Here is a 63,422-nt window from a genome sequence, read left to right as displayed (position 1 = left end):
GTTTTCTTTCTGACTTTCATTTCTATTTTCAAGAGATCTATCAATATTTATTCTCTACTTCCTTTTTGAATAGCCAGTAACAGCAATTCTTGGAGGCAAATCCTAAGACTAGGCGCAGGGGCAAAAAGAACAGGCCAGCTTAAGGGAAAGAAATTACCTGGTCAAGAAGAGACTGCTGCTGCTGCTGCTAAGTCACTTCAGTCGTGTCCGATTCCATGCGACCCCATAGACAGCAGCCCACCAGGCTCCCTGGTCCCTGGGATTCTCCAGGCAAGAACACTGGAGTGGGTTGCCATTTCCTTCTCCAATGCATGAAAGTGAAAAGTGAAAGTGAAGTCATTCAGTCGTGTCCAACTCTTAGCAACCCCATGGACTACAGCCTACCAGGCTCCTCCATCCATGGGATTTTCCAGTCAAGAGTACTGGAGTGGGGTGCCAGTGCCTTCTCTGCAAGAAGAGGCTATCCAAGCTATTATCAAGTAGGATGGATTAGAGTCTGGAACTCTCTGCAAACTCATCAATAATTTTTGTCTATGTTAATTCCTGAATGGTCAGATCTCATAAGACAGCTGCTCTCTTGCTCTCTGTCCAACCCCTGCCTAACCTGGCCCTGCCTCACAGAAGCCAATCTACAAGCCAATCTACAAACAACCCAGATATTGAAACCAACAGAAGAGTTATTTTAAAGCACTTTACAGTAGCAATACTGGAAGTGAGAAGATAATCAAGCTTTAAACATTCAGAAAAGTAACTTCTAAACTAGAAATGAAAAAAAAAAAAAAGCCACTTCTGGACTAATTCCGTGTGACAAATCCAATGTTCTTATAAAAACACATAGGACATTTGGCTGATGAATAAAGCAGACTTAACTTTGGAAAGAAAGCAAATGTAACATAAAACCAAGCATCTGGCCACCATGAGTAAAGTGGTAATAATAACAGAAACAACATTTACTGCTATTGTTTTTATTACAATTTATATAACACCCACTGCATGCCAGATACTTTATAGTTCATTCTCTATTATCCTGAGAGTGAAAGTCACTCAGTTGTGTCTGACTTTTTGTGACCCCATGGACTATACAGTCGATGGAATTCTCCAGGACAGAATACTGGAGTGGGGAGCCTTTCCCTTCTCCAGGGGATCTTCCCAACCCAGGGATCAAACCCAGGTCTCCTGCACTGTGGGCAGATTCTTTACTGTCTGAGCCACCAGCCACTTAATATTAAATCAAGGTCTCCTGCATTGCAGGCAGATTCTTTACCAGCTGAGCTATCAAGGCAACAATTAGTATTCCCATTTTTAACAAGGAATGAAATATTTTAATGAACATGTGAGTTAATATGAATATGTAAGTTAATATCACTTGGCCAAGACTCCATAACTAGTAAATAAAAGGGCCTGGAATTAATTCTAAATTTCTATGCTCTAAGGATTGAGTTTTCCACTCAATATATCTCCAGAATTAACTTGCATGAATTAAAGCATACTAAAACTCAGCTTCCGCAATTTAGATAGCTATTACTACAATGTTCCAATCATCATGCTTAGAGAAGCGGGTAGGGGAGAAAGAGAAACTGGAAAAGGTCCAGAGGAAAGCTAAAACTTGAGTGATGAGGATGAAATGGTACATTATAAAGTATCTGGAATAGAGTTTGCTTACTTTCGAGAACACTAACTCAGCATCAAAGGATTTTCATAGAGGAAGATCTCCATTAGGATTCTATGTCCACAGAAAATTGAATGAAAAAAGGTAAATTCAGAGAAAGGAATTTTAAGGAGTTCTAACTGGCAAATGGCTAGACACTGCCATAGCAGCATTTTCAAAGTAGGCAGACCTGATATAAACAGAGGATGCCAACACAGAATGTATAAAAAACACAGTTCTTCCCTCCCCTTCATGCATGCACTGAGAGCAGCCCCTTCTCTGAAGATACGGGCGTCCATTTTTCTGAGTCCATTTTTCTGTCCCTTGAATCTGGTTTGTCCATGCCAGTGATCAATGGGACATTAGCACACGTGATTCAGGAGACTTTCGAAAGCCATTTGAGACGCAAGAGTCCACCAACTGCCAGATATGTGACTCGTGCATGTGCGCTAAGTCGCTTCAGTTGTGTCTGACTCTTCGTGACCCCATGGACCGTAGTCTGCCAGGCTTCTCTGTCCAAGGGATTCTCCAGGCAAGAATACTGGAGTGGATTGTCATGCCCTCCTCCAGGGGACCTTGCCAACCCAGGAATTGAACCAGCATCTCTTGTTTCCTGAATTGGCAGGTGGGTTCCTTACCACAAGAGCCACCTGGGAAGCCCAGATATGTGACGGAAGTCATACTAAATCATCTAGCGATGGTCTCTCCACTAGCTAACCACAGATGCATGAGAAAGCCTGATAGAGAAGAGCTGAGCTGGACCAGACCAGTAGACTCACCCAACAGAACCCAAAGAACTCTGAGCAATATCAAATTGCTGTTTGAAGCCACTGAGTCTTAAAGCGGGTTGTTCACAGCGAAGCTAATAAAGGTCTGTCTAGTCAAAGCTATGGTTTTTCCAGTAGTCATGTACAGATGCCAAGAGTTGGACCATAAAGAGAGCTGAGTGCCGAAGAATTGATGCTTTTGAACTGTGGTGTTGGAGAAGACTCTTGACAGTCTCTTGGACTGCAGAGAGATCAAAGCAGTCAATCCTAAAGGAAATCAATCCTGACTATTCATTGGAAGGACTGATGATGAAGCTGAAACTCCAATACTTTGGCCACCTGATGGGAATAACTGACTCATTGGAAAAGACCCTGATGCTGGGAAAGATTGAGCGCAGGAGGAGAAGGGGACAACAGAGGATGAGATGGTTGGATGGTATCACTGACTTGATGGACAGGAGTTTGAGCAAGCTCTGGGAGTTAGTGATAGACAAGGAAGCCTGGTGTGTTGCAGTCTATGGGGTCCCAATGAGTCAGACGCAACTGAGCAACTGAACTGAACTGAACTGAAGCTAATAAAGTCAGCTGGCAAAAAACAAGAGTGACAGGCTAGACAGACACAACATCTGCTTCAGGATGCAGCCAATTAATTCTGTGGCCTGAGAGGCTTTGTTTTCTGCCTGTCTGAAGATAGAGAACTAGAATAAATGGCCATAAAACTCATTTATTTGAGAACTGAAATGTCTTTATAGACCATTTAGTCCAACCTAATAGGTGCACAGATAAGGAGGCTTAAACCAGGAGGGGGCTATGACTTGCCCAAGATCACAGCGAGTTCCTGACTGAATCGGGTCTACTGGTCAGATCCTCTGAACCCAGATCTGGGCCTTTTACTCACTAACTTTCTTGAGATTGTGACCAGTCCTGAGATTCCATGACTATGACTCAGCGGTTCTATAATTCCAAGACAAAGCACAATGGCAGTGCTCCAGACAGCCTTGGTACAGAAGAACATGATCTAGGCTGAAGCATCAACTGAACCATTTTCTTTGTTTCACTTCAAAATCTCAACTACACCATCATGGATTCAAGAGCTGCACACAGTCCTGTGTTTCTAGTATTTCCTCCAGACATCACTATGCCTGAATTTCAGTCAGGGGATATTACAGGCACAACCTATGACTCTAGCATGCCCTTTCCAAAATTACTTGCTACAAGAATGAAAATCTTAGGGGTGAGTAAGATTTTCCCCCATGTAAATCCTACAGAGGGTATGTTAGAGGCTTAATGTTTGTTAGCCCCCAATTTGTATCTGAAATCCTAAGCTTAATGTGATGGTATTTGGAGATGGGGTTTTCGGGAGGTCATATGTTTCCGATGGTGGAGCCTGCATGAATGGGGGATTAGAGCCCTTGTAAGGAGAGGCCAGAAAGCTAGCTAGCTTTCTTTCAACAACAGCACTCTGCAACCTGGCAGAGGACCTCCTTCAGAACCCAACCATGCCGGGAATCTGACCTCAGACTTTGGGTCTTCAGAACTATGAGAAATACATTTCTGCTGTTTGTAAGCCACTCAGTCCATGGTACTTTGTTAAAGAAGCCTGAACTAAGACAGTGGGTAAGAAGAGAAGGGGGAAAAAAAAAAATATATATATATATATATATATACGGTAGAATGATGTTTATTAAATTTATTTTATTGAAGTGTAGTTTATTTACAAAGTTGTGCTACTGAGTTACAAGGGAAGACCTATATCTTCTCTATTTATCTGTTGATAAAACATTTAGGTTGCTTCTGTCTTGCCTACTGAAAACAGTCTGCTATGAACATTGCAAGGGCTTCCCTCGTATCTCAGCTGGTAAAGAATCTGCCTGCAATGCAGGAGATCCCAGTCCGATTCCTGAGTTGGGAAGCTCCACTAGAAAAGGGATAGGCTACTCATTCCAGTGTTCTTGGGCTTCCCTTATGGCTCAGCTGGTAAAGAATCCGCCTGCAATGTGGGAGACCTGGGTTCAATCCCTGGGTTGGGAAGATCCCCTGGAGAAGGGAATGGCTACCCACTCCAGTCTTCTGGCCTGGAGAATCCCACGGAGTGTATAGTCCATGGAGTTGAAAAGAGTCAGACATGACTGAGCACCTTTCACTTTTCATGAACATTGCAGTGCATGTATCTTTTTGAATTATAGTTTTGTATGGATATATGCTCACGAATTAGATTTCTGGATCATATGACAATACCATTTTTAGCTTTTTAAGGAACCTCCAGTTTTCCACTCCCATCAACAGTGTAGGAAGGTTTCCTTGTATCCACAGCCTCTCCAGCATTTATTTTTGTATATATTTTTAGTGATGCTCATTGTGACCAGTGTGAGGTGGCACCTCCTTGTAGCTTTTCACTTCTTAATAATTAGTAATGTTGAGCATCTTTTCATGTGCCTGTTGACCATCTGTATGTCTTCTTTGGAGAAATACCTATTTATAGTCTATACATTTTTTGATTGGGCTGTTTGTTTTTTTGTTGAGTTGTGTGGGCTATTTGTATGTTTTGAAAATTAAGCCTTTGTTAGCTGCATCATTTGCAAATATTTTCTCCCGTTCTCTGGGCTGTCTTTTTGTTTTCTTTATGGTTGGTGACACCATGTTTCAAGGTAGGAGCCAGCTCCAAAGTTTATGCTCGTAAATTCAGGAGATGTTACCACTTCTATATCAATCCTGTGTAAGATGCTATGGAAAGGAAAACATTAAACGAATAAGCCAAGATCCCTGGACTCTTAAAAGTCACATAGTAAAAATCCCCAAACTGACTACCTGTACGATTTTTTTCCAGTCAAGTTCAGAAAAAAGAAAGGAAGGAGAAAATTGAATAGAAGTCAACACACTAAATTCTATATCCCAGGTTGTTCAGTTCTACAGTTTCATATTTTCCCAATGAAAAGTCAAAATTCAGTCTGACAACAATGATATGGTATTCATGTATGTGGAAACTTTTGCAGAAAATCTCCCTAATACTGTAAGTCTTCATCTATCCATCCATCTATCCACTTCATCAACATTAATTATCAATTATTTAGCAATCTTCTTTTCAGACAATGTGGGGATTCAGATATGTTTGAGGCTATGAAAGTGAAAGTGTTAGTAGCTCAGTTGTGTCCGACTCTTTGCGACTCCATAGACTATGGCCCACCAGCCTCCTCTGTCCATGGAATTCTCTGGGAAGGAGTACTGGAGTGGCCATTCCCTTCTTCAGGAGATCTTCCCTATCTAGGGATTAACCCAGGTCTCCTGCACTGCAGGCAGATTCTTTACTGTCTGAACCACTAGGGAAGCCGTTTGAAGCTATAATATCGCCCAAATCTTAGAAAATATCCTTTCAACACCCAGACCTCTAAGAATAGAAATAAATCAATATTTTTTTTCAGGAAAAATAAAGAGATTAGTACATAAATATGGTCCACTGACATGAGGAATGGGGCCATCAGTCTAAACTGCATTAGCACCTATTCAAATATAATGACATCCAAACTTCTGCTGAAGAGTGAAAATTATTTTTGAAATACACATTATTAAACTACATGCAGGAAACTATGTTTAACATTATGGGGCCTATAAAAACAAACACAATCTAGTTTCTCTCACTGAGGAGAGAAAATAAATAATTTAAAACTAATAGAATGAAAATGTTAATAACTGCATTTCAATGTAGCATTTACTAAAACTCATAAATGGTGTTGGTGGTGGGGCAGAAGAACCCAGAGGGGATGAGACAACATCATGGCAAATCTGAACACTGAAGAAGTGATGCAATTTTAGAAAGCAGAGAGGAGGGAGGTAGAATATTCTAGATGAAGAAAGCATAATGGACAAAAGTTCACAGTGGCACAGCTATCATGAATGGCAAAGGAGAGCTGGGAGAAAAAAGCTAGGCTTGAAAGATGTGAGAGGATTGAAAAAGGACAAAATAATAAACAACCAGGATGGATAAGTAAAGTGTGGTACAGCCACACAATGGAATATTATTCAGCAGTAAAAAGCAACGAGCCATCAGTCCACGAAGGGACAAGGAGGCCCTAAAGCACACACTGCTGAGCGAAGGAAGCCGGCTTGCAGAGGCCACCAACCATCACGTGATGCCAACTATACGACATCCCAGAAAAGCAAAACTACAGAGACGAAGCCATCAGCGGCTGCCAGGAGGCGAGGAGGGGAGGGCAGGATGAGCGGTGGAGGTGGGGGACTTATAGGGCAGGAAAAACTATTGTGTACCATAGTAAAGGATGGGTACGTGACGTTGTACATTTCCCCAAAGCCCTGGAACACAACACAGAGACTGAAAGTGTAAACTATGATCTCTGGCTGACAGTCGTGTGTCGAAGTTGGCTCATCAGTGTTAACAAAAGCACCATCCGGTGGGAGATGTTCATGTTCGGGTAGGAGGTGAAGGAAGGGGATAGGGCGATATATGGAAACTCTCTCCATTTTCCACTCAATGTTTCTGTGACTCTAAAACTACTTTTAAAAATAAAGCTTACTATTTTAAATAAGATGGTAAATATGGTAAATTTTATATGTACATTTTACCATGGTGTTAAAAAGTACAAAAAAATAGATACTAAGTGGTGAGGAGAAGTAACCAGGAAAGCAATTTGGAGACTTAATTTCCAGGAACCCTGTAAACCATCCTTACTCAGATTTTATAACATAGATAAGTATTAATATTTTCCAGTCTGTAAAATCAATAAAATTATCTAAGGAGCTTTATAAAATATACACCAAATCTCCAGACCTTGTTCTAGAACTACCTAATTACAATTTTGAGGGGATGGGGGCTGGAGACCATTTTCAACACTTTTCTGAATGAATTTGATGACCGCTGTGTTTCAAACAATACTGAGAAAAGTAATGGGATTGGGCTTCTCTTTTACAATGTCAAACAGGGAAAATGGATGCTCGTACAGAAAGGCCAGTGAGAAAACAATTTAAATCGTTTAGATGAACAGTAGCAGCCACTGAGCTGAACTTACTCCCCAGATATCAAGCTTTCCCACTGCAGGAGCAGTGACTGCCTGAGAACATTTAGGCCTTGAGAAGCAGAAGACGATGTGTGCCTGCTGGAAGACCTCCTGGCAAGGAAGGAAGAGAGAAGGGGATCAACTTCCCAACCACAGATGGAGAAAAGCTGAGAATATTCGCACTCACGCACTGACACATGGGAGGGGCTTGGGGTGCGTGAAACAGGTGCCCCGACACTGTGACGACAGAAAAACAGGAAAGAGCAAGGCCAAATATTTATGATTTTGAAAACAGAGGGAAGAGGAAAGCTTGGTTACTTTCTGATTGCAGGAGGTCAAGGGACATTCGAAGAGCAGAAGATGACTTTAAGCCTCAGAAAAAGATGATGCTAAAAACAAAGAAAGAGAGGGCAGAAAGAAGACAAGGTTCAAAGGGAGAAAAGGGAACTTGGTTCTGGCATATGGAACGCAAGGTGGCAGTGGGAGACTCAAGCGGTGGTGTTTGACGAGAGCTGAACTCGTGAGTGTGGAGGTGAGGAAGATGGCACCGTTTACAATGGACCTTTATAAACAGTACTTGCTATGGAAGTAGTGACATTGTACAGGAGACAGGGATCAGGACCACCCCGTGGAAAAGAAATGCACAGAAGCAAGATGGCTGTCTGAGGAGGCCTTACAAATAGCTGTGAAAAGAAGAGAAGCGAAAAGCAAAGGAGAAAAGGAAAGATATAAGCATCTGAATGCAGAGTTCCAAAGAGTAGCAAGGAGAGATAAGACAGCCTTCCTCAGTGATCAGTGCAAAGAAACAGAGGAAAACAACAGAATGGGAAAGACTAGAGATCTCTTCAAGAAAATTAGAGATACCAAGGGAACATTTCATGCAAAGATGGGCTCGATAAAGGACAGAAATGGTATGGACCTAACAGAAGCAGAAGATATTAAGAAGAGGTGGCAAGAATACACAGAAGAACTGTAAAAAAAAGATCTTCACGACCCAGATAATCACGATGGTGTGATCACTGACCTAGAACCAGACATCCTGGAATGTGAAGTCAAGTGGGCCTTAGAAAACATCACTACAAACAAAGCTAGTGGAGGTGATGGAATTCCAGTTGAGCTATTTCAAATTCTGAAAGATGATGCTGTGAAAGTGCTGCACTCAATATGCCAGCAAATTTGGAAAACTCAGCAGTGGCCACAGGACTGGAAAAGGTCAGTTTTCATTCTAGTCCCAAAGAAAGGCAATGCCAAAGAATGCTCAAACTACTGCACAATTGCACTCATTTCACATGCTAGTATGGAGAAGGCAATGGCAACCCACTCCAGGACTCTTGCCTGGAAAATCCCATGGACGGAGGGGCCTGGTGGACTGCAGTCCATGGGGTCGCTAGGAGTTGGACACGACTGAATGACTTCACTTTATTTTTTCACTTTCATGCATTGGACAAGGAAATGGCAACCCACTCCAGTGTTCTTGCCTGGAGAATCCCAGGGACGGGGGAGCCTGGTGGGCTGCTGTATATGGCATCGCACAGAGTCGGACATGACTGAAACGACTTAGCAACAGCAGCACATGCTAGTAAAGTAATGCTCAAAATTTTCCAAGCCAGGCTTCAGAAATACGTGAACCGTGAAATTCCAGATGTTCAAGCTGGTTTTAAAAAAGGCAGAGGAACCAGAGATCAAATTGCCAACATCTGCTGGATCATGGAAAAAGCAAGAGAGTTCCAGAAAAACATCTATTTCTGCTTTATTGACTATGCCAAAGCCTTTGACTGTGTGGATCACAATAAACTGTGGGAAATTCTGAAAGAGATGGGAATACCACACCACCTGACCTGCCTCTTGAGAAATCTGTATGCAGGTCAGGAAGCAACAGTTAGAACTGGACATGGAAAAACAGACTGGTTCCAAATAGGAAAAGGAGTACGTCAAGGCTGTATATTGTCACCCTGCTTATTTGACTTATATGCAGAGTACATCATGAGAAATGCTGGGCTGGAAGAAGCACAAGCTGGAATCAAGATTGCCAGGAGAAATATCAATAACCTCAGATATGCAGATGACACCACCCTTATGGCAGAAAGTGAAGAGGAACTAAAAAGCCTCTTGATGAAAGTGAAAGAGGAGAGTGAAAAAGTTGGCTTAAAGCTGAACATTCAGAAAACGAAGATCATGGCATCTGGTCCCATCACTTCATGGGAAATAGATGGGCAAACAGTGGAAACAGTGTCAGACTTTATTTTTCTGGGCTCCAAAATCACTGCAGATGGTGACTGCAGCCATGAAATTAAAAGACGCTTACTCCTTGGAAGGAAAGTTATGACCAACCTAGATAGCATGTTCAAAAGCAGAGACATTACTTTGCCAACAAAGGTCCATATAGTCAAGGCTATGGTTTTTCCTGTGGTCATGTATGAATGTGAGAGTTGGACTGTGAAGAAGGCTGAGTGCCGAAGAATTGATGCTTTTGAACTGTGGTGTTGGAGAAGACTCTTGAGAGTGCCTTGGACTGCAAGGAGATCCAACCAGTCCATTCTGAAGGAGATCAGCCCTGGGATTTCTTTGGAAGGAATGATGCTAAAGCTGAAACTCCAGTACTTTGGCCACCTCATGTGAAGAGTTGACTCATTGGAAAAGACTCTGATGCTGGGAGGGATTGGGGGCAGGAGGAGAAGGGGACGACAGAGGATGAGATGGTTGGACAGCATCACTGACTTGATGGACGTGAGTCTGAGTGAACTCCGGGAGTTGGTGATGGACATGGAGGCCTGGCATGCTGCGATTCATGGGGTCGCAAAGAGTCGGACATGACTGAGTGACTGAACTTAACTGAACTGATGGAAGTAGGGGAGCTTAGTGTCTGAGAAGGTGGACTGGGAATACATGAAGACAGAAGACGCAGACTCATATATTACACCTTCTAATCACTGCATCATTCTCACCAACCAAAACAGTACTTGGTGTTGTAGGGCATCACAAATGTGGCACAGAGAGAAAAAAAATAGAAAAATGTAGAAAAGATGGGGGTGCTCTGGGCCCTGGGAGATGACGGTACCTCCACAGGCTCAGAGGACTGGTCATCAGCAGAAGGGTTTTCTGACTGTCCACTACTTGAGGCCAGGCTGGTATGGTGATTTATTATTTTTTTATTGGAGTATAGTTAGCTTCCCAGGTGACTCAGTGGTAAAGAATCCGCCTGCCAATGCAGGAGACATGGGGGGTAGGGTTGACCTCCTGGAGCAGAAATGGCATTCTACTCGTGTTCTTGCCTGGAAAATTCCATGGACAGAGGAACCTGGCAGGCTGCAGTCCATGGGTCACAAATGAAAGTGGAAGTGCAGTCGCTCAGTCGTGTCCGACTCTTTGCGACCCCGTGGACTGTAGCCTGCCAGGCTTCTCAGTCCATGGGATTTTCCAGGCAAGAGTACTGGAGTGGGTTGCCATTCCCTTCTCCAGGGGACCGTCCCTATCGAGGGATTGAACCCAGGTCTCCTGCATTGTAGGCAGACGTCACAAATAGTGGGACATGGCGACTAAGCACGCATGCATAACTGCTTTACAAGGATGTGTTAATTCCTGCAGTCGTGAATCAGCCATATGTATCTGTTTATCCCCTCCCTCTTGAGTCTTCCTCCTTTTCCACTCACCTAGGTCATCACCAAGCAGCTAAGCTCCCTGTGCTATGGTGATTTAGAATTAGGTGTTTTTCAGACTCTATCACTTATACGACAAAGCCTTTGAGGTTTCTCCCCCAGCTTTACTGAGACATAATTGACATATAACATTGTGTAAATTTAAGGTGTACAATGTGATGATTTGATACACATACGTATTGCAAAATGTTTATACAGTAAGGTTAGTTATCACTCCTTCGCCTCATACAATTACTGTTTTTATTGTGGGAGTGGTGGCGAGAACATTAAAGCTTGGCTCTCACAGCAGCTTTAGGTCCACAATGCTGTCTTGCTAACTACGGTCACTACGCTGGAGTCTGGATCCCCAGAATGTAACACCAAACATCTGTTCCCTTTGACAAACATCTCCCCATTTCCCTGCCCCCCAGTCCCTAGCAATCACCATACTACTCTCCGTTCCTGTGAGTTTGATGTTTTTTTAAAATAATTTCATTTATTTTTGGCTGTGCTGGGTCTTCATTGCTGTGCGGGCTTTTCTCCAGCTGCGGTGAGCGGGCCGCTCTGCGGTCGTGGTGAGCAGGGTTCAGCAGCTGCGGCTCAGTAGCTGTGGTTTCCCGGCTCTACAGCACAGGATCAATAGCTGTGGTGCACGGGCTCACTTCGTCCTCGGCATGTGGGATCTTCCTGGACCTGGGATCGGACCCATGTCTCCTTCGTTGGCAGGCGAATTCTTTACCACTGAGCCACCAGGGAAACCCCGAGTCTGAAGGTTTTAGATTCAGCATATAAAGGCCATAACGTGGTATTTGCCTTTTCTTTTGACTTACTTCACTTAGCACAATGCCCACAAGATCCATCAATGTCGTTGTAGAGCAGGATTTCTTTTTGTGATTGAATAATATTCCTGTGTGTGTGTGTCTTTATCCACGCATCTGCCAGTGAACCTTTAGGGTGTTTCTCTGTGTTGCCTACTGTGAATAGTGCTGCAATTACCTCGAGAGTATAGACAGCTCTTCGAGAGAGTGACTCTGCACGTATACCCAGGAGTGGAGTTGCCGGATCACATACCAGTACTGTTTCTCACTGAGGAATCCCCACACTGTCTGCGCAGTGACACAGCCGCACCAGGAGTGCACAAGGGCTCTCTCTTCTCAACATCCGCTCTAGCGTTTGCTCCCTTGTCTCTTTTATGACCGCCATCCTAATAGGTGTGAAGTGATATCTATTTGTGGTCTTTATTTGCATTTCCCTGATGCTTGGAGAGTTTAAGACAGACTTCTCAGCCTCACCTGGAGAGTCTTTTTAGTAAGTACAGGATATGACCTGAGAGTCTGCATTTCTAATTCCCAGGTGATCCTAATGTTCCCAATCCACAGACTACATTTTCAGGAGCAGGGAATTCGATCATTTTACCTCTCATCAATCACTGGACAGAGGGATCAAGAAAATATCTGTAGAAGCTTCTACTGTCATCATAAAGAAGCGCCTACCATACTTCCCTCATTTAAAAACGGGGGTAATTTCCTTTTAAGCAGAAGGAGATCTCCTCAATTCTCCCAGGAAGCCCGCCACTCCGGTCTCTTCTCACCAGGACGTTCTCCTCTGCTTGCAGGCTGTCCAGATCCTGCTTGGGGCGATGAACTTCTCTTTTGGAACCGCTCTCCTTTTCACCTTGGAAGATCCATACCCAAGGTTCCCCTTTATATTTATTTCAGGATATCCATTCTGGAGCTCCGTTTTGGTGAGTATAAGTCAGTCAGATTCAATTTGAAGTCATGTCAACAGGGATTTTAAGGAGTTCTTAGTAATGAAATGAACTATGCTGAGTTGTATGATATGGTTTGAAAAATCAAAATCAAATTTAACTCTGTTGAAATGATTTCCCCATTAACTCGTCAGTTACTCGTATTCCATCATTGGTCTTGAGGTTCCTTTGGGAGTATTTGCTTGGGTCTTGACACCATTCGTCCACTCATCCATTCAAAATGAATTACTATTACAAGTCAGATATGGAAGACCCTGGTGTAGGAAATGGCAACCCATTTCAGTATTCTTGCCTGGAAAATCCCATGGACGGAGGAGCCTGGAGGGCTACAGTCCATAGGGTCACAAAAAGTTGGGCACAACTAAGCAACTTCAGTTTCACTAAGGAAAACAGCATAGAGGTTTCACAAAAAGTTATTAAAAATAGATTTATGACCCTGAAATTCCACCTCTAGGAATATACCCGAAGGGAGTAACAGCACTTGGTCAGAAGCATCTCTGCACTTCTGTGTTCACAGCAATGATTACAATAGGCAAGGCATGGTGCAACCTAGACGTCCAGCAACAGACGAATGAAGAGGCGGTGGCACAACACACACAGCGAAACACCACTCAGTCTTGTTCATAAGAAAATGAGGATATTCTGCCACCTGTGACAACACGAATGGACTTCGAGGGCATTATGCCAACTGAAACGTCAGACAGAGAAACACAAGTACCAGATGGTCTTGCTTACATGTGGACTCCAGGAAAGAGGCCAGGGGGATGGGCAGAGGTGAGCAGGGAGCTGAGTGAATCTGCTCTAAAGGCACACACTTCCAGTGTGAGATACGTAACTGCCAGAAATGCAGTGCACAACATTATGACCACAGTTAACACCGCCATGTGATACATGGGAAAAACTTTAAGAGGGTGGATCCTAAGAGTTCTCATCACAAGGAAACTTTTTCCTTTCTCTTTTCCTTTATTTGATACTTATATGAGACTATGAGTGGATGGTAACTAAATGTATGGGGTAATCTTCTCATGATACACGTAAGTCAAATCATTAAGTTGGATACCCTAAACCGATGCAGTGCTATACTTCCCTTATATCTCAATACATCTGAGTGGGGGAGAGGGGCAAAGAAAAAGAATAATGCGTGAGCCCTTCCCTCAGAGGGCTCTCACATCCAGCAAGAGAGAAAACATGCAAACAGGTCATTTCAAACTGGTCGATAGATATCACAGAGCCACAAAAACTGCTTATATAAGCAGAGAGGAAAGATCAATTTCCTCTTTAGAGAAGTGGAGAAGCAGCTAGGATTTCTCAGATGTGCCTTTGAGCTGCACAGAAGCATTTAATCACATTCAATAAGCATTGTTTTAGCACCTATTCTAGTACCAGAAAACTGGCAGTGTCTGGGGATTCTGAGAAACGGCAGTCCCTGGTCTCAAGGTCTCAGCTGCGTAGTTAGTGTCAGTCGCTCAGACGTGTCCAGCTCTTTGCGACGCCATGGACTCTAGCCCGCCAGGTTAGAACACTGGAGTGGGGCTGCCATTTCCTTCTCCAGGGAATCGTCCCTGCCCAGGAATTGAACCTGGGTCTCCTGCGTCTCCTGCCTTGGCAGGCAGCTGAGTCAAGTGTCGGAGAATTATCGTCTGGTGTGATGGGTGATGATAAAGGACACACAAGGTGCTGCTGTGCTGCTGCTGAGTCGCTTCAGTCACGTCCGACCCTGTGCGACCCCACAGACGGCAGCCCACCAGGCTCCCCCGTCCCTGGGATTCTCCAGGCAAGAACACTGGAGCGGGTTGCCATTTCCTTCTCCAGTGCAGGAAAGTGAAAAGTGAAAGTGAAGTCGCTCAGTTGTATCCGACTCTTAGTGACCCCATGGACTGCAGCCCACCAGGCTCCTCCGTCCATGGGATTTTCCAGGCAGGAGTACTGGAGTGGGGTGCCATTGCCTTCTCCACACACAAGCTGACTCTGCAGAACAGAGGGCAGGTTCTCCAGAGACATCTGCAGCTTGACTGACAGTCAAAGGATGAGTGGTTCACCTGGCGGGAAGGAAAGGAGCGGGGCGGTCGGGCGTTAGAGGCAGTGCTGTCTTGCTGCATACCAAGGAAGGATCACAGGCAAAGGCTTAAGGTACGGGAGGGCATCTTGGCATCTTCTCTTCTGAGAACCCAGTCCAGCCCAGACAGCGAGAGTGGCAGGATGGAGCTGAAGACTCCAGTCCACATGACTAGAAATTTAAAACAGATACACTGTAATCAGACTGGAAGTTTCCACCAGAGGATAACAATACACAGCATGGCTCACCTCCATGGAAACTGCCAGGATTTTTCCAGAATTTCCAGCGTATTAGCTGCACCTCCATCTATGTTCTCATCCAAGAGAACACACTGGACTGCAAACGGTTCTGAAGGAGGCTTCTTGTAAGAATGGTGGAGTCCAGTCTCACTGGCTGTAAACCGATGGGACACCAGGCTCTCGTGGCATCAGAGCTGAGTCCACAACAGCTACGAAAGGAAGACAGATGAGAAAACAAAAGAGCCCAGTAAGGTTGAAAACTTCTCATGTTCAAATAGGCAGGACCAAAGCAAATTTCTAGTCCCGGATTTCCCCCACTATACACTTAGGACAATCATTAAGGCATCAGCGCCTCTCACTGCCTTGGGGACTGTGTGAACTAGGAAGGAGGGATGCAAAGGAAAGGGACAGCGGTCTGTTAACCACAAGAATTCTTTAAGTCGGTTCAACGTGTCCGTCACTAAGATACGTATTCTTTTTAACAGTTTGTTAATTCTGGAGCCTTTCTAGTTGCACTGGAAAGAAAAACCACAGAAACTCTGGTGAGTTATACATCCCCTTTTCTAAAGAATTTTAACGTTAAACAAATCATTCCAGCCTTGAAAACGAATTTGGAAAATCATTAAGCCACTATAACTCCACAAACTGCCAAGTCCTGACACCGGTCAATGGCGTTTACCCCCTTTTTCACAGAATCACAGAACACCAGTGCCATTTTCAGGGCACCTAGTTGAATTCTTAGACGCCGAGGCTTAATAAATGACTTGCCCACGTTACTCAGTCATATGGGGAGGACGGGCTTCAATGTTCTGGTAACTTCCTCATCCATTTTCTGTAATTCAACCTTGTAAGCAGAATCTCAAAATAAATAACCGTGTTAATGAATGCAAACTTCTAATTTACAAGTAAGTTATAGAGTATTTTCACTTTTCCCAAAGAAGCAAAGGCATGCGATACTAATTCATAGGCCAATCAATTATTTTCAGCAAAGGACATCACCTGGGGGCTTGTAGTTCTAGAAGAAAATAAAAATTGCAAAGAAATACAAGGTTTCATTAAACAATCATAAAATGAAAATGTCGACAGGCCACGACTTTTACTAGAGCATCAAAGGCAAGGTGATGTGGCTGCCCCCTAACTGTTAACTCCTCTTTTGTCTGCTGTGTGCTGCTTCCGGCGATTAAAAGGGGGGCAACTTAGGTACGGCTTTGGGGGGATGGAAGGGTTATGCCCAGTTCTCTGGATCCCCTCCTTTCTGTGGACGAGGACCTGAAGCCCACAGAGGTCATGTGAAGGCGCCTGAGCCGCTCTGGGGCATCTCAAGGCTGTGAGAACAGCCTGTTCTGCCGTGTCCATGGCTCTGTCCGTGCGCTGCACTGGGCTGTCACCGCATCCCGGCCTCACTCTCTTTCAGGTGACGCTGAGCCGAATAATGAACTCGCTGAGCGCCGTGGCAGCGGCAGCTGGAATCATCCTCCTCATCATTGGTTTCCTTATAGATCGAGACTTCTTGTGCGGCTATTCTGGAGAAGTTAGTGAGTGCCACGCGGTTACCACCCTATTCATTGTAAGTGTGCTGCACTTTTAGGGCGAGGAGAAATGGGTCTACTCAGGAGGGTTTATTAGCACCCGATTGGCATCAGCTAAAAAACACTGCAAACATGGGTATTGTCTTTTTTTTTTTTTTTTTAGCAAATTTAATCAATTTTGAACAGAGCAGGGTTAATTACAGATTAATAAATAAAAACAAACAATTTAAAAATTAGGGATAGAGTGAATTATGATAAGTGAGTAAGTTATAAGTGACTTTTCAATTGGCAAGAGAATTTTATCATCATTCAAAAGCACTAAACATCCCATGGAAAATAACATCTTATGGAGAAGGCACTGGCACCCCACTCCAGTAGTCTTGCCTGGAAAATCCCAGGGACAGAGGAGCCTGGTGGGCTGCCGTCTATGGGGTCACACAGAGTTGGACACGACTGAAGCGACTTAGCAGCAGCAGCAGCAGCAGCATGGGGAGAGAACTTTGTTAATCTGGAAAATACTTCTTGATTTTGTTCATCTGTGGTTCAAACCTGTTCTGATATAAAGCTCTCTGATTCAGACAATGGCTGTGTCAGTGTCCAAGTGTCTTCCATGACTCTCATTCTCAATGGTTTCACTTTCCTCCAGGTAATGCTGGCTGTTGGGCTTCAGTAACCCTTCTCCTCCAGGCCCCTTGCTGCTAATCATCAAGCTGTCTCACCATCCCCTCTCTGTTTGTCTTTCAGCTCTTTCATGACCTGAGGAACCAATCCCCTGTATTAAGTTTCCTCTGTTTTCAATATTTAGCATCATTTTTAATTTTCCTGCTTTAAGCTAAGTGATATGCCATTACCTTCTTACCTTCTGCACAAAATAAAGAAAACTGAAAAATGTAAGTAGGCCTTCTGTACTATAGTTAATATTCATTCAATCACAAGATGGGGAAAACCAGCCAAAACTTCCTTGCAAAATTGTATATTTAATGGCTCAGGTCTCATGGCATGACGAACTTCATCTCACTGGGTTGAATTCTTGTCTGTTTGTTTTGTTCCCTCTGATTTGACATCATTCTCAGGCTTAGTCTCACTTGATCATAATGCAAGTTCCAAAGAAGAATTTACTTGTCCAACAACTACCAGCCTCCTGGAAGTGGTCAGTCTTGATCGCTGGGTCAGCTCATTGGTTCTGCCCAGTTTGACGTAGTCTCTGCCAGTCACAAGTTGCTTCACTTCCTTAGCCCGTAGAGTCAGGCTACATCCAGTCCTGGTCCAGTTACTCTGCTTATTCTTATTGACATCATCAGAGTGGTGTTGGTGCATCTCTTTGAAGGTGTTGACAGAGTGAGTGAGAAGTTCAAGCAGAGCCTCCACATTGCCCTTCATATCTTGTGTATATGGGAGGCCATGAGGTGCAGAAAAACTGCAAGCAGCTTCCTTTTAGGAAGGTGTTTCTTTGGAGAATGGAACTTCCTCTGGTCCTTTTATATCAGCTGCCCTTGCTTGCTTGCCTTTGCAAGATGAGGAGGTTTTCTCTTCAACCACACTCAAAAAGTCCTGTGGAACACTCTTCAGTGTACATTTAAGCCTTTCTTCTTTTCCTTGACCATGAAAATCCTTTCTTCAATACTTGTCAAACTCAAAATTCTTTTCTGAGTTCTGATTTTGTGGCTTTATTGCTGTAACACCCATGGTGGTCCCAGCCAGTGAGATGTCCACAGCAGCATATGGACTGTGCTGGAGTACTTGCTGTGGGGTCTTGGCAGGACAAGACCGGATTCTGGTGTGTGAGACATGGTGTGCTCTGCCTGGCGGGAGCCCGGCCTCTGAGGAGTGTCCCTGGGGACCTGGGAGGATTTGTGATGGAAGACTTCTCACCCTTCTGTGCCCTTGTATAGGGCTGGCAGGCACAGCCATGTGGTGAGCCCACATCAGTTGTGGGGCCAAACCTGAGCAGTTTGCAGTGGGAAGGAGTTTGAGGCAAAGATGGGAGAGAATGCCGGGTATTGTCTTTTATTCACAAACATCTTACTGAAATCACAGTATCTGATAGACTGTTATGTCAGGCACTGTAAAATAGAGAATGAAGGCATCATAACCCCCACTTTTAGAAATTCACAAATAAAGAGATAAAAGAAGCATACCAGTAAATATAATCCACAAGATAAAGTGATATATTAAAAGAAAAGTGTGCATATAGCAATATGGTAATAGTTCACTCCTAGATGTACATATAGTCACATATGGAATATTTTTATGGTACTGGTTTTAATACTTAGACTGGACTTCTGATAAAACATGGTAGATAGAAAACAGGCATTTATTTCTTCTCTTTCCAAAATACCACTGAAGTTAGTGTGAGGAAATGGAAAAAAATATGAATCTACATGGAGAAAAAAATAGTGAGACTCCCAAATTGCTGAGAAAGCTAGAAAAGGGAGATCCTAATAAAAGAAAAAAACTTCATATGGCACATTCTAAGAAACACTGAGTGTCTGTACGTACGAGGACTATAGAAAGCAAGGCAGAAGAGAAGAAAATAGAGATGGTTCTGGTAATTGTTAACGGGGCTATTTGAATCAAACCTTCTCTGAAAACAAAGAAAAATGCTACATTAAAAAAACCACTTCAAAAACACAGAAGAGCTGAAGAGTCAACTGAAGCTCCTAGATCAATTTTTACACAAAAGCCTAATCTAAAAATCTATCAATGAGATGCCAAAGACCAACACAGCTGCTTCTCCTCAAGGCCTTTTCCACCTCTAGGAATATACCCAAAGGAAATAAAAGCACTTGGTCAAAAGCATATCTGCACTTCTGTGCAACACAACAAGGCCAATGTTGTCTAGCTGGAATCTGATTCCCAGCCTAAACGTAGGGCAGGAGAAAGAGGCCACAGCCCAGAGTCCACTCCAAGTATGAAGACTTAGAAAAGATCTCCACATTGAGAATAAAGATCTGGGTCCTTGATAGATTACTGTACCCTTCAGGTAAGGGCAAAAAGACATACAAAATCCTCTGCCCCATAACAGCAGAGAGAACTTACTGAACAGAATAAAGAAAGAAAGAAATCTCCTTGAGAAACTGTGGCCCTATACCAGATCCCCTGACAACCTCCTCCCACCCTGCACCCCAACCAGGACGTGAACCTTTGGTTAAAACAAACTGGGTGACCCCTGCACTGTTGCTGGGAATGCAAACTGGTGTGGCCACTACGGGGAAACTGGCGGCTCAAAGGTAAAGAGCCCGCCTCCAGGGCAGGAGGCACAGAGGCGCAGGTTCCATCCCTGGGTCAGGAAGATCCCCTGGAGAAGGAAATGGCAACCCACTCCAGTGTTCTTGCCGGAGAGTCCCATGGACGGAGGAGCCTGAGGGGCTACAAGAGACACGACTTGGTGACTAAACACCGACAACTATGGAAAACAGTGTGGAGGCTCCTGAAAAACTGAAAGTAGAGTTTCCATATGAAGCAGCACTCCCACTCTAGGCTTGCACCTGGGAGGAGCTATGGCTCAGAAAGGTACCTACACCACAGTGTTCATAGAGCACCATCTACTGTACTCAAGGCACGTTGCTTTTCCAAGCAGTCGGCTCTTCACATCAGGTGGCCAAAGTATTGGAACTTCAGCTTCAGCATCAGTCCTTCCAATGAATATTCAGGGTTGATTTTCTTTAGGATGGACTGGTTTGATCGCCCTGCTGTCCAAGGGACTCTCAAGAGTCTTCTCCAACACCACAGTTCAAAAGCATCAATTCTTCGGTGCTCAGCTTTCTTTATGGTCCAACTCTCACATTCGTACATGACTACTAGGAAAACCAGAGTTTTGACTATATGGACCTTGTCTGCAAAGTGATGTCTCTGCTTTTTAATATGCTGTCTAGGTTGGTCATAGCTCTTCTTCCAAGAAGCAAACATCTAATTTCATGGCTACAGTCACTGCCCAGAGTGATTCTGGAGCCCAAGAAAAATAAAATCTGTCACTGTTTCCATTTTCCCCTCATTTATTTGCCATGAAGTGCTGGGGCCAGATGTCATGATCTTCATTTTATGAATGTTGAGTTTTAAGCCGCCTTTTTCACTTTCGTTTTTCACCTTCATCAAGAGGCTCGTTCGTCCCTCTTTGCTTTCTGCCATTAAGTGATATCATCTGCATGTCTGAGGTTGTTGATATTTCTCCCAGCAATCTTGATTCCAGCTTGGGATTCACCCAGCCCAGCATTTCTCATGCAAGTACGTTAAATAAGCAGGGTGACAATATACAGCCTGGATGAAATCCTCTCCTCATTTTGAACCAGTCCATTGTTCTATGTCCAGTTCTAACTACTGTTTCTTGACCTGCATACAGGTTTCTCAGGAGGCAGGTAAGGTGGTCTGATAGTCCCATATCTTTAAGAATTTTCCAGTTTGCTGTGATCCACACAGTCAAAGGCTTTAGTACAGTTGTACTGCTGATCCTGTTCGTGACACCAATAGCCCTGCTGTTCATGCTGTCTGCACTGTTTGCTGAACCCAGGGTAGGCAAAGCGTGAGCCAAGAGGCTGGAGGAAGACTCCAGGGGCCTTAGGAATTGCAGACACATTTATCCTCTCCCGGCTGACACAGCAGCCATAACGACATACTCTGTAGCTCTCCTCTCGTGGCTGACCGACGGACGCAGCCGTGACGCAGCCATGATGCTGCCGCCTTGCAGGTGGAGCCCGTGCATCCCTACAGCACAAACCAGCTCGCGGCCAAGCGAGTCCCTCATGGCTCGTGTGGGCAAGACTGTCAGTGATCTCAGCTGTTACATAACTATTATTTACAAAACATGGGGTGAGACAGTCTTCTTGGCTAATTTGCTTTCTCCCCTCACTCGTCAGAGAAGCAGAAGTAGATGTTTTGCTGTAATTCCCTTGCTTTTTCTATGATTCAACAGATGCTGGCACTCTGACCTCTGGTTCTCTTTCTTTTCTGATGTACATATGGAAGTTCTCGGTTCACATACTGTTGAAGCCGAGCATGAAGGATTTTGAACTCTACCTTGCTAGTATGTGTAATGAGAGCAATTGTGTGGGAGTTTGAACATTCTTTGGGATTGGAATGAAAACTGACCTTTTCCAGTCTTTTGACAACTGCTGAGTTTTCCAAATTTGCTGGCATATTAAATGCAGCACTTAAAGAGCATCATCTTTTAGGATTTTGAATATGTATATATGTATACACACACACTTCAGTCGTGTCCGACTCTGTGCGACCCCATAGATGGCAGCCCACCAGGCTCCCCCGTCCCTGGGATTCTCCAGGCAAGAACACTGGAGTGGGTTGCCATTTCCTTCTCCAATGCATGAAAGTGAAAAGTGAAAGTGAAGTTGCTCAGTTGTATCCGACTCTTAGCGACCCCATGGACTGCAGCCCACCAGGCTCCTCCATCCATGGGATTTTCCAGGCAAGAGTACTGGAGTGGGGTGCCATTGCCTTCTCCAATACACACACACACACACACACACACACACACATATATTTATATATATAATTATTTGTTGTTTAATCACCAAGTAATGTACAACTCTTTTGTGACCCCATGGGCTGTAGCCTGTCAGGCTCCTCTGTCCATGTGACTTCCCAGGCAAGAATACTGGAGTGGGTCATTATTTCCTTCTCCAGGGATCTTCCTAACCCAGGAGTCAGACCCACATCTCCTACATCCCCTGCATTGGCAGGCGCCTGCCAATGCAGGAGATGTGGGTTTGACCTCTGGAGGAGGAAATAGCAACCCACTCCAGTATTCCTGCCTGAAAAATCCCATGAATAGAGGAGCCTGGAGGGTTGCAGTCCATGGGATCCCGAAGAGTCAGGCACAACTGAGCACGCACGTGCTTATACATATATAAAACGTCTTAATGCATGCACCTGTTTGTGGCCGTTTCAGTTGCCTCCGTGGCCTGCCCGTTGGAAACAGTGCTGCGGTGAACGCTGGGGAGCAGCATCTTTTTGAACTTCAGTTTTGTCTGTTAATATCCCGGGACTGGGACCCCTGGATCACATGGTGACGCTGGTTTCAGTATCTTAAGGAACCTTCATACTGTTTTCCATAGTGGATGCAACAATTTACATTCTCACCAAAAGAAAACCACTGCGTCTTGATTATGGCAGTTTGGTAATAAGTCTGAAAAGGGGAAGTGCAAGTTCTCAAGCTTGTTTTTCTTTTTCTGAATTGTTCTAGCTGCTATGGGCCCTCCTCCACATGAATTTAGGCTCATCCAGTCAATTTGGGGAAAAGAAAAGCCAATTGGAATTTTTATAGGTATTACATTGAATCTGTAGACCATTATTGATGCCGTGATATACACAGTTGTTTGATCCATGAACCTCTTCATTTGATTAGTTCTTTAATTTCTTTGTCAATGACTTTCAGTATACAAGTCTGTACTTCTTTTGTTAAATTTATTCCTTATTCTTTTTTTATGCTATTACAAAGTTAAGGTTTCCCAGGTGGCACAACCCACCTGCCAATCCAGGAGACTTAAGAGACATGGGTCAGGAAGGTCCCCTGGAGGAGGGCATGGCAACCCACTCTCATATTCTTGCCTGGAGAATTCCATGGGCAGAGGAGCCTGGAAGGTTATAGCCCATGGGGTCACAAAGAGTTGGACGCAACTGAAGTGATTTAGCACACATACATGCACAAATGGAATTGCTTTCTAAATTCTATTTTTGCAATATTCATTGCTACTGTGTGGAAATACAGTTGATCTTTATATTAATAGACTATATACTCTCACTCTAACTTATTATTTGTAATACTTATTAGAGGATTCCTTAGGCTATTTTATATACAAGAACATCAGTTCAGCACAGTCGCTCAGTCGTGTCCAACTCTTTGCGAACCCATGAACCTCAACACACCAGGCCTCCCTGTCCATCACCAACTCCCGGAGTTCACCCAAACCCATGTCCATTGAGCCGGTGATGCCATCCACCCATCTCATCCTCTGTTGTCCCTTTCTCCTCCTACCTTCAATCTTTTCCAATGAGTCTTTTCCAATGAGTCAGCTCTTCACATTAGGTGGCCAAAGTATTGGAGTTTCAGCTTCAACATCAGTCCTTCCAATGAACACCCAGGACTGATTTCCTTTAGGATGGACTGGTTGGATCTCCTTGCAGTCCAAGGGACTCTCAAGAGTCTTCTCCAATACCACAGTTTAAAAGCATCAATTCTTCAGTGCTCAGCTTTCTTTATAGTTCAACTGTCACATCCATACATGACCAGTGGAAAAACCATAGCCTTGACTAGACAGACCTTTGTTGGCAAAGTAATGTCTCTCTTTCTTAATATGCTGTCTAGGTTGGTCATAACTTTCCTTCCAAGGAGTAAGCGTCTTTTAATTTCATGGCTGCAATCACCATCTGCAGTGATTGTGGAGCCCAGAAAAATAAAGTCTGACACTATTTCCACTGTTTCCCCATCTATTTCCCATGAAGTGATGGGACCGGCTGCCATGATCTTAGTTTTCTGAACGTTGAGCTTTAAGCCAACTTTTCCACTTTCCTCTTTCACTTTCATCAAGAGGCTCTTTAGTTCTTCTTCACTTTCTGCCATAAGGGTGGTGTCATCGTATGCAAATTCAGATAGCTTTCCTTCTCTTCCAATATGGATGCTTTCTTTTCTTTTTCTGTTCAGCTGCCCTGGCTGGAACATCCAGCACAATGTTGGACTGAAGCTGCAGGAGCAGACAGACGTCCTTATTTTTCTCCTCTACTTTGGGAGAAAACATCTAGTCTTTCACCCTGAAGTAGAACGTTGTCTGAGAACTTGTTTCTGGTTGAGGACATTCTCTCCTCTTCCTACTGTGTTGAATGTTTTTGTAATGGTGATAAATTAGTTACATGCTTTTTCTCAGCTTACCTATTGAGACGATCATGTGGTTTTGTCCTTTATTCTATTGATATGGTATATTGCATTGATTTTTTTACCCTAAATAAACCTTAGGTTCTTGAGATAAATCCCACATGGTCATCGTACAGAATCCTTTTTAAGTGTTGTTGGATTCAGCTTCCTAGTATCTTGTTAGAAGATTTCTGCATCTGTATTTATAAAAGATCTTGATCTATAGTTGTCCTTTTTGTGTGATGCCTTTGATTCTGTGTCTGGTTAAAACTGGCCTTACAGAATGAGCTGGGAAGTATTCTCTACTCTTATATTTTTGGGGGAATTTGTGAAGCAATGGTATTGTCAGTAAACATTTGGAAGAATTCACCAACAAAGTCTCCTGGCCTTGGGCTTTTCTCTGTAGAAGTTATATAATTACTTGTTATAGATATACTCAAATGTTCTCTCTCTTCTTGGGTTAATGTCAGTAGTTTGTGTCTTTTTAGGAGTGTGTCTCTCTGTTGGCATTAGTGAATGCAGAATACGCCAGTAACAATTTCCAAAGATGACCTTGGCGGTCCTACGTGTGTAGGACCGTCTACCAATAATCAAGAACTCTGAACTAGCAGCGAGGGGAGGAAAGGGCCAAGACGAAGAGCACATCGCCATCAGCAGTGTCTGTCACTCTGAGCCAGGCGGGGTGGGGAGCTTTGTTTCAATCATCTTGAGTGGAAGCAGTTTACTTGGTAATTCTGAGGCACTTGCACCCCCTGTCTGCGAGCTGTCCTGTCTTTTGGACCATTTACTTCTGGAGAAATGCTAGAAGAGTAGAGCTTAAGGTCAGGAAAGGTGTGTGGGGTAGTGGTGGTGGTTAGCAAGGTCTTACTGAACAAGGCTCAAGTGTATTCTTTCTCTGATGAAGTTTCTGAAATACCCAAGCTCCTGCCTAAGTTGGCAAAGAATGATAAATAGCTGTCAAAGGAAAGTAATCTGTATCAGAGGGGAAAACTGACAAATTTATTATATCATCCATGTTCTCAGGATGGGAGTCAAATCCATTGAAATACTGATTGAAATATAACACAGAATTAATTTCTAAGGACTCACAATGATTAACTGGGAAGTAAGAAGTTTGAGGAATAGTGACAGCCTTGGAAAATCCATCCCTCCCTGCTGACAAAAGGAATCAGCTGCCTCTGACAGGTGGAATTTGTCAGAAAGAATCTATCCCACAGCAAATTTCTTACACATAAATAAAACTAAAAAAAAAAAAATCTAATATTTTAAGGAGGAATCCAAGATAGTTGTTTCTAGAAGGGATATTGCTCAAAGAGACCTTTTACACATTAGTCTCTGTGGCTGGGTAAGGATGACAAAACCTGAAATGACTCCTGCCCTGTGACCTATTCTTACACATGTAGAGAAACACAGATAGGAGGCAGATGGGCAGACAGGATGGCTAGTGGCAAAGCTTGGGCAGGCCTTCACCGAGAAAAAAGAACACAAGAACAAATCTGGAGAGATAATGCAAAAGGACTCTGGGAGACCAGCGTCCTGGACAAATAAATAAACCCTGCTCGATGAAAAGGGCTACAGTCACCTCACCATCAAGGACAGTCAAATCCTGGGCAGGGAAGCTCACGGGATCCAGGGACGAGCCACCAGATGAGTCACAGGACCGTAATGGTGAGGGGTCTGGCCGGGCACCTTCCAAGATTACTAGCCAAATCTACCACAGTTAAAAGCTTAATTTGTTACATTTGTTAAGCAGAGGAGAGCACAGCTTCTCAGGCCCAACAGGCGAGAATAGAAAAGGGCGCCAAGAGCAACTTAACTTCCCTTTCACTTTTCACTCTCATGCACTGGAAAAGGAAATGGCAACCCTCGCCAGTGTTCTTGCCTGGAGAATCCCAGGGACGGCGGAGCCTGGTGGGCTGCGGTCTATGGAGTCGCGAAGAGTCGGACACGACTGAAGCGACTCAGCAGCAACAGCAGCCCCAGGGTTTCATCAGTTGGAGTCAGTCGTGGGGTGGTTTCAGGGACAGGACAGGAAACAGTTAGACTTGCAAAGCAGAAGAGTTGCAGGGACAGATGACAATCTTATTTTCGGAAAATACGAATTAACATAAAGTTACCATTAAAACAGTTCTCCGTGGGTTTATCTTGAATAAAATAATGAGGCTCTGAAAAGCCTTATGTTAAAAGCTTGAATTTAGGCGGTAGTCTTTCTCATCAGACTGTGGCACACTTTAACTATTTGCTGAGTTATTTTCTTTTCACTTCTCAATTCTCAGCAATCATAACTAAAACTAAAAAATAAAAATAAGGATTCTGATAATTACAAAAAAGGAAAAAGTAGAAGCAACTGAATGGACAGCTAACTTTCCAAAAGCATCAATAAAAGAAGAAAACAGAACATCTTCAATATGCTGAATAAAATAACTGCCAACCTATAATCTATCATTATCCATTAGAATATCTTACATGAAGGTGAAATAAAGAATTTTTAGAGATACAAAAATGATTTTGCCTCCTGTACACCCCCACTAAAGGAATAATGAAGGATGAATTCCAAATAGAAGGAAAATGATAGCAAATGAGGTACCAGAAAAAAAAAGGTCAAAGGACAGAATAAACACGTGGACAAATGCAGTAATAACACTAATAACACACACTAGGACTAAAATAAAGCACTTAGAATACCAGGCAGCTTTAACACATGTGCAGAAATGGGGAGCAGTGGCACTTTTGCTGCTGCGTCTGCTGCAGGCTTTAGTTTTACAGGCTTCCCTGGTGGCTCAGACAGTAAAGAATCTGCCTGCAGTGCAGGAGACCGGGGTTCAGTCCCTGGGTGGGGAAGATCCCCTGGAAAAGGGAATGGCAACCCACTCCAGTATTCATGCCTGGAGAATTCCATGGACAGAGGAGTCTGGTGGGCTACAGTTCATCGGGTCGCAGTCAGACACGACTGAGCGACTAACACTTTAGCTTTACCAGAGACGAGGGTAAAGGTTTGAAGAACTTGAGACTTTGGTCTGTTTTAATGCTTGAAAGTGAAAGTGTTAGTCACTCAGTTCGACTGTCTGTCTCTATCACCCCACGGACTGTAGCCTGCCAGGCTTCTCTGTCCGTGGAATTCTCCAGGCAAGAATACTGCAGTGGGCAGCCACTCTCTTCTCCAAAGGATCTTCCCCACCAGGGATCAAACCAGGTCCCCTGCATCGCAGGCGGGTTCTTTCCCTTCTGAGCCACCAGGGGGCCCTGCAGCTACACAGGGGCCCTTAATATTGCAGAGAGGGGCTCCTTCTACTTATTCCTTTCTAGGCCTGGCTCAGCTGTCCTATACCCTGCGCCATTCCACAGAGATTGCAGAGCAAGCTTGTGCCTGTTTATCGATTTTGTATCTTGCAACTTCACGGAATTTTTGTTTATTAGTTTTAATAATTTTTGGTGGATTATTTATCAATAAACAAAAGTTAAGTGCATTCTAAACACTAATAACAAACTATCAGAAAGAAAAATTAATGAAACAATCCCATTTGAAATTACATCAAAAAAGATAAAATATACAGGAATAAATTTAACCAAGGAAGTGAAAGATTGGCATACTGAAAAATATGATATTGAATAAAGAAAATAAAGAAGACACAAAGAAATGGAAAGATACCCTCTGCTCATGGATTAAAGGAATTAATATTGTTAAAATGTCCATACTACCCAAATCAATCAACAGCCAATCAATCCCTACCAAAACTCCATGGCATTTTTCACAAATATAGAAGGAAAAAAAAAAAAACACTAAAATTTGTATGGAACCACGATACACCACAAATAGCTAAAGTAATCTTGAGAAATAAAAAGCAGAAGATATCGCACTTCCTGATTTCAAAGCATATTACAAAGCTACAGTCATCAAAAAAGTACAGTATTGGCCTAAAAACAGAAAGATGCATCAATGGGACAGAATAGAGAGCCCGGAAATAAACCCCAGATCAACAGAGAGCCCAGAAATAAACCCACACACACATGGTCAGTCAGTTTATGACAAAGGAACCAAGAATATAAAATGAGGAAAGGACAATCTCTCCAATAAATGGTGTTGGGAAAAACCAGGTAGTCACATGCAAAAGAATAAAACTGGGCCACTATCTTTTACACCATACACAAAAATAAACTCAAATGGATTAAAGACATGAATGTGAGACCTGAAACTCCTAGAGGAAGACACAGGAAGTAAGTTCCTTGACATTGGTCTTGGCAATGATTTTTTGAATTTGAAAGCAAAGGTGAAAAAAAACAAAAATAAACAAGTGGAACTACTAATATCAACCTAGAAACTTCTGTATGGCAAAAGAAACCATCAAGAAGATAAAAAGTCAACCTATAGAACAGGAGAAAATATTTGCAAATAATATATCTGATATGAGTCTAATATCCAAAATAAAGTTTAAAAACCATACAAATCAACAGCAAAATAAAGCAAATTAAAAAATGGGCAGAGGGTCTGAATAGAAATTTTTATGAAGGATACAAAAGGCCAATAGATACAAGAAAAGATGCTCAACATCATGAATCATTAGGAAAATGCAAATCAAAACCACAATGAAATATCATCTCACACCTGTGAGATGGTTATTATCCAAAAGGCAAGAAATAACAAATGTTGGCTAGAATGTAAAGAAAAGGGAACCCTTGTAAACTCTCAGTAGAAAAGTAAATTAGTGCCATCACTATGGAAAACAGTATGGAGGCTGCTAAAAAGTTTAAAAATGGAACTATAATATGATCTAGCAAATCCACTCTGGTATTTAATCCAAAGCAAACTGCAATGCTAACTCGAAATATGTGTACCCCCCATGTTCACTGCAGTAAGATTTACAATTGCCAAGACATGGGAACAACTGTCCACTGATGGATGAATGATAAAGAAAATATGAGATACACATACACACACACATACACAGGAACAGTATTCAGTTATAGAAAAGAAACCTTACCATTCTCAACAAAATGGGTAGACCTTGAAGAAACTATGCTAAGGGACATAAGTCAGATATTGAAAGATAAATGTTGTATGATATCACTTATACATGGAATCTAAAAAATCCAAATTTATAGGAACAGAATAGAATGGTGGTTACCAGGGGCTGGGCAGTGGGTGGTTTGAGGAGACGTTAGTCAAAGGGTTTAAACTTCCATTTACAAGATGAATACGTTTTGAAGACCTAACGCGTGGCACAGTGTTACTGTTAACACCACTGGATCACGTACTGCAGTGTCACTAGGAGATTAGGTTGTAAATGTTCTCATCATAAAGAAGAAAGGATGATTACATGACGTGATACAAGTGTTGACTGATGAACATTATGGTGGTAATTCCACCGTAATATATAATGTGTTACACCAACATGCTGTACACCTTCAAGTTATACAGTGTTATATGTCACATATCTCAATTTTTTTAAAAAGTAAGTGAAAATGCCAGGCACAGAATGGGAGATAATCTCCTCAATACATGTAACTGATAGAGGACCCACATCCAGAATACATAAGCATTCCTGAAAATCAGCAATAAAAAGACCAAAACATAAAAGTAAGGCCTGCACAAGCAGCTCACAAAGAAAGGCATACCAATAAGGAGGGAGCATGTATCTGTTCAACACTGTTAATTACCAAAAAATGCAAATTAGAATCACAAGTAAGATACCACTGCACATACACCAGAATGGCTTGAATTAAAAGAACTGGCAAAATTGAGTGCTGGCCAGAATATGAAGAAACTCGAATTCAACCACCTTGGAAAACCACTTGGCAGTTTTTAACAAAATTAACCATAGACCTATTTATATATCAGCAATATACCCAACAATGTTCTTGGGAAATCTATTCATAGCAATTAAAAACTTGAAACAATTCAAATGTCTGTCGGCAACAGAGAGGCCCAACCAACAGTGACTATTCGCACAACGGGACACTGATGCCCGCAGCAACACGGCTGAGATGCAATCCATCTGCTGAACACACTCAGATACAAAATTAGCAGGTGAATTTACCCAGCTGTGCTAGAAATCAGAAGCGTGGTTTCCTCTGGAGGGGGTAGGGGAATTGACTAGCAAAGGACACTAGAGAACTTACTGCATGATGAAGTGTATGGTTCTGATCTAGAAATCGCAGAAGGGCAAAGAAAACACATTTATGTTAAAACCCTGCAACGGTAAAAGAAATGGAAGAATGTTTTTAAAGCAGGTAACAGCGAAGTTTTAAGGTTTTTATACACAGAGAGAAAATAGAAGTGACCAGAAAGTCAAGAACACAAGGGAAAAAATAGACAAAAGTTTATGAGTAAGGACCAAACACGCGAATGTAGCAGCCAACGACACTCAGAGGGACACTCACGTCCACTGGCGGGAAATGCCAAGCAAATTAGCAATGGGAGAATCCCAGGGACGGAGGAGCCTGGTAGGAGGCCGTCTATGGGGTCGGACACGACTGAAGCGACTTAGCAGCAGCAGCAGCATTTATACACACTCGACTGGCAAAAATCAGAGTTATAAAAGTTATGGCTGGCAAGGAAATGGTGAAACGGATGCTTTTGTGTACTTAAGCAGCAGAAATATGAAATGTTCCTAAGACTCTGGAAAGCAAGGAGACATTCACTTATATGAAAGATGCACACACCTTAACCCAGAAGGCAGTCCCCACAGCACTGAGTCCCCTGCACATAAGGATATGTGGGCAAGGGTGTTTATTGCAGCATTTTTCAGAATGGTAAACACAAGGAAAAAGACAAAAAACAAACAAAAAGCAGAAAAGAACAGGAGAAAGAAGAAATAAACTATTTCCAGTCACTAAAGAATAACAGAATCATGACTACGCCAAGAGACACTGTGCTTAGTCACGTCAGACGCTTGGCAACCCCACGGATTGTAACCTGCCAGGCTCCACTGTCCATGGGATTTTCCAGGCGAGAATACCGGAGTGGCTTGCTATGTGTGACCTGAGAACAATTTTTCAACCTCTAGTCAAAGCATGCAGACACAGACACTTGTAGGACAGAGTGTCAACCGCGCTGATCTTTACAGACCTTCACCATCGAAACACAGGTTGTGACCAGCTACTCACAGGCGTGTGTCCCCACAGGCACTCTTAGTGGCCAGAATACAAAATATTTTAAAGGTCCTCAGTGGTAACAAAAAGAACACAAGAAGTTACTATTAGCGTTACATTAAAAGTGTCTTTTTCTGCATGTTCCTCTTTTTCTTAGGCTGTAGGTTTTTTCCCCCCTTTTCTTTCCTTTTCTATTTTTGCTCCTTTTTTGTTTCTTAACCTTCTTTCTCTTTCAACAGGCCGCTTTTAAAATATCTCTCTGTATTGCATGTTTATGAAGTGGAGTCACATCATTTAGCATATAATTTAGAAAGCAGATGCATAACTACCTCTTGCATAACTTCCTCCAGGAGAACAATGACGCTGTTCTGTACGGGGCTCTGCTGTGCCTGCTGTGTGAAAACGCCCACACTTCCTCACAGCCCTCCAGCAGCTCACTTCCTAAGCGTTAGACACACTCGAGACATGGAGGTCTCATTTCCCGCCCTACCACTGCTGCCCCATCAGCGTCGGAAATCTCTATTACATGAGCATTACTGTGCCAATACTGTAACCCTTCATATGTTTTTCTTCTGTTATAGGGAATTTTGATTATGTTGATGGCCTTCAGCATCATGGAATTTCTCATTTCCCTGTCTTTCTCCGTTATGAGGGGACCCACTGAGTGTGGTGACTGTGAGGAATGGGATGGAGCAGAACTGTGAGAATAAAGGCTTGATATACAATGTGACTGAGAGGCGAATTATGCTTGTGAGGAAAAGCCAGCAGGAACACAGACTCTTAAGGCCGGTAATTCCTGGAAGCAAAGGGGAGTGACTCAGAGAGTTGCTTGGTGGGCGGTGGGGGAGGGTAGTGCGGGCAGGGGAGGGGGTCTGGGAACTTTTGGCTGACAAAACACACCCTGCCTCTTTGCAAGACCATCTCCTCCTCTCCCCACATCACACAGTCGCGTGGTGTCACCTCCTGTGTTAGCGGTCCGTTCACTGAACTAAAGGATGGCAGTGCGGGGCTGGTTGAGAAATGAGCCAGAGCCAGGGTGAGCTGGGCCCGCGGTGCTTCCCGATGACTTCGAGAGACTGAGCCTCGGGGCTCCTGCTCCACTCGTGTGGGAAGATGGGCTGGCTGCAAGGACGGCTAGGCCCACAGGGCACACTGACCGACGTCAGCCACTTATAACCACTGGCAGGTGACGGCAGCAGGCACTGCAGCGTTCAGGCAGCACGCCACCTGCTTCAGGGGCATTGCTTATTCAACCTCACACACACACAAATCTAAAAGGCAGGCCTTATTATTATACTCATTTTGTGGCCCCAGTGAAGCTGAAGCATACAGAGGGTAAGTCAAGTACCCAAGGGCACAAAGTTTGCAATGGCAAAGTCATGTCTCAACAGATAATCCAGCTCCAGAGCCCAAAGTCTTACTCTCTAGGCCAACACACTGACATCTTTTAGATCCTTGGTCTCAGAACCCCTTGACACTCTGAAAAAATATTTAACTGATCATTACACATTAATACAGGTAATATTTTTACTAAAATAACTCTATTTTAAAAAATAAGAATTAGTGTGGACAGTAACATTGATATAGTTTTGTAAATCTTTTTTTTAGGGTTACGTGAGATTCTTTTATTTTTAGCTTTATTGAGTTACAGTTTATTCACCAAAAAACTGCACACATTTATGTGCACATATGCCCGGTACCATCACCAAGCCGCTCAGCCTACCCGTCACTTCCAAAGTGGCCCTTCTGTCCTTTGCGGGTTTTGGTTTTAGTTTTAGATTTTAGTGACGATGCTTACTATTAGGTCTACCCTTTTAGCCTATTTTCAAGTGCACAATACCATATTATTAACTATAAATACTCTGCTGGACAGAAGATCTCTAAAACTTACTCATCTTGTGTAACTTTATATCCATTGAAAAACAAATCCCCATTTAATTTGACTGCACATTCAAGGGGAACTTTCAGAAACCCCAATGCACCACATACCACCTCGTACCAATTAAATCAGAATGTGGTAAGAGTCGGACATCAGTATTTTTTGAAGGTTCCCAGGTAATTGCAATGCAGAGCAAAACTTGGAAACCACTGTTTCGCTCTTGACGGAGACAGTTAGATTCTCTCGCTGCTCCTGCATTCGACCTGTTGCAGCGCCTCACGTCCTGCAGCCTGTGGAGAATGCTGCTGTACATCCATGAAGAGGGGAAATAAGGCCTTAGTATTATGATGAAAATTGTTCTGAGGTCACAGGCCTCCTACCAGGGTCTCAAGAAACTCCCAGAGATTCCCAGGCTGCCCTTTGATGGCAGCTGCCTGGAAAGAGTTGGGGTCTCACCTCTGTCATCACTCGCTTGTCACTGACACCCTCAAAGAGGTGTAACTAGCCCACATTGCAGACTGAGGCTCCGAGTGGCTAACTCTCAGACCACAAAAGGGAGCATGATTTAGTTCAGGATTTGAATCAAAATCCCTAACATTAAATCCTGTTATCCTCTGCTTCTTTAGGCATGGGGAAAACAGCATGCCTCAAGAACAAACAAGCAGGTTTTCATTTCTGCTCTAAGCTGGAAGGAAAAGGCATAATTGAGGGCAGAGGGCGGGGGAGTGGGGTTCCGAGGAAAAGTAGATGGTAGCCAATGGGTAGGGTTCTGATGGGTAGGGTTTAAGATATATTGGAGGAGGAGGGGCCTGTCATCTAATACCAAGGCTTTTAAGTCAGGCGTTGGTTTTGACCTTTAAAGCAAAGTGACTTGAACACATTATTTAACCTTTGTGAGCTTTAAATTCCTACACTAAAATGTAATGATACTACCTACCTAACGTGTTTACTGCGAGCCTTAAATGAAATGTGAGTGCATTCTATGACTGCTTGGAATGTAAAAATCGCTCAGAAAATGGCGGGCTTTCTTTGAAACGTATGACTGCAGTTATCTTGCTTCCCAAACATCACTATCACTTACTCTGTGCCTTAGAGTCCGTTTCCCCCATTTCCTCTGGACTTTGGTTCCCACAGTTAATAAAACGGAATCAATACCATAGGTGTTACATGGACAGTGTTTGGCATATAAGCAGATATGCAACTAATGTTTTTTTTTTTAATATAAAGTAGTCCCTCAAAGCAGAAGGAAGGGGCTTTCCTGGTAGCTCAGTGGTAAAGAATCCACCTGCTGATGCAAGAGCAAAAAAAAGCCAAAGTGTTAGTCACTTAGTCGTGTCTGACTCTTTGCAACCCCGTGGACTGTAGCCCACCAGGCTCCTCTGTCCATGGGATTTCCCAGGCAAGCGTATTGGAGTGGGTTGCCCTTTGCTTCTCCGGGGGATGGATCTCGCTGACCCAGAGAGCAAATCCTGTCTCCTGCATATCCCACACTGCAGGCGGATTCTTTCATCGCAGAGCCACCAGGGAAGGCCTGGAAGGCCTCAGGCCTCACAGTCCTCCATGACTTAGACCCTGGGACGTTGCCGGCTGTCGAAGCGCCTCAGCAGATACGCGCAGACCCGCAGCCGGAACCTTAAACGGACGGGGGTCTCACGTGTCCACCTCTCCACTCTGCGACGTCAGTGAGAGGCGGCCGCGTGGCTTCTACCTGTGCGTGCTCCACCGCAGCAAGTTCCCTGTTCAAACGCCAGCCTGTCCCCCTGAGGAGCTGCCCCAGCGGTGGGGAGATGGCACTTTTTCTACGTTGCCCCCAAATCAGCCTCTCCAGAACGACTTTTACTTGGTGTTAATCATCTGACTCCAGATCACCTTAAAGAAAAGAGGGAGAAATAGAGAAGAGAGAGAGAGCAAGAGAGAGGGTGTGAACTGACGTCAGGTTCAGCCGCAGAGCTGCCGTGTTTCGGCCCTTTAGACTCGGCAAACGACTGCCCAACTGTAGCCCTGGGTCTCTGATGAGATAAACTAATAGATATGAAAATGTAAAAGTCAGGGAAAATCCAAACTATGAACAAAAAGGTTGTATACTGTAGGGCAAGGGGCACAGCATATTTGGACAGAGCTCTCTTTGCTTCCTGCTCCATACTGATTTGGTCTGATCCGTCTTCCATCTCACTCTCCCGGCCATCATCCTCCTCCACCCCCTCTGATCCGGCTCTGGGCTCCGGAGTCACACGGCTCCAGCCCCTGCTGCAGAGAGGACACAGGGACTAGACAGGCGGAGGGAAACGGCGAGCATGGAGGTAAAGGTGCTATTTCAGTGACACCCCAAATGTGGAGCTCTCACCTAAGGCTTCCGGGGGCTCGTTCTATAGCACCGAACAATATTTTTAGGCCATCTCTACTAAATTCAACATGAGACGCTCATGGTCCCACTAGAACTCTACGTATGGGCCAATGAGGGTGCAGAGGGCACACACCCCTTCCACTGGAAGGGCTAGGTGACCCCGCATCGCTCTGCGCGGATGCCTCCTCCCACAGCAAATGGAAAAAGGGAGAGTCCTAACAGCCCTCCTTGGGAGAATTTCTAGAGCCCTTCTTGCCCTTGGGGACCATCCACACCTGCTTGCAGGGCGGGGGTACACAGTCCTAATTAAGGCAGCGTGAAGTACGCCTGGCAGTCCCTGGGGTCTTTTTCAAGAAGTGAAACCTCTTGGTATGGCGGAACTTCTTTGTATATCCTCCGGCTCTCATAACTGTGTATTAAACCCAAGCCATCAGCACAGAGCCCAAGGCAGCAGAAGCCCCTGACTTCCTGTCACCTGGTATCCCTCGGCGCTCCCAGGCCTGGCCCCACTCACTCTGGCCCCCGTGTCCTGGGGAAACGAGCTGGTGAGGTGAACTCGGCGGCCAGTACCCACACATCAGCCCTTGAGCCTTGAGACCTCGGAGACTCAGGTAAGGAATCCATTTGCTCTGTTTAAGTGACTGTGAGGCAGTGATGGATAAGACACAGGACGGTTCACGAGACAACAGTCTCAGCTTTGATTCTAGGGCTTCCCTGGTCGGGTTTTCTGGCAGTGTCTTCATCTGAGGAGGGGCAAAACCAAGACGCGCGGTCCACCTACCATCGTAACTGCTCTCTCTCTCAAGAATGGCCTGGGCCAGTCAACTCTGGGTCATTCTACAAAAGCAGCAGACTGCAATATGTAGATTAAAGCATGCTTACTACCTGCTGGGCTCCAACCTGAGCTCCACCACCACCAAGTTACTGAACCTCAATATTCCTCGGTTTCCTTATCTGTAAAACGGGGGCAGCAGTAATACCCCTGCACTATGAAGAATAAACGAGCTAAAGTCCCAACGCTCCTAGAATGGCCCTGTACCAAGTGAGAAAATAATCAGGCACGGCTATTATGAAAACAACACGCCTCTCGCTTTAAATGCTTTTGTCTCCAGAGATATCGCACTAAATGTGAATAGCCGTAGGTGTTGGTAAGCCTCTCGGGCTAGAAGTTTCTGGAGGGGCTTGGTGGACAGCAAACTGAACACAAAACCCTGCCTCAAATCCATCCCAGCCGCTGCTGGTGGGGTGGGTGGCGGTGCGAGAAGGATCTAGTGAAGGCTGATAGAGATGACCTAACCCTGTCATGGTTCTTTCCTGAAACCAGCAACACTCCCATAAAACGGTCTCAGCTCACTGATCAACAGGTGAGGGGAAATGGTTGCCTTTTGGTCTGACACCTGAGTGTGTGTAAAGCTGCCCAGGAAAACGATTCAGTTTCTTATTTATTAGCTCATAGTGTGTAGAAAAGGGAGAAGGCAATGGCACTCCACTCTTGCACTCTTGCCTGGAAAATCCCCTGGATGGAGGAGCCTGGTGGGCCGCAGTCCATGGGGTCGCTAAGAGTTGGACACGACTGAGTGACTTCACTTTCACTTTTCACTTTCATGCATTGGAGAAGGAAATGGCAACCCACTCCAGTGTTCTTGCCTGGAGAATCCCAGGGACAGGGGAGCCTGGTGGGCTGTGGTCTATGGGGTTGCACAGAGTCAGACATGACTGAGCGACTGAACTGAACTGAACTGAAGGAATGCAAAGAGCTGGGGGTTTGAAGAATTTCTGCCCAGGAAGAGCCTTCCATGTGTGTGTGCTCAGTCTGTCTGACTCTTTTGCAGCCCCCTGGGCTGTAGCCCGCCAGGCTCCTCTGTCCATGGGATTCTCCAGGCAAGAACACTAAAGTGAGTTGCCATGCCCTCCTCCAGGGGATCTCCCTGACCCATGGATTGAACCCATGTCTCTTGTGTCTCCTGCATTGGCAGGCGGGTTCTTTACCAGTAGTGCTGCCTGGGAGGCAGGAGATGTGTCCAAACCAGTGGCTTTGTGGGCAGTGTACGGATGTGAGTTTAAGAAACCATGTTGAGACCACCAGTGTTTCTGAAAACCAAGAGATGGGCAATGCTTCTTAAGCCTAAACTCTTAGAATAAAGCAAAGTCTGAAACTGAAAAAAAAAAAAAAAAGTCATGTAGAGTCTGTGAGCAGCCAGGTGGAGGGTTTCTCCAGCAGGCAATGATGGATCAGAGATGAGTTCGAGTGCAGGAAAAAGTATAACTTCAGCAGGGATTTAGAGAGCCTGCTCTAGTGGCCACACAGAGGATGGATTAGGAAAGAGAGATGAAAGTCAGAAAAGTAAGATTTTTGTGCTAGACCAGGAAAGGAAACGAGAATCTCACTCATGGGGTGACGCTGGCAGTAAAAAGAAAAAAGAAAAAGGTCCACCTGCAAACCAGGATCCCTTGCAGAGGTAGAAAAGGCAGGACTTGGCCACTGGCTCCACGTAGAGACGAAAGAGCTGGAGAGGAATATGGCTCCAGCTTTCCAAGCCAGGGAGGCAGGGATACGGACATGAAGCTGTCTGAGGGCTGGTGCCTGGCTCAACAGCACACTTTTTATCTCTTGGAGCTGTCTCGCCCCCAGCTCGTGGCATGCAGGACCACAGTGACACGCAGGATCTCGGTTCCCAGACCAGGGATGGAACCCGTGCTCCCTGCGGTGGAAGCGCAGGGTCTTAAACCACTGGGCCTCTAGGGAAATCCCTGCAGCACAGTCCTTGAAAAGAGCGGTTTCAGCCGAGTGGCTCCGGCAGGAACTAGCTGCGGAGTGTCGAGGAGTAAGTGGGTGGTGAGGCGGTGGAGGGAGACAGGAAGCGCTTGAGCCGCTGGGGACACAGGACTGGGGTGGGGCTGGGAAGTGGCCGGGGCAGGCCCGGGGTAGAGGAAGGGGCTTTGGGGCTGGGGGACACTGCAGTACCTGCTAATCCTAACGAAGGTTCTTCGTTCTGTTCTGAATGTTGTGGACACCGCGGGGGAAGGAGAGGGCGGGACGAATAGAGGCGGTAGCACTGGCATATACACACGAGCGTGTGTAGCAGAGCAGACAGCTAGTGCGACGCCGCTGCATAGCACAGGGAAGGGAGGCTCAGAGGGAGGGCATGTACATCTGTATACGGCTGGTTCATGCTGCTGTGTGGCAGAAACCAGCACAACACTGTAAAACAGTTATCCTCCAATTAAAAAAAACTTAAAAATTAAAAAACAAAACCGCAGGTTCCAGTGACAGTTATCCTCTGAGCGCCTTACGTTGAAATTATCCCATGTTCTCAAAACAAAACGCTGACTGGAGAGATCAGATCACCAAGGCAGCAAGCAACAGAGCTGGGGCCTAGGAACAGCAGAGGTCTTTCCGCCTTATCCTCCATGAACAGAACGAGAGCCGGAGACGCGAGGGCAGATCTCTGAAGAATTAGACCGCAGTGAAAGGAGACGGGCGGAGGGGCACCGGCAGCAGGGAGGAAGTGAGGCCACGCTTCCTCAGAGACAGGCACTCCGGAGGCCACGAGGGGAAAATGAAAACTATTTTGAGTGGCAAAGGAGGAAGCTGAGGTAACAAGAGCTGTGCAGCTTTGAGCTTCTGAGTAAAGGATGGGCTTATTGGACCTAAAAGTCATTATTCAAACCAAAACCCATAAAGGCTGTGGGATGGTCTTCAGTATAGGTGGACAGGGGAACCGTGTGGGCGCTGTTCACAAACCCCAAACGATTTGCAGAAGTTGCTCTAATAACACAGGGCAGGGTCTGATCAACGCAGTCCTGCTTTTAGTATAGTTCAGTGAGAATAAAACCCTCTTATGACCACATTTGACCAATGTGATCAGTCATCGCTACCAAGTGTACCCACTGGTCTCTGAGCCTAACCGTGTGCTGGAAAAGACACCGGCGGGGACAAAAAGTCACAGTGAACAATTAAAAAAGTGCACAGGGTAAGGCTGCAGGAATCTACAGTATTCTGATGACTGCGTGGCCCAGTTTCATATATCCCCAGAGAATAAAATGAATAAAATCTTTTCAGTAGTCAGTCTACAATAACCTGCTATAAATATATATATATATATATATATATATTTATATGGGCTTCTCTGGTATATATATAGTTATTTCCATGAAAAAATGAAGTAGCATAGAGAAACAAGTATGTCTGTGTTTATAAATTACCATTTACAGTAATATATGTGTTGAAGGTTTTGTAGAAATACACTTGTCAGAGTGAGACATCATTCTAAGAGAAACAAAATATTCCCCTCCAAAGTCATTAGTGCCATCAGTCATTGCTGACACAGCCCTGGCAGGGCTTGTTCACATAAAAGGTTTATGTCACCAATAATATAACCTTAAGCAACTGAGAAATAAGGAGACATTAAAACAACAGTAGTCCAGTCATCGCCTTCTGTCCAGATAACTGATGACCTTGGCTCTGGAGAGAAGCAAGGAGACCCCGGCTCACTCCATACTTGTTATTCTTGTTTAGTTGCTAAGTCATGTCTGACTCTTTGTGGCCCCGTGGACCCGCCAGGCTCCTCTGTCCACGCGGTTCCCCAGGCAAGAACCCTGGAGTGGGTTGCCATTTCCTACTCCAGGGGATCGTCCCGACCCAGGGATCCAACTCACACTTCCTGTATTGGAAGGCAGGTTCTTTACCACTGGGCCACCAGGGAAGCCCCTTCCATGCTTAACCGTGGGAGAATTAACTAAGTTCTCAGAACTCCCATTTCCATGCCCGCAGAAAGACAAAACGCCCAGTTAGTAGGAAAGGTGTGGGAGAGCTGGAGCCAGGTACCCAATATCCCTGGCACGGAGCGGGCGCTCCGTGAACAGCTCCATGTGGTCCAGCCTGCAGTGCAGAGAAAGGCACCAGCCTCAGGGCCCTGGGTTTGGCTCTGTCACTACGTGCAAGGTCTTTTTTTAAAAAACGTGTCCATCATTTATTACTCATGGTAATTATGGGAGTATGTCAACATTTTTTTTGGCTGCACTGCACACAGCCTGGGGGATCTTAGTTCCCCAAGGGATCGAACCTGCACCCCCTGAATTGGAGGCACAAAGTCTTAACCGCTGGACCACCAGGGAAATCCCAAGGGCAAGGTCTCCAACAAGGCATGTCCCATCCCCGCGCCACAGTTTCCTCATTTGTCAAACAAACAGAATGGTTTCTGAGGTTCAGACTGGCGCTGAAAACTCCGCCTGCTCACCAGAAATGACTTTGTAAACTCCTTTAGTGGTCTATGTTAATATATTGCCTTTTGTTGGCGGTCTTGTGGGGAGGTTTGTGGTGCAAAGCAGGTCCCTGAGACCACCTGGCATCTGGCAGTCTAGAGACGGGGCAAACATCAGGTGTGACAAACCCACAGCCTCTCCTCGTTCCTTCTACCACGGCTCAGACAGCTATTCTGCTTTCAACTGATTTATAATCTCCCAAATCATACATTTATATGAATTAGAAGGAAAAGCTTCACAAAGGAAAGGCTAAATTCCTGTTCCCCACGGGAGACAAAGCAGCCTGGTATCATAAATACTGTGTTGGGTAGGTCTTAGCCCTCATTTTCTAAAATTTTTATTGGCGTGTAGTTGCTTTAAAGTGTTGTTGTTAGTTTGCGCCGTCCATCCAAGTCAGCCAGCTATTACATAAACACACATCCCCCTCGTTTTCGGATCTCCTTCCCGTTTACATCAGGGAACACTGAGCAGGGCTCCCTGTGCCACAGCAGTGGCATTAGTCAGCTCCTTCACACCTGGGCGTGTGCAAACGTCAGCCCCAATCTCCCAGCTCATCCCTGCGCCCTTCCCCAGCTTGGTGATTCGTATGTTTGTTCTCTGTAATGATGCCTCTATTTCTGCCAAGCCCTCATTTTCAATCCCTGGTGGCTGTGACTTTGAACAAGTTACTCACGCCTCTGTGTCCTTGCTGCCGTTTTTGCACAAGCGAGGCAATGCTTCCTCCCGTCTCCCCCGTGAGGCTCAGGTGAGGTGCCAGACCCAGAATGTTTGTGTTACTGGGAAGTGGGCACAGGACGGGGCCTGGGAGGCTCCCAACACCTGTCCTCAGCACCCCGGCAGGCGCCCAGAGATAAGCACGCGGGATGCACAGCCTCGGCCTCCAAGGCCACTCACGTGACTCAGTCAATGAGGACAACACGAACTCTGTGTCCCTAAAGGAAGACTTCCAGGGCCCAGGAAAGGCTCCGCGGAATTCATGCCAGTAACTGACCCAAAGAAATGAATTACGAAGGGGGTCACACGATGAAGAAGGTAGAACAGTCTTAAAGTGTCAGAACCGGAAAGGGACATTTCTGTTCAGAACCCAGAGATCAGACCACATTTACTTTCTCCTATGTACGGGGCATTTTCACTTACGTTAACATACTTATTTATCACAACCTGTCTGTGAAAGGTGTATCGGTCTCATTTTTCAGATGGGAAAAAAAATAGAAACAAATGCTCCTAAAGGAAATCATGGTAAGGACAGGAGCAAGAACAAAAGAAGCGAAGGCTTCAGACATGGGTGCTTCACCTGCATCCACTTCTTCAGTTACCCTCACGAGGACACTTCTCAACCCAGGCTCACTTTCATTACTTTTAAACGTACTCGCTTACTTGGCCGACTGTCCCCGGGTCTCGGGGCGGCACGAGGCCCCTCCCTCTTCACCGCGGCATGCGGGGTCTCTGGTGGCATCTTGCAAACTCTTGGTTGCGGCAGATGGCTCATCCCGGATGGGACCCGGGCCCCCTGCAGTGGGAGAGTGGAGTCTTAGCCACTGGACCTCTGGGGAAGTCCCAGGCGTGCTGTGACTAGTAAAGAAGAAACGCAAGGGATGTATGCTCTAGTAGGGAAAGACAAACGATAAAGAAGCAGGCAAACACAGCAGCTACTCACAGTGAGTGACCACGAAGCAAAGAAAGGGAGCAGCTGCGGGAGAGTCATCGGGAGGCCGCGCTGTGGACTGAGGGCTCGGGGAAGGCTTCTTCGCGATGCTGAGGTCTGAGCTGCCCCCGGCTGAGGCACACAGGCCATAGGGCCACTGAAGTCTTAAAGCAACCGTACGAGACAGGAATTATCACTGCCCCCGTTTTATGGCTGAAGAACTTGAGGCCCAGAGTTTGAAGAACTTGCCCAAAGTTTCACAGCAAACAGGGAAATCATGATCTGAACCTAGGCAGTCTGATGTATGATTCAGGAGGCCACCGTCTTACACAGCACCTTCGAGAACCTCCCTGAGGTGACGTACTCAAGATTGCAGAGTTAGTGGGAGCAGGGCAGACTGTACTGGCCCCTCCTGACTGCAGGCACAGTCTTCACCATCTTCCACCACGGTGACTCTGGCCCATCACCACGGACAAAAGCAGATAAGCAGAGGACAAGGAGAAGCCCGTGAAAAGTACATTTTCTTGTATTAAAGCACAAGAGAAGCAGCCACGGGTGACGGACGCACAGAACACACAAGTTAACGAGTGTGACCTTCTCCACAAAGAAAAACCGTGACCCTCGTGTGGGTGTCGAGAGTGCTGGCAGGGGGCCCTGAGCCAGACACCTGTACATCTAAAAACAGGCTCAACCTAAAGGTCGAGGATGTTCTTTTATTTGGCAGAAGTTTTTAGGACTTAAGCCCAGGAAGCAGCATCTCAAGGAATCCTGAGAGAACTGCCCTGAAGAGCCGAGGGAAGGCGCCAGGTCATTCAGAAGTTTGGAAGCAAAAGGCAGGTAGCCTGAACATCAAGATGTTACTGTTAATTAAAGGAAATCAGACCTTCCAAGTTAGGGAATTCAGTGCTTTTCTATGTATGGGAAGATGTAAGAGTCTGGCCTCATGGAAATCATTCCTTTCATATTGTTGTTCAGGCGCTCAGTCGTGTCTGATCCCATGGACTGCAGCACACCAGGCCTCCCTGTCCTTTACCATATCCTGGAGCTTGCTCAAACTCATGTCCGTCGAGTCAGTGATGCCATCCAAGCATCTCATCCTCTGTCGTCCCCTTCTCCTCCCGCCTTCAATCTTTCCCAGCATCAGGGTCTTTCCAATGAGTCAGTTCTTCACATCAGGTGGCCCAAGTATTGGAGTTTCAGCTTCAGCATCAGTCCTTCCAATGAATATTCAGGACTCATTTTCTTTAGGATGGACTGGTTGAATCTCCTTGCTGTCCAAGGGACTCATAAGAGTCTTCTCTGACACCACAGTTCAAAAGCATCGGTTCTTCGGTGCTCAGCTTTCTTTATGGCCCAACTCTCACATCCATACATGACCACAGGAAAAACCATAGCCTTGACTAGACGGACTTTTGTTGGCAAAGTAATGTCTCTGCTTTTTAATATGCTGTCTAGGTTGGTCATAGCTTTTCTTCCCAGGAGCAAGCGTCTTTTAATGGGTGCCCTTAGGGCTCAGAAATTCACACTGCAGGGCCAGAATCACTGATGACTCTGACATCCTCAATTACTGATCAGGCAGGAAATACTCCACTTGTCATACCTTGTCTGAGATGCTCCCCCAGACCCTGTCTCAGAACGTGGAAGGAGGCTTTGCCTCAGATCCAAAGCCAGTAGGAAGAGGCTCTGACTGTCTTCAGTGACGCCTTGCAGAGAACACAGAGGAAACTATTCAGATTCACGACAAGGTAGAAGTTAGCTAACAGTCCTGTTTCCTCTCATTTTATTACTTATCTTCAGGAGTCTGAGGGTGAAATGACGACACCCAGGAATTCAATGGTTGGAGCCTTCCCAGCAGAGCCTCTGAAAGGTCCCATTGCCATGCATGCTGCTCAGAAAGTGGTTCCCAGGAGGGTGCCTGTGGTGGTGGGCCCCACACAGAGCTTCTTCATGAGGGAAGCGAAGGCTCTGGGGGTAAGTCAGTCACCCTGCATTCCACATCCTAGGGACTCTCTGGCCTCTAGAAGCAGCTGCTACAGGCCAGGTACAGGATTCAACCTGACTAGAAGGTATTTGATCCAACATGAGGTGTTCTTTATGTCTGACATGGGCTGTGGGGCGGGGGGGTGGTCAAACCAGGGATGCAGAGATTACTGCGGTTTATGCTCCCCTGCCCCGATCCTGAGACTTGCACAGTTAGGGGCCTCCATCCCAATTCATCACCAGTATCCCAGTATACCTGCCATGGAAATGCCGGGGTGGTGGGGAAAATGAATCTGAAGATGACAAAGGTCTTGGGCCCTTGAACGCTTGCTCTGGACATCTCACACCGCCCTTCCGCCCTCCTGCGGAAGTTCCGCCGTCAGCGCCCCTCTCCTCCCCGCAGGCTGTCCAGATCATGAACGGGCTGTTCCACATTGCCCTGGGCAGCCTCATGCTGATCCACATGGACGTCTACATGCCCATCTGTGTAACCTTGTGGTACCCTCTCTGGGGAGGCATCATGGTGAGTAAAACCTAGTAACCTTAATGGGGAGTGATGCAGACAAAAAAGTTCAAAGCAGCTCCACAGGAATATACCAGATCACCTATGTGTTGAGGAAAGCATAGGAGTGGGGAACAGGTTGTCTGGTTGAAGTGATTTAGAGGAAAAAGAGGCTGAGTTGAGCTTGAGTCTCATGGTTGAGTCACTGGTCACACTTCTTGGGAATTCAGAGAACGGGGCCCGACGTGGATGTCCACAGCGGGGGAAGACCGCTCCAAGGACGACCTCTCCAAACTCAACGGCCGGGGTGGAGCTGGGTGGGTCCTAGACTGTACGGGTTGGTGTTTCAGAAAGCAAGAGTGGGCGGGGGCATTGCAGCTCCTCCCACCTGGCCCTTCTTCCGGACGATTCTCTTTAGTTCCTGTCTCGTGTGGTGAAACAGTCTCATGCCAAGTAAACCCCCCTCGCCTGTCAGCAGAGCAGTAATCCTCATGGCTGCTCCACGTGCAGCTTTCCAAGTCTGCAACCCTGTGTGCATGAGGTGTGAGGCAGTGATGTCTTTATCCCCATTACACTTTCACAGATGAGCTCTGAAGACAGGTTCAGGACTGAAATTTTCAGGGCAAGGAGAGATCGACTAGAGCCAGAGTTTCCTCCATTTTACAGCTTGAAGAGTAGAACGGGAACACGAGAAACAGTGATCACTTCCCGTAGCAGCCCACATTTTAATGATGCGCCTGCTACGTGAGGCCAAGTGCCTCTTCTGCGTCAGTTCACTCATCATTGCCATCAGTCATTGAAAACACGGTGGACTCCAAAGAACAAGTCCCCAAATTGTTTTAAAAATGGAAAGCTAAAAATAAAACTTTTAAATTCACAGTGTGAGTACCAATTGACATGGAAATGTGAGTTCTGCCTCTGGTTTTACTAAGTGCCTAGTCACAGATCCCCAGCTGGTTGAATGAAAGGCATGGATTTAATGTGGTTGAGCCTGAATAGTGGAGAAATATGTGCTGAAAAATGAATGAGTCCATTAAAAAGGGCAGGGAAAGTGATTGAAAGGGTGGACAGCTTTTTCACAATCGCTTCTCCACATTAAAAGGTGATCTTCCTCTCTGCCCCTCTCCCTGCTGCTTCTCCCATCTCTCCCCACCCACCACCTCTCTTTTTTACAGTTCATCATTTCTGGATCACTGCTGGCAGCAGCGGAGAAGAACTCCACACAGAGCATGGCAAGTAACACATGCCCTCCTTTCCCGCACATCAGAGCAGTGTCTGCTTTCTCAGCTGGAAACAAGGACCCTGGAAGACCCTTGGAGTCACAGTAGCAGTTACCCCTCAACCCCCAGAAGTGAAAGATCCTCTATGATGCTACTGTGACTGGTTCATAACAAACGTGAAAACGGGATGTCCGTGGAAACAGAGGCAGATCGATGAAGAGCAGGCTTATGGTCTCAGGAATGAGAGATGCTGCAAGAGACTGAGATCTCTTTGAAAGTCGTGTCTGTTCTCTCAGATCAGCATTGAGGAAAATGGTCTAATCAAGACCGTGGTTGACTCAAGTCTTAGTTAACCTTGAGCTGTAGCCTTGGGCAAGCCAGCTTCCCCCTACGTACCTCTAAATTTTCACCTAAGAGATGGAGATAACAGTCCTTGCTACCATATGAAACTGTCCTGAGGATAAAACAGAGTAACGTATATGCAGGATAAAGTATATGAAGGTGCTTCAGGGGCTATAAGGAGCTAGAGGGGTCTTGCTCATGGAACTCCTCAGGACACATTCACACCCAGGTAGACCCCCTGACTCTCTACAGGTCAAGAGTTTACCAGCAGGCTTCCTTCTTCAACTTTTCTACATTTACTAAGGTCTTCCTAATTTAAGTCACTTCCAAGTCCATGAGAGATTGAGATGGCTCCCCTCTAGAGGTGGTCTGACAAACTCACTTTGTGGGGAAAACAACTGTTTATGAAGATGAAGTTGTATTTAAAGTACAGCCCGTCGTACTGACTTGATCTGTAGGTCACACAACCAGGGATGAAATGTCCGTGTTGTAAGATAATCATCAGTAACCACACGTCATTGTGGTGCTTGTTGCGTGAATCGTCCTGGTTTTGACCCTTCGTCATCCCTGTAAGGTGGCGAGCCCTACCCAGGACGCCAGCCCTAAGTGTGTTTGTTTTGGGAGGTGGCTGGCTGACCGGGGCTGACTGCAGCCTGTGTCCACAGGGAGGAGGAGGTGCATTACTACTTGTGTGTCTCCACCCGATGGCGCAGACCTGGAGGGGCCAACCTGCTCTCTCCCTGCCTGTACCCACAAGGCATCCTGCTTCACTGTGACACACCCTGAATACTACTTACTTCATTTGCTCAACAGCTGTGCACTGAACATCTACTAGGATTCCAGGGGGCGGGGGGGAGGGGGGAAGGGGTGGGCCCTGGCAGCTAAAGGAAGTACGAGGATCGCTTTAGAACATTTTCTCGATGAACTGATTGGATGGGTGGCATAAATGAGGTGAGGAGGACCGAGAGCGAGACAAGGTGCAGACAGGAAGGTGTTTATTTTACAGTGACAAAGACGCTAAAACAGCCAAGAGAGACAGGACTTAGCAGGATTTAGATGTAGTACCTTTATGAGTCAGGAAAATAAGATCTGGAACTCCGTCCTAGCTCATATTGTCCAATTGGAAATTAGACTCAATTAATAAGTATCTGTGTCTCTTATTTCAGCTTACAGGAAGACTAATAATGAGCTCTTTGAGCCTCTTTGCTGCTATTTCTGGAATAATTTTTTTGATCATGGACATATTTAATATGACAATTTCCCACTTTTTTAAAATGGAGAATCTGAACCTTATTAAGACTCAGGTGCCGTATATTAACATCAACAACTGTGAGCGAGCTAACCCTGATGAGAATAACTCTCAGTCCGTGGAATATTGTGCCAGGATACGGTTTGTGTTCCTGGTGAGTATGAAGTGGGATTTACTTTCCGGAAGGAAACACGGCATTTCTCTTACGATCATCAACTCTGGGTCCAGGCTGTCTGTGCCTGTTGCTTAGTGCCTACGTGCTTTTGAGCAGAATTCTGGCCACATCGCACTCTGTCTCATTTTCTTCCTCTGTAAAATGGGAGATGGTGACAGTATTTATACAACTGTTCTGAGGGATGAGTTAACACGTGAAAAGCACTTCGAACAGTGTCTGGTACACAGAAAGTGCTATTTAAGCCTTTGCTTTAACACTTATTAGTACTATTAATGGAACTAATCTTTATTATTAAGATGAACATTGAAGAACCTAAGTTGTAATAAATGCCATTTGCCTCAAGGGCTTCCCACGTGGCTCAATAGTAAAGAATCCACCTGCCGATGCAGGAGATGTGGGTTTGATCCCTGGGTCTGGAAGATCCCCTGGAGAAGGAAATGGCAACCCACTCCAATACTCTTGCCTGGAAAATCCCATGGACAGAGGAGCCTGGCGGGTTACTGTCCATGAGGTCATAAAAGAGCTGGACATGACTTTAATGACTAAAACTTCACTTCACTTGAAGGAAAAAAAATACATCTCCCAGGTGTGGAGAAATTTCCTTGGTGTAATACTATACTACCTAAAGCTGGATACAGTTTCATGTGGAACTCACATTAAACTGTTCTTACCTGCACGGAATTGATTCTTCAACTAATTATTACTGCCTTACTTTCGGTCAACAACACACACTCTCTGTTATGTGCCAGGAGCTGCACTAAGGGTTAGGGTTATGCAGATGCCAGCATTTCTCACAGTCAGTCACATTTCCCTCCAGAACTGGCCTTTTAATCATTTACTTTTAGTCAACGGTCATGTGCTGTGCATTAACCATATTCTCGTATCTTCATTAGTACATTTTTACCCTCATTTTTCTGTTCTTCAGAGCAATTTCGCAGTGATGATGATCTTTGCCTTCCTCCAGAAACTTGTGACAGCTGGCACTGTTGAGAATGAGTGGAAAAAACTATGCTCCAGACCCAAAGCTGTAAGTAGAAGCTGTGCCATTCACAACCTCCCTTAGGAGAGTCTCACCTGCAAAAATCATCTATGGAGAGCGTAATCTGATGAGTCTGGAGCATCATGAAAAATGATTCTTGCATATTTCTGGGAAGCAGAAAATACCAGTAATGTTCAGCGCATTTGAGAAATGGCTGACCGGGGCTGACTGCAGCCTGTGTCCACAGGGAGGAGGAGGTGCATTACTACTTGTGTGTCTCCACCCCATGGCGCAGACCTGGAGGGGCCAACCTGCTCTCTCCCTGCCTGTACCCACAAAGCATCCTGCTTCACTGTGACACACCCTGAATACTACTTACTTCATTTGCTCAACAGCTGTGCACTGAACGTCTACTAGGATTCCCAGGGCGGGGAGGGGGCGGGGGCATGGCAGTTAAAAGAAGTACAAGGGTCCTGTGCTCCGTGCATCCTCTTACTAACCTTGGACTCTGCTGGACTTCAGTCGTGCCTCCTGATTTCAGGTTTCCATACCTAGATGGCTGAAGGCTGATTACAGCCACTAGTTCTTCCAAACCCAATTTTGCAGTACTCCCTTCTCCCCTCTTCTTTCTACCTAATCTCTCTTCCAAAACAGCAGGTTCAAAGAGGCCCTACGGTTGAGAGATATGAATATCCCAGTGATAGATCAACTGTCGACGGCTTCAGAACCATAGGATGTCAGCTTTGCAACAGAATTTAGAAATCAGTGTTAATGCCTTCATTTTGCAAGTGAGGAAAACAGGACTAGAGACAGCAAGTTAATACTTTCCTGAGGTTATCTCCAATAAAGCCCAATCAAAACTGAAATATAAATTCCTCTGTTATCGCAGTGTTCTTTCCCGAACACTGTGAGTTCATTCCAGGTAAGGTGGCAAGTATTTGCTGGCCTTGAGGATAAGCCTTGACTAGTGGTTTGGTGAGGATCTGAACACCTGGGATACCAATCCTGGTATGCAGAAGCATTTAGAAAACAGCATAAAAACCAGGAGATACCAATATTTGTGCAGACTGTTGAGAAATGTGCCAGTGATCAAAGTCGAGAAAAGTTTGCTCAATTTTGTGTTCCAGAACGTTGTTCTCCTGTCAGCTGAAGAAAAAAAGGAGCAGGCGATCGAAATAAAAGAAGAAGTGGTTGAGCAGATTGAAGTGGCTGAGCAGATTGAAATATCTTCCCTACCAAAGAATGACGAAGACATTGAGATTATTCCAGTCCAAGAAGAAGAGGAAGAAGAAGCAGAAATGAACTTTCCAGAGCCCCCCCAAGACCAGGAAGACTCGCCAATAGAGAACGACAGTGTCCCTTAAGCTGCTTTTTTCTTTTGCTGTTTTCTTTTCTCTTTCAGCGTTACTGTTCACAGCTTCCCAGAGACTTACTCACCCGCGTTTCTGAAGGCGCTCTGCACGTGGCCTCAAGTCTTCCTCTGGTCTTGGCGTGGAGCGACCACAGACAGCTCCCTTCTCCCCATCCTCATTCAGAGTATGAACACAGGCCCCTGCAGCAGACTGTCGCACCGTGCTTCTCGCTTAGGCAGCCTTCTTACAGTGAAAAGAGAGAGGTCCGAATAAGGGCTGTGGAGTGTGATTTGTCACTGGCCTGACTCTTGGACAAGGTGTAGCAGAGTAGTCACAGCAGCAGTAGCAGCAGCAGAAGTTTGTTTTTTCATTTTTCTCTCCAATAGGCAGACTCTGTATCAGATGAAAAATGTAAGTGACTGCTCCATGCCATCCTTAAGCTATCTTTGATTTCTTCCACATCTACATTTGTGTGTGTGTGTGTGTGATCTCTTTTGTACCACTGTTTTCAGGAAAGTAAAAAATAATAATAATGAGGCACGGTAAAGAACCTATCCCATCTGTCTTTCTTTGGGGCTGACACTGTTGCCTTTGTGTCTCACTGGAGGAGCTCTAAGGGGCCAGTCCTCAGCCCTGTCTGTACAAACAGCACCGCTTATGCCTGGATCTGTCTCCTTCCGTCTTAACTTTTCCTAGCTCCTCCTCTAGGCTCTTGGCTGCACTGTCTACATACTTTTCCCCTTTAGGCAAGAGAAGAAAGGATGATGGAAACAAATGCCGTAATGAATGCCCAAGTCGCAAAGGATGATCAGTGCTTGCATTTTTCAGTGTTTTCCAGTTCACAAAACATTTTATCAAATAATTGTCATTGATCTTCCATGATCAAGGAAAAAAATTCCTATCTCTGTTTTACAATGTTCACACAGTAAGCAAATAAATCAATGTAACTTGTCAATAGTCACCACAAGTAATTTTGAGAGTCTTATTTCATACCCAGATCTTCTTATTCAAATACTGTAATGCTTGAAACCACAGAATTGCCTATCCAGTGTCTACGTAAGAGCCGAATCAACAGGTTTATCAAGCATCTGCTCTCTGACCAGCATGAAAGAGGTGTTGAGAAAGACACAAAAGAATCAGAAATCATGTTTTACCCCTTGGGGACAAAAAACTTAAACATTCAGTCTTCAAAAACTCACTAACATACAATTCGCTGTCAGATTATAAAATGCAGATACTAAGTGCTAGAGACATTCTGAGAAAGATCATGCTCGAAAATAACACAATTACTTACAATGCCAGATCTCAGGGACTGTTTACCCTACCTCTAGATTCTTGTTCAGAGAGGTTACTACCCTACACAGAGAGAGCGTTAACCTAGGAAGATATCACTAAAATCTATCAACCATGTTTGAGCATTTGCTGCATGGTAAATGCTGCCAGACCCTGACGGGTATATAGATGATGCAATTTGCACCCTCAGGGACACTTCCACTTTGTTAGGGACCACGGATAAAAGATATTTGTGGTGATTAGAGAAAAAAAAGTAGGTGGGGCATTTCTCTGTGTAAAGTTCTTGAAAATGGCTTTAAATGAATAAAACACTATGTGTGCTCAGCTGCAGCAGCTGATTCAAACAAGGTGTTCCTCTAAGCTTCTCTACTCTTGTTAACATCCTGGTCACAGGAGCCTCCAACATTCTCAAGTTCGTATTCACGTAACCCTAGTCTGGGTTTGAACCGTGAGATGTCAAGACATTGACTATTCGTGTCAATATATTCTAAACACACACACACACACATTCCCAAGGAAAATTCTCCTGGAGTAGGTCATTAATAACACATTCCTTTCTGTCTTCACCCCAGAATGTGCCGGGACTATGGGGTGGTGAACTAGGACCAGTCCCTACCTTGGACTAGGGGAAAGGGAAGAGGGTGCAGCTATGACTAACTCAAGGCAAAAACTGGTGAGAAAACCTCCAAAAAAGACAAGATCTTGGGACTTCCCTGGCTGTCCAGTGGTTAAGACTGCATTTCCAATGCTGGAGGCATGGGTTTGATCCTTCATTGGGGAACTAAGATCCTACATGCCATGCTGCATGGCCAAAAAAAAAAAAAAAAAAAAATTAAGGACAGGAGTTCTTATTTCTATCTCATTTTCTCAACTTCTTAAATATATATGAGGATCCTTCTCCAAACACATGGCTTCCTTAAGTGTTTTAGTTTCTTTTATTCATTTTTTAAAATAGGGCTTCCCTCGTAGCTCAGTCGGTAAACAATCTATCTGCAATACAGGAGACCTGGGTTCAATTCCTGGGTTGGGAAAATGCCCGGGAGAAGGAAATGGCAACCCACTCCAGTATTCTTGCCTGGAGAATTCCATGGACAGAAGAGCCTGGCAGGCTACGGTCAATGGGGTCGCAAGAGTCGGACTTGACTTAGTAACTAAATCAATTCATTTTTATATTTTCAAATAGTTTTTACTGAGCCTACATTAACTCCTTATCACAAGACACCACTGATGTCTACTCTTAGAAAATGAAAATCCTTGCTATGACTTTCTTTCCAGTTATCTCTTTGGCAATTTGTTCACTGACCACCCCACTCTGCTCAGGATTAAGAGATTTCTTGGGATGCAGGAAGTTTAGTGCTAAAACCCAGATTGTCTGAGGCAAACCAGGATGAATGGTTGATCACCCTAGTTCAAGACAATACATGATTTTACCCAGATGCAATCACTGCGTAATAATATAATATTTTATACTTAAATTTATATCATAAATATATTTCTTTTGTTGTTGTTGTTTAGTCAGTCAGTCGTGTCTGACTCTTTGCGACCCCATGGACTGCAGCATGCCAGGCTTCCTTGTCCTTCATCATCTCCCAGAGTTTGCTCAAATTCATGTCCATTGAGTCGGTGATGCCATCCAACCATCTCATCCTCTGTCATCCCCCTCTCCTCCTGTCCTCAATCTTTCCCAGCATCAGAGTCTTTTCCAATGAGTTAGCTCTTTGCATCAGGTAGCGGAAGTATTGGTGCTTCAATGAAGCTTCAGTCCTTCCAATGAATATTCGGGATTGACTTCCTTTAGGATTGACTGGCTTGATCTCCTTGCTCTTCAAGGGACGCTCAAGAGTCTTCTCCAACACCACAGTTCAAAAGCATCAATTCTTCAGTGCTCAGCTTTCTTTATGGTCCAGCTCTTACATCCATATATGACCACTGGAAAAAAGACATAGTTTTGACTACATGGACCTTTGCTGGCAAAGTGATGTTTCTACTTTTCAATACACTGTCTAGGTTTGTCATAGCCTTTCTTCCAAGGAGCAAGCATCTTTTAACTTTATGGCTGTAGTCACTGTCTGCAGTGATTTTAGAGCCTAAGAAAATAAAACCTGTCATTGTTTCCATTGTTTCCCCATCTATTTGCAGTGACGTGATGGGACCAGATGTCAGGTCTTCAATTTTTGAATATTGAATTTTAAGCCAGCTTTTCAACTCTCCTCTTTCACTTTCACCAAGAGGCTCTTTAGTTCCTCTTTTTCTGCCATTAGGGTGGTGTCATCTGAATGTCTAAGGTTATTGATATTTGTCCTGGCAATCTTGATTCCAGCTTGGGATCCCTCCAGCCCAGCGTTTCTCATGGTGCACTCTGCATATGAGTTAAATAAGCAGGGGACAGTATACAGCCTTGACGCGCTCCTTTCTTGATGTGGAGCCAGTCCGTCGCTCCACTCCAGTTCTAACCGTTGCTTCTTCACCTGCATACAGGTTTCTCAGGAGGCAGGTAAGGTGGTTTGGTATTCCCATCTCTTTAGGAATTGTCCACAGTTTGTTGTGATCCACACAGTCAAAGGCTTTAGTATAGTCCATGAAGCAAAAGTAGATATTTCTATACTGTTACATAATTTTTTTATTGGTATATAATTTTCTTAAGTATTATTTTTAGTTGCAACTTAGTACTTCACTGAATCAATATAGGATAATTAACCATTCCTCTATAATTGGGTACTTAGGGTATTTCCTTGTCTTTTTGGGTTTTTTTGCAAATCACTTTTATAGCTGCAGAAACCATGAGTAAGAAAAAACATATTTCCTGTTCTCATTATTCAAAATGTGGTTTCACATGTCAGGCCTCGTCAATTCCACCAGCAGGAAGCACTGGCACTTGTTAAAAGCCAGGGAATTAGTTTTTATCACACTTTGAGAAGAGAAAAATCCAATACACAGAAAAGGTAGCTTGGATTTGATTTGTTTTTAAACTCTTGGTACACAGCCTACAACACCAATCAGAAATCGTCATAAGTCTGTAAACCTGAGAGGTTATACATTCTCAGCTAAAGAGAACCAAGCAATATAAGCTGAATATGGTAGAATCATTTAGTGGCAAAGCTGCAGCTAAGCTAGGAGTTCCCCATGGAATTGTGTTTGCCGCCTGCTCACCTCTTCCACTAATGACTTACTGTAAGAAAGTTACTCTTACCTAGTATGCATTCTGCTGCAAGGGAGAACAAACATTCTAAAGCAAGAACTAGTCATTGGGGAATCATTACTTATCCAAAAGTACTTACTGATGCCAGCCTATCAGTAAGCAAAAATAAGCAGAGTCCCGTCCTTGTAGAGCTTACTATCTGGTTAGACAGAGATCAGTAATATACTCATTAGGCACTTACTATGGGTATGACATCCTGTGAAGAACAGAGTGGTATACTTCGAGATAAGAAAAGTCCTCTGCCCTCAAAAATCAGAAAAACCCCCGCCCCCAAAGCTCCCTGCCCTCAAAAATAAGAAAAACCCCTGCTCTTTAGTGCCCAACTGGAGATGATAAAAACCATATGCATTAGAAGATAATCAGTACAGATACAAGAAAATTCAGTGGAAGAAGAATAATCCTTCAACCAGTTGGTGGATAAATTGGACAGTCACGTACAAAAAAGAATAAAACTGGACACTTAGCTCATATCACTCACAAAAATTAACTCAAAATGGATCGGAGGCCTAAACATAAGAGCTAAAACTATAGAGCTCTTAGAAGAAAACAGATAATAAATTCATAACTTTGGATTAGGCGGTGGTTTCTTAGACACTAAAAGCGTAAACAAATAAAAAGAACAGATCATCAAAATTAAAAACTTTTGTGCTTCCAAGGGCCCTATACAGAAAATGAAAGCAACCCACAGGAGGGGGTAGAATATCTGCAAATCATGTATCTGACAAGGGTCTAGTATCCAGAATGTGAAAAGACAACTTACAATTCAACAATAAAAAGACACAGAGCCCAATTAAAAATTGGGCAAAGGATGTGAATATATATTTGTCCAAAGAAAATATGCAAATGGTCAATAAGCATATGAAAAGATGCTCCTCACCAGTCCCTAGGGAAATGCAAATCAAAACCACAATGAAGGAACTTCCTTGGTGGTGCCCTGGTTAACACTTCACCTTCCTAAGCAGGGGGTGTGGGTTCCATCCCTGGGCAGGACAGTTGGGATCCCACATGGCATACTGCCAAAAAACCAAAACATAAAACAAGCAATGTTGTAACAAACTCAATAAAGACTTTAAAAATGGCCCACAGCAAAAACATCTTTAAAAAACAAAAAACCACAATGAGATATGACTTCACACCCACACAGATGGCTATAATCAAAAAGAAACTAATGAGTTTAGTGAGGATCAGGAGTAATTAGACCCTCATACACTGCTAGTGGTAATGTAAAAGGGTGTAGCTGCTTTGAAAAACTGTCTGGCAGTTCCTCAAAAAGCTAAACATATGAGTTACTCTAAGGCCCAACTAAGATCATGGCATCCGGTCCCATCACTTCATGGCAAATAGACGGGGAAACAGTGGAAACAGCGACAGACTTTATTTTCTTGGGCTCCAAAATCAGTGCAGATGGTGACTACAGCCAAAAGACTCTTGCTCCTTGGAAGAAAAGCTATGACAAACCTAGACACCATATTAAAAAGCAGAGATACTCCTTTGCTGACAAAGGTCTATCTAGTCAAAGCCACGGTTTTTCCAGTGGTCATGTATGGACGTGAGAGCTGGACCATAAAGAAAACTAAGTGCCAAAGAATGGATGCTTTTGAACTGTCGTGTGGCAGAAGGTCCATTGAGAGTCCGTTGGACTGCAAAGAGATCCACCAGTCCATCCTAAAGGAAATGAGTCCTGAATATTCATTGGAAGGACTGATGCTGAAGCTGAAACTCCAATACTTTGGCCACCTGATGCGAAGAGCTGACTCATTGGAAAAGATCCCAATGCTAGGAAAGATTGAAGGTGGGAGAAGAAGGGGATGACAGAGGATGAGATGGTTGGATGGCATCACTGACTTGATGGACATGAATTTGAGTAAACTCCGGGAGTTGGTGACGAACAGGGAAGCCTGGCGTGCTGCGGTTCATGGGGTCGCAAAGAGTAGGACACAACTGAGTGACTGAACTGAACTGATACAGTGCAGTAGTCTCCTACTATGTATATACTTAAGAGAAATGAAAACACAGGATGACACGGAAACTTTAATACAAATGTGGACAGGAGCATAATTCATAATGAGCAAAAAGTGAAAAACAAGCCAAACGTCTATCAACTGATAAACAGGCAAAGAAAAAGTGGTATATGCATAAAGTGAAACATTATTCAGCCATGAAAGGAATGAGGAACTGGTGCATGTTATAACATAGATGAGCCTTAAAAACTCCATGTTAAGTACAAGAAATTAGATACAAGAAACCATACACTATATGATTCCATTTATATAAAATGCCCATAAAAGGCAAATCCATAAAAACAAAAAGTAGATAGAGGCTGGGGGTAAGGGGACAAGAGAAATGGAATGAGTGTTAATCAATTAGGTTTCCTTTCTGTGTGCTCAGTCAGTCATCTCTGACTCTTGTGACTCCACGAACTGCAGCCTGCCAGGCTCCTCTGTCCATGGGATTCTTCTCAGGCAAGAATACTGGAGTGGGTTGTCGTTTCCTCCTCCAGGAGATCTTCCTGACCCAGGGTCTGAACTCTTGTCCTTGGCGTTGGCTGGCAAATTCTTTACCATTTGAGCTACAGGGAAGTCCTTATACAATGGTACAAAGATGGTTATAAAATTTTGTGAATATATTTTTAAAAATCTATAAAAGATGTGTGAATTATATTCCAATAAAAATAAAAAGAGATAGTAAGTGATCTAAGACAGCTATTAAGGACTAAATAACAGTAAAATGCTCTAGTACCTAGCAAAAAATAACTGCTCCATAATATTACAGGAATGAGCCAATGAAGGCTAATATATTAAAAGGAAACCTCATGAAATAGGAGACATTTGAGTTGAGTCCTAGAGAGTAAGTAGAAATTATATAATAAAAAAGGAAAAATCATTCCAGGTAGCAGGAAAAATACCTATGCAGGATGAAACAGAAACATTCTAATTGTGTTCAGAGCCAATAATGATAACCCAGATGGTTCACAGTAAATCAGGGTGTGATCAGACCTAAGGTAACAACGGCTGAAACCACACTTGTGTTCAGAGCCAGTAACGATACCCAGATAGGTGTGATCAGTAAATCAGGGTGTGATCAGACCTAAGGTAACAGACAGAGGCTGAAGCCACACTACGCAGGGTGTCACATGCCCACGGCATCTGGACCTTAATCCGTAAGCATCAGAGAATCACTGGAGGTGAACTCAGTCGGGAAGAAATAAATTACAATTAATGGTTTAGAAAGTAAGTGAGACAGTAGGCGTAAACAAGGAACTAGACTGAATTAAAAACTAGAAATAAGAAGGGGGATTATATTTTAGAGATATTTGAGGGTAGAAAAGATTTAATAAATGTGAAGGAATTTATTAGATATAAAGAGTGAGAAAGAGGAAGAAATCAAAGACACCTCTCAGCTCCGAGTCTGAATGATGGGAAGCGGGAAGGGCTTTAGATGATGGTGATGCTGAGAGAGAGACAGCAAGCTGACAAAGCAGAAGCATGGGAGTTGGATCAGGAGCTCAAACTGGACCAGTTCTGTGAGCTGACACTATAGACTGAAGATTCATTACGACATGCATTGCAAATCTCTGGAAATGCAAGGTGGCAAGTCAGACAAGAGAACAGGATTGGACGCACATGGCATCGCGTGACAGGTTCACCTAAACCTGATGTTATGGGAATGGATGAGAGTTCCAAGGGAAGGTGACACCTTGTAAGGAATGGGCATATTTGGCTGAGAAAGTGAAATTAATGAAGATGAACTTGAGGACATCGAAGAAATTAAGAGAGGGCCTCAGGAGTGTCCTGTTCTGGAAGCTAAGGAAAGACAAGCATCTCACAGGGCCAGGAGGAAGCACAGCAATGCGGCTGAGAGATCCCGAAGGATGGGGACTGATACCACCCATTGGAGTTAGCCAGCAGGTTGTTACTGGCGGTATCAGGGGAAACAATTTTAGAAAAGCATTAAGGAGAGAGGAAAGACTGCAATTCACTGAAAAAAAAAATGAATGCAACATGAAAACATTTAAACTGTGAGAATAAAGCTCTGCTTTGGGAACGTCTGGTTATAGAAGGAAGGCGAGAGTGACTGATGGTTTGCTGAGAAGTAGGCAAGGAGTCACTCAGAACACTTGTTCAGTCGCTACGTTGTGTCTGGCTCCTTTGCGACCCCGTGGACTGTAGCCCACCAGGCTCCTCTGTCCATGAAATTTTCCGGGCAAGAATACTGGAGTGGGCTGCCATTTCCTCCTCCAGGGAATCTTCCCGACGTAGGGATCCAACCCGAGTCTCCTGCATGTCCTGCGTTGGCAGGCATATTTTTTTTTTAACCAGAGCCACCAGGGCAACCCATTCAGAAGAGTGTGTGATGTAAAACCTGCAGACATAGATAGGCACAGGGCGATTCCTGGGTTGGGAAGATCTCTGAAGGAGGGCATGGCAACTCACTCCAGTATTCCTGCCTGCGGAATCCTACGGACAGAGAAGCCTAGCAAGCTACAGTCCATGGGGTCACAAATAGCTGGACACAAGTGAAGGGACTTAGCATGCACGCACTTTAACAAATTCAAATATTTACTGCTCTTGGGACTATCTCTAAGTGATGAGGACATAAGTAGTGGACAACACAGACAAAAATTCCTCCCTCTGTGGAACTGACATCTTTCATATGCATTCAGCAGCGGTCCCGTTTCTTTTCACTGAAGAGCTAGGTTTCAGGTCTTCAGTTCCAACTCACTGACATTCTCGTAACTTACTGATGATCGGGTGTACTGTTACAATGCTTTTGATTTTCAAAACAGTATTTGCTCAGCTTTGACAGGAACAACCACAACAGCCAATATAGTAAAAACAAATCTGTGGGCTGCAGCGTCAGACAGACATGGTATTACTCCAGGGACCGAGGGGATCAAGGAAGGGAGAAGTCACTGGCCCCCTAAAATGTCAAGAAGTACTCACAGCATAATTATTGGGCACCAGTTTTCATCAGCTTCTGCAGGGGAAGAGCTGCCCAGAGCTCTATCAACAATGCCCTGTGCTTTTATCTGTATAGGAAACGAAACTTGTTAAAGTTACACTTTTGCATTTTGCAGGAAACAGCTGCAGTGAACCTATGCTTAAGACAGAACAATCCAAGTCATGAGATGGTAGAAAACTTTATTAAAACTGATTCAGAGAAGTCAGACCACATACATTTTATTAAGAAAACTTGAATTCTGTTAAACTTTTATGTGATTCTAATGTGCAGTAATCTGAGGACCACTATTTTAAATTATTTATATAGAATTCAAATAAGATTTAAAAAAAAAATAGGTAACGAGTTATCACCTTAAATATTGGGCTGGCCCAAAAACTCGTTCAGGCTTTTCCCTAAGTTGTTACAGAAAAACCCAAATGAACTTCTGGGCCAACCCAATAGCTTCTGAAACATACTTTATATGGAAAAAAACACTTCAGAATTTTGCAGACATGACAGGGAAAAAATAAACAACATAAAACCACCCAATTGCACCTTATTCTCCCGACACTCCCTCCCAGCTCATCTTTGTTCTCTGCCTGACACTCACTTATCACAACTGGATACTTCCATCGTTTATTTGAGTGTTTGCTCCTCCTGCCTAGAAGATAAGTTTCTGAGGCCTAGGACTTGCCTACTGTGCTTACCACTGAAACCGCAGCATCTGAAAGAGTGTGACACAGACTGGGTCCCCAAACAGCATGTGTTAAAGGATGATGGTTAAAGATCAGTTCTGTTTATGGCTACTTGCAATGAAACTGATCAACCGACATATTCTTTTCCCTACATAACCTTTATAATGGGTTTTCTGTATGTAGCTTTAGCTCTCCATGTTCTCATTTTCATGGCTGCGTAAGAGTCCATCATGAGAAAGCCCCAAATTATCCATTTACCTAGTTCGTGAACTATCTCTACCTGGTTGATTCTAACTGTATATATCTACCTGAGAGTGTGCTCAGTCACTCAGTTGTATCCAACTCTCTGCGACTCGCCAGGTTCCTATGTCCATGGGATTCTCCAGGCAAGAAAACTGGAATTGGTTGCCATTTCCTCCTCCGGGGGATCTTCCCCACCAGGGATCGAACCTGGGTACCCTGCACTGGTGGGTGGACTCTTAACCACGGGCCACCCGGGAAGCCCATGAGTGTCTACCATGTATCTTCCTGTCTTTACATTTATCGATTAAAATAGGAGCATTCAGTTTTATTCTTCTTTCATCCCTTTATGAAAGTTTACATTAGAAGTCAGTGAAATGTTGAATCAAAGGGATTTCACTCATTTTTTTTTCACGTGTGGTGATTTTTTCTATATATTAATAGTTTTAGGTTAAGATATGCAGTTCCCTTAAAAGACAGGCGTGCCCTATTCACTAAATTTAGACTAATTTTAATAAATGACCACTCTCTCTTTCACACCCTCCTCAATTCATTAAACAGAACATTGTACCATCTTGATAACTTCTTATTGCAAGTAAATAGAACAGCATTCTCATATACTAACTGAATTTCTTTTTATTTTCTGTTCATATTTTCTGCCCACCACCATGTGATTTACCTTTGTTGACACTTTTACTAACTTAATGGTATCAAGTAGTCAGAACACGGAAGAATGCAAGACACACCAAACCACGAAACTTGACAGTTTCTTCCTTCCTTCCTGCTCCCTTCCTTCCTTCTTGTTTTCTTTCTCTGCTTTTCTTTGCTTCTGTTTTCTGGAGGGAGCACCTTTAAAGAGGCAGATGCTATAATTTCTGAAGAACTGAAAAACTGAATCCCTTTGAAGAGATAATCTCATAAAGACACATAAAGTAGAGTTGGTAAAGAAACAGTGAAGTTAGATGAAGTCAGAGAAGACACAATGAGTTACAGAGAATATGGTTAGAGTATTACTGGAGAAGAACCAGAGGATGAAGAGGCAGCATCAACAACAGTCTATGGTAGTATGCAGGAGGAAGACACCAGATACAGGGAGGGGCCTTGCTGAGCCAAGCTACCTTCCATACTAGAGGAAATGAGAGTTGCTTTTCTGGTGATCATATATGGCTATTCAATCGAGCATAAAATTGGGAGTCCACAAAAGATTTCACAGGCAATCTGAGATGAAGATAGAAGCAAAAGGGGGATTCCGTGGCAGTCCAGCAGTTAAGACTCGATGCTTCCACTGCAAGGGGCAAGGTTCAGAACCTGGTGGAGGAACTAAGATCCCCCATGCCACGCAGCAGGGCAAAAGCAGGCAAAATCACAGACTAGATGAGGTGTCCAGAGGCAAATGACTCCCATCCTGCATATGTCTGGGTAATAACTCACTGAAGGCCACATTTCCACCAGCAGGGTGGGAACAAGGACAGAGACCAGGGAGACAGATATGGTGAGAAAGCCATGCTCTGTTCTAAGACTTCTCAGTACAAGGCATCTCCTCGTGGAACCATGCCTGCCCACCCGAGGACTGAGACAACAGGAAAGTGATTGAAGTTAATACAAGAAACAGATTGGTTTAAGTAAGAGGAAGAGAAACTAATTTCTGTTAAATATACACCATCTGTCAGGCATTGGGGCAAAAGCATTACACCCAGTAAGTTTCTTTAAAAAGGAACCAAAGCATTTGCCAGGTTCTCACGAGTTGTGTGTTTTATACAGAGGACCAACAGTATGTGTGTGTCAGTCTCACTCTCCCAACTCATCCTGCCCGTTTCCCCCCATGAAGTCCACACGTTTGTTCTCTAAGTCTGTGTGTCTATTTCTGTTTTGCAAGTAAGATCATTTTTCTAGATTTCATATATATGCATCAACATGATAACTGTTTCTTCTGACTTCATTCTGTATTACAGTCTCCAGTCCATTCACATCTCTACAAATGATCCAATTTCATTGCTTTTATGGCTGAGCAATATCCCATTGTGTACAGATACCACATCTTTATCCAGCCCTCTGCTGGTGGCCATTTAGGTGGCTTCCATATCCTGGCTGTTGTAAACAGTGCTGCCATGAACACGGAGGTGCAGGCACCGTTCTGAATTATGCCCAGTACTGGGATTGCTGGGTCATGTGGTACTTCTATTTTTCGTTTTTTAAGGAACCTATACTGTTCTTCCGGAGAAGGCAATGGCACCCCACTCCAGTACTCTTGACTGGAAAATCCCATGGATGGAGGAGCCTGGTGGGCTGCTGTCTATGGGGTCGCACAGAGTTGGACACGACTGCCGAGACTCAGCAGCAGCAGCAGTTCTCCATGGGCTTTGCTGGTGGCTCAGATGGTAAAGAATCTGCCTACAATGCAGGAGACCTGGGTTCAATCCCTAGGTTAGGAAGATCCCAGGGTTGGGAAGATCCCTGAGAGAAGGAATTGGCCATCCACACGAGTATTTTTGCCTGGAGAATTCCATGGCCAGAGGAGCAC

General features: G+C 44.5%; 2 protein-coding genes across 2 annotated transcripts; both read left to right on the top strand.

The window, feature by feature from the left end:
* The first annotated feature begins 3,496 nt into the window (after positions 1–3,496).
* Positions 3,497–32,305, top strand: LOC102266795 (membrane-spanning 4-domains subfamily A member 5). Its single transcript, XM_005906419.2, has 5 exons — positions 3,497–3,649; positions 12,675–12,803; positions 15,608–15,664; positions 16,537–16,689; positions 32,183–32,305. Exons 1-5 carry the CDS (start codon positions 3,497–3,499, stop codon positions 32,303–32,305), a joined length of 615 nt encoding a protein of 204 aa, XP_005906481.2.
* Positions 32,306–36,251: 3,946 nt separating this feature from the next.
* LOC102266510 (B-lymphocyte antigen CD20) lies at positions 36,252–51,487 on the top strand. Its single transcript, XM_005906418.3, has 7 exons — positions 36,252–36,435; positions 44,532–44,705; positions 45,118–45,237; positions 46,392–46,448; positions 47,945–48,181; positions 49,128–49,229; positions 50,309–51,487. The coding sequence occupies exons 2-7, from the start codon at positions 44,547–44,549 to the stop codon at positions 50,543–50,545; spliced, it is 912 nt and encodes a 303-aa protein (XP_005906480.1). The 5' UTR covers positions 36,252–36,435; positions 44,532–44,546; the 3' UTR covers positions 50,546–51,487.
* Positions 51,488–63,422: the final 11,935 nt, after the last annotated feature.

Source organism: Bos mutus, chromosome 15 (genome assembly GCF_027580195.1).
Source record: "Bos mutus isolate GX-2022 chromosome 15, NWIPB_WYAK_1.1, whole genome shotgun sequence".
NCBI classification, from domain to species: Eukaryota; Metazoa; Chordata; class Mammalia; order Artiodactyla; family Bovidae; genus Bos; species Bos mutus.
Note: the sequence above shows the minus strand (reverse complement) of the source record. Positions and strands in the feature narration are given on the sequence as shown.

What these genes read in the sequence shown, in the direction of transcription:
- LOC102266795 (XM_005906419.2), top strand. Translation starts at nt 3,497, where the DNA reads ATGGATTCAAGAGCTGCACACAGTCCTGTGTTTCTAGTATTTCCTCCA. An exon ending in CAAGAATGAAAATCTTAGGG is followed by an intron (nt 3,650 to 12,674) that starts GTGAGTAAGATT and finishes CTCTGCTTGCAG; the next exon opens with GCTGTCCAGATCCTGCTTGG. An exon ending in GAAAAACCACAGAAACTCTG is followed by an intron (nt 15,665 to 16,536) that starts GTGAGTTATACA and finishes ACTCTCTTTCAG; the next exon opens with GTGACGCTGAGCCGAATAAT.
- LOC102266510 (XM_005906418.3), top strand. Translation starts at nt 44,547, where the DNA reads ATGACGACACCCAGGAATTCAATGGTTGGAGCCTTCCCAGCAGAGCCT. An exon ending in GGATACGGTTTGTGTTCCTG is followed by an intron (nt 48,182 to 49,127) that starts GTGAGTATGAAG and finishes TCTGTTCTTCAG; the next exon opens with AGCAATTTCGCAGTGATGAT. An exon ending in TATGCTCCAGACCCAAAGCT is followed by an intron (nt 49,230 to 50,308) that starts GTAAGTAGAAGC and finishes TTTGTGTTCCAG; the next exon opens with AACGTTGTTCTCCTGTCAGC.